The sequence below is a fragment of the Uloborus diversus genome, chromosome 5 (genome assembly GCF_026930045.1).
Source record: "Uloborus diversus isolate 005 chromosome 5, Udiv.v.3.1, whole genome shotgun sequence".
In the NCBI taxonomy this organism is placed as follows: domain Eukaryota; kingdom Metazoa; phylum Arthropoda; class Arachnida; order Araneae; family Uloboridae; genus Uloborus; species Uloborus diversus.
The window spans coordinates 95821407-95882354 of NC_072735.1; the positions used below are offsets into that span (position 1 = coordinate 95821407).

Consider the following 60948-nt stretch of genomic DNA (forward strand, 5'->3'; position numbering starts at 1 on the left):
CTGCATTTCAAATTAGAGTATGTGTATTTTCACAAACAAATGACAGAACTATGGGCAATGGTTCTGCAGGCTCATAAAATGCAGTTCAAGATGAGGAAATTGCATACGAGTTAACGATGCATCCAGTTAGTTGTACTCAAGTTATGCTTTGTCTTGCATTTTTTTATTGTTCCACCAGTCAGTTAGGCAATTGTATTCTTGTTTTATAATGTCATAATATTGCTTTTATCATAAGTAATAAAATATGACTTTGCAATTGTTTGCTATCATGGTAGTTTAGTACAGAGAAAATAATTTTTGTCACTGTAATGTACAACCTAAAATGGCAGAAAATAAGTAATTATCGAACGTAAAATGCTATCTTAATAAAAATATTTAAAAATATACCTAAAACACCTTCAAAAGAGTGTTACAAATAACTTATGTATTTAACGCAATAACAACCTTTTTTTTTTTTTTTTGCTTTGTTTCACTTTGCTTCCAGTTATAATATTATAAAGTATGCGAGTAAGCATAATCAGTCTACTTGTAGGTCTATAACTCTTTTATGTTAAGTTTTTGATCATACTAGTTTTTTAAAAAGTATCTGGAAGTCCCTGGGGGAAAGTTTAAACCCGGATATGTTGATTGAACTGAAAACTGAATAGTTCATTTTACTCTTTGAAATACTTATTGTGTTCTTGAAAAGAATTTGCCCATATTTCTGTCCCTTGTTTGTGAAAATATGCATACTCTAGTTCGAAATGCAAGTAAAGCTCTATACTGACCCTCAGTGCACTGAGACAAAGGCTTGTGAAAACTGCACTTTTAAGCATTTTTCGTTACAAAAACCGCCATTTTTTTGCAGCGCAGAGGGTGATCAATGCAACAATGAAGGTATTGAATAATTTATGTATATTATTACACAAACTACGTACAAAAACCATGGTGGAGCCTCAGTGCTTCAAACCTAACACATTTTCACTTTCTTTGGCACAGTTTAGCCACCCCTGTCAGGGTCCACTGAAGGTCAGCCACAAAATTTACGATGTACTAAATGTCATATTGTCAACACAAGGATTTTTTTTAGCTGATGCTCAATACACAGAAATAATCAAATTTTAAAAAACTCTGATTTGGAAAAACCTCTACGTCGGACCCCAATTCACGAATGTTTACAGGTCCTCGAATTTTTTTGGAGGAAAAGAAAAAATACGTGTCTTCTAAAATTTTAAAAGAATCTACCATAAAAATTTGAGAAATCAAAAGTGGTGTATATCTGAACACCCTATTTCTGCCCGGTTCTTATAAAAACTGGCTCTTAATATTTCACCATTACACTTTGCTCCGCTATTTCACTTTCCCCCACATTCCCCTACATTATTTGGATGTTTTATTCTTGCAGTGTAATTGTTTTGTGGTGGAAAACGTTTCTTTTTAGCTTAGGATAAATTTTAAAAACTTTAGTTACATTAAAAAAGGTTTTGATGTTTTGCATTTGGTAAATGAGTATCCAAAAGTATTTATTACAACATTCAAAGGTTTTGAGAATTTAAGTTTGATCATTTATTGATACTTCTACCTCCAAAAGACGTTTTTCTGTTCGAAAGCTTCAACTTGACCGAAACATTGACCTTTCTATCTTCCTAAATACGGAAGTTTTGTTACTTTCTGATAGTTTTTCATATATTAATGCAACCCAGCGAAAACAATTCTTTATAAGAAGTAATACTTTTTCTGCAGATGAAGATGGCTGGAGGTTGTTGCCTTATTTGCGCTCTCTTGTGTGTTGTCATCACCGTCACCACCACTGTTGTGCACATGAACCGGCTACAGACGCTGCACGAGTGCGTTTACACGCCACAATCCAAGACGTGCATGTGTGTTTCCGCCATTGGGGACCACAACGCTCAGGAAGGTAAAATCTATTCGTAGAATCTTCGGGGCATAAATGGCAATTCGCGAGTAGTGAAGAGCTCATGCATGTGTTATGTTAGTGTTACGTGATTCTTGACGAAAGGTTTTGATCCATTTATAAGATGATTGAATTAAGGATTGCTTCAAACCATTTACGTGACAAATCTTTTGCAAATGAATGTTTGTATTTATTTATTTATTTATTTATTCATATCGTGATGTATTTATAGTTTGACCGTGGAGAGATGACGGGTGAACACGAAGCGTAAACGGATCACTTCGTTTTGTAATTGGTAGGATAAGAAAGAACGTGCGATTTCACTGCTCGCATGTTCTCGCTGATCCTACCTGTTACAAAATGAAGTGACTTTTTTTCCCTTCAGTTCACACGCCATCTCTCCGTGGTCAAGCTTTAATATCAAATTTTAAATGATAAAATGTGTACAGTTTTAGAAATTAAAATTAATGGCAAATGCTGTGACATTATGATTGAAATTTCCGTAAGTACTGGCGCAAATACTTTTTTTGTCTCCATTTTTTTCCGTATTCAAGTTTTCAAAAGATCTTTTCGCAAGAGTAAATTGGTTCTGAACTGACCTGTCAACCTAAGAAATTGCACTTGCAAATAATTGAAGCGTATAGCTGCAAAAGTAGTCATCTCCACAAAATGTTTTAAAGAAACAATTATAAAGGAACAATTGTCAAATCTGTTGCTTCAAAAAGATGTAAGTTACGATTTTTTTCCTGTTTTTTTAAATCATTTCGTAACTCTCTGACTGTCTCAGGTTCTTGGTCCACCTTGGTATTCTAGTAAGAGAAAAAAATGAAGAAAAACGCATTTGCTCAAAAATTGAAATTTAAGATACTACCTATTTTTGCAGCTACGCTCTTCAATTACTGAAATAGTAACTGAAATTTCTACAAATTATGCAATGTCATTGGGACCACTAGATCATCTTTTCACAATCTTTTTTGACCTACGGGCCGGTAAAATTTGTAAAAAAAATTTCGCGAACCTGTGTTCGCGACAAAGGACACCTCTCTACAAAACCACCTCTCTACAAAACCACCTCTCTACAAAAAAGAAATTCTAGATAAGTTATGTAATAGTTTTAGTAACAAAAATTATTTATTTGCAGTAACTGGAGTTATTATCTATTGAGTAAAATAAAATCACAGAAGTTTAAAAAAGTAATTAAGAAATCGAGCTCAGTTTAAAAAAGAGAAAAAAATATACGAAACGTGATAAGTGGTAAATGTGAATACAGTTCAGTATTGCCAACTTTCAAACACAAAATAATAGATTCTTCGGATCTTAAACCTATAGCTTGTACGTAAAAATACCGTACAACATTTTATAATGAATTTTTTTTTCAACTGAAAAAAAACTTTTTAAACTTGGCAGAAAAAAATTGAGGCCCGGTCAAAATTCTCCGGATTAGCTGTTGAGATTCTATATACTAGATCAGTGGTGCGGGCCATATGTGGCCCATGAAGCGGATTCATGTGACCCATTGTTCCGTTCAATACTATGATTTGAATACTTTCCCTTGGTAACTTCCAAAACAACCTATTATCTTCATTCGGGATTGAGAACGATAGCTGTAAATTTGGAGCCAAAAAGTCAAAAATTGGTTTCAAAATATGCTTGAAAACTTCTTCTTGTTAAAATTAGCATGTAGTAATGAGCAACATGTTTTCACACTCTTTTAAATTTTTGAAAATTGAAACAAATTTCAGTTAATTTCATCAGATTTTAGATTTATCATTTCGTAAATTTCATGTACAACTCCATTGAAATCATCGCACGACGAGACCATGATTTATACGAGAAAAGGAGTGACATTGCTTAATTCGACTTAAGTGGATGAAACTCAACTTAATAAATTTTTTTTCTGGCCAAAAAAGTTTATCATTCAGGACCCTAAGTCTCTTTAAGAATTATATAGGTAAAATACCTATTAAGTTTTTCTCTCTCTCTCATAAAAAAAATTAGTCAAAGTCGTTGTTAACATTAAATTCCTTGTTTCCTAGCTGTTTTCAACTAATGTTGTGTTCATTTAGCAATAGCCTTCATTTTAAGTGTAATTTTGGACAAAACAATCCATTGATTTGAACAGAAGATTTGAATTCTATTTTAACCGATCCTGAGGCTTTACTGCTAATACCACCTTAGTTCTATTGAATATAAGAAACGTCAAAAACAATTTGAGTGACCTGAATGTGCGTGAGTATCCTCCCTCCCTTCCTTCCTAATTTCCTCTCGCAACCCGTTCACCCCTGTCGCGGGAAAGCCTACATTTACTGTACATTGTATTTGACGGTATGCAGACGTGTTTCGCTGAAAAAGTTCCTTGCGCATTTCTTTGAATTTCAATAAAAATTTTTCCTTTCACGCAGTTCTGCGGTGCTATTAACCCATTAATGCCGGTTTCGAAAAAAAACAATAAACTGTGATAATTTTATTAGTATTTATTTATTTTATGTCTAGTAAGTGCATTATATACAAATTTAATTTTTCCCGTTAAATTTTCTATTTTTATTTTTATGGTAGATTTTTCTACCAACCGGCGTTTGTATGGTGTGAGCACATTTTGTTTGCAAATTTTACATTTATTGTTTGATTGCAATAATTGCATTGATTACCACTTATAATTATTTATAATTGTAGAATATTACTTACACTTACATAAAAGAGTTTTCTAATTACAATTTCATTTATTTCAAAAGAAAAAAGAAATGTGTTCATTTTGTAAAATAAAATTTTATGAAATATGAACTTGAAAAAATCGATACTAAAAATGTAGTAAAATTTCGAATTGAGTATATTTTTAACCGAATATTTATGCATCACAATCTTCTCGGAATGAATAGCGAATCTTCTTTTCAAAAAGTTTGGAACATTCGCCATTCTTTTACAGCACTTTGCAGAAATTGCCCCCCCAAAAAAAAGTGACCTCCACATTTTTTTTTTTTTTTTTTGCAACAATTTCTAATACCGTATTCTTCTACGGATCAAAAAAGTATATCCGACAGATGCACTTGCTATGTGTTTCAATAACTACGATATTGGAATAATAAAATTATTTTTCTCAAAAGCATCTCATTTACTGCTTGATTCACATCATGTCCTGAATACTTTATTGCTTGTAATTGCTACTGCAGTACTGCCGTTCCATTTTACAGCATCATTTTTATTGCAGCATTACCACATGCTGTTCTTGGTTGATTGTGTGTGTATTTCTTCATTTCATTTCTTGAACCCAATGGAACATACATTTGTATACTCCTTCAATGTATAAGTTGAAAGAATATCATTTACCACAGGAATAAAAGTAAAAAATTGCCCATAATGGCATGCGTTTCCTCTGGTACTTAGGTTCTTATTATTTTTCCATACTATACCAATATACTATACAAATACTTAATACTTAATAACTTTTACTTAATAAAGTAAAAGTTAACTTAATAAAAAGTTAACCAGTTTATATAAAGTTTCTTCTAATCTTACAACTTATAACTTACAAAAAGTTAATGTTAATGCTGTCATCAATCTTTCAGATGTTTCCTTAAATTCCGTTCAAGTTAACGCTTTAAAATTCAATAGTAATTTTGCCGCTCCATCTAAACAGTCGTTTCCTCTTTTAATTGCTCCGGTCGAAAAGGCCTTGAAATTTAGTACTTTAACTTCCACACAGAAGGATTCAATCCGTCATCTCATTTCTAACAACATCAACTTCAATTCACAGTTCCATAACAACAAGCTATATAATGTAACTCGTACCGTAAGAGATTTATGTGTTAACACTGATTTAGTCATTACAAACGCTGATAAGGGGGGCCCAATTGTTGTTCTAAACAAAAAAGATTATATCAACAAATGCAATAACTTAATTTTAGACGGGCCATATGAAAAAATCAAACAAGATCCTTGTGGTAAAGAATTAAAATCTATCAGGAACGCCATTAAGTCATCTCCGTTGATTCCAGATTTTCACAAAAAACGCTTGATTCCTTCTGTTGCACAATGTTCCAGATTCTACGCTTTACCTAAAGTGCATAAACCACTCATTCCTCTCCGCCCCATTGTTTCTAACATTGGTAGTGCTTCTTATAAATTGGTCAAATTTTTAGTTTCCGTTTTTTCACCTCTTCTTTCCAGCAACTGTTTTACTGTTCGGAACTCTCTTGACTTTGTTCGCAAACTTCGAATTTTTCAGTTAAATAACCATAGAATGGCCTCTTTTGATGTGAAATCACTCTTCACTAACGTGCCTGTTGAAGGTGCGTTAGACTGCCTTAAAATGAGATTAACTGAACATCACTTTTCCTACTTTGAGATCAATGAATTGTGCAATTTAACACGTTCTTGCTTAAAACTCAACACGTTTGTTTTCGACGGTAATTTTTTCCGGATGACTGAAGGTCTTGCTATGGGTAATCCTTTGAGTCCAATTCTAAGCGATTTGTACATACACTATTTCGAACTTAAATTATTTAAAATTATACAATTTGATTTTTACATCAGGTACGTTGACGACATTCTTGTGCTTTTGGACTCGTCTGTCAGTGACCTTGATAACCTTTTATCCATCCTAAATACTATTGACCCACATACTCAATTTACGGTGGAATTGGAATCTGGTAATCATCTTTCTTTTCTTGATGTGTCCATCACTCGTCATGAGAATACGTTTACAACTACTGTTTTCCGTAAACCCTTTGCTGTTTCTCTTCCCCCCCCCCCCACAAGTTATCCGTTCATCCTCCTAAACAAAAATTGGCTGCTTTTAGATCTTTTATTTACCGTGCTTTAGCCATTTGCTCAAATTCCAATTTACTTTCTTCAGAACTGAATTACCTACGAAGTATTGCGGTGGATCGGGGATTCACATCAGATATTATTGATACCAAGAAGCTATGTAGCTCAACTAACAAAAATCAAACACTTGCTAATGTGAACTATTCAAGTCCCGTTGTCTTACCCTTTTTTCCTAAAATTCGTCTACAAATTGCCAAAATCTTAAAAAAGTTTCATTTTTCCGTCACTTTTTCTCCTGTTAATAAATTAAAATTTTCACAGCTTAAACACCCTGTTCAGAACCTTGACAAATGGGGCATTTACAGTGTTTCCTGCCAGTGCAATTTGGCCTACATTGGGCAGACTCGACGATCCCTCAAATTCCGGATAAAAGAACACGAAAATTACGTCAAAAAACAGGATCTCAAACGCTCCTCTAATGCTCAACATTGTTGGTCCTGCGGTCATAATTTTATTTTTTCTTCCGCCAAAGTTATTCACGAGTGTTCGTCCATTCATGATTTAGATTTTTGGGAGTCATATTACATATGGAAAAATGCTAATTTAATCGTCAATGATTTGTCTAGCACTCCCCCTTTTCCCAATGTTTGGAAGTCTGTTTTTTGATTTATTTTTTGTCCTTGACGTTTTCTACTGAGTGCAACTGTCCTCCTGAGTTCTGACGTAACCTTGACGTCATCGTTTCCGGTACTGCTCTCATATCTTTTACAACTCGTCTCTCATTCCAATGTTCGCCTCGACTGTGTTTTAGTCTGGTGAACCTGTCTTCGTTTTTAATTGCACTGATGATGGCACTTGTATTTTAGAGTGCCGAAACAGCTGTTTGCTGGTTTTTTAACCTTTTTTCATTCTCAATTTGTACTTTATATACGTTGTCATTTTTTATTCACAATTCGATAACTAGTTCTTTTTTTACTCCAAAATTAGTTTTTTTTTGCCCAAAAATAGACCTTTCTACTCGAAATAATTATCTTATCGTCTCAAATACGGTTTAAATCGAAAAATCGGAAAAATTCCTTTGTAAAATATTTTCCACCTACGGTAAAAAAGAACGGAGGTGATTAATTACGGGGGAAAAAGTTATAAACTTTTTGAGTAAGGGAAAATCAATCTTTACTAATAATAAAGCTGAAAGTCTCTCTGTCCGGAGGATGTCTGGATGTCTGTAGGATGTCTGTGACGCGCATAGCGCCTAAACCGTTCGGCCGATTTTCATGAAATTTGGCACAAAGTTAGTTTGTAGAATGGGGGTGTGCACCTCGAAGCGATTTTTCGAAAATTCGATTTTGTTCTTTTTATATTCTAATTTCAAGAAACTTTTTCCGAGCAAATGATCACAACGTGGAACAGTAAATTACGAAATCAGCATAACGTGGAACCGTTATGAGCCATGGGCGAGCCATTTAACATAACCAATTGGCGAGAAATTCATCCTCCATTATTTGTTAATATACAGGCGAACCAATGACCTTTTAATTTTCTACTACGGGCAAAGCCGTGCGGTGCCACTAGTTTTTAATAAATCATCAAAAATGTTTTCTTTTAAGAGATTGAACAGTATTTTTACTCTTTTATTCTATTCTTGATAGTATCGTTACTAAAGCACTGTCTACGAAATTAATCTTTCAGACCACAGTTTTCACATATGTTAAATAACACCGACCTGCACAGTTTTGTATGATTTGAAATTGTATTGGAGATGAAAGGTATGGGTTACAGCAGCAGTTATGTAGCGCATAGCTGTTCATCATGGTGCTTATGCAAGTTATTGAAAGGAATTAGTTCGTGTTATGTAATTTTAACTTTATGTGTAAAAAACTTTAAATAATTCATCAAACCAAATACTCTGATTGTAAAATATATTTAACTTTATTAAGTTGAATTTAAAAGTATGTTCCTTTCTTATTAATGTTAAAATAAGAGTACCATGAATTACTTGATATAATTTTATGTGTGATATGTAGTGACACATTTGAGTTCATATTAATTGATAAAAAATATTGAAAATATGTATTTATTTTTGTTTAATTGAGGTAAAACATGCATTAAAAATTATTTATCATTAACTGGAAAATAATTTAGTATCAATGGGAAATTATTATGGTCTGTATATGCTGAAACACCGAAAATTGCATCAGTTAAACAAGAAATCACAGGCTAAAAATGGTTTATGTATGCACTTTGATGTTCTTAAAGATATCTTGCTTAATTATCAAACTTTATTGTTATTAATTTCTTTGACAGCAGCTTAAATGTTAGTAGAAAATACACTGAATAGAATATTGTGAATTTACACATTGAAAATTATGTTAATTACATAAGCGTGCAATGTTAAATAACTAACTATAGCTCCTGTTTTATAAATGTACCATAATTAAAATTAACAAATCTTATTCGATTTTAAAGACATTAAAAATGTTTTTTTTTTAATCCTCAAGTTAAGTTCAAAATTTATGAAAATTAGATTAAATACTAAAAATAATATGCTGACACATTGAAAAAGTACATATTAGCATATTATGTGTCATATTAAGGGGATGTTCATGAATGATGTCATGATTTTTTACACCATGAATGATGTCACTGATTCCCATTTGAGGCAGTGAGAAGCAAAGGGATGTAAGTGGACATTTTCAAGCTTTGAGTAAAACGCGTTTAAAGATAAGGTCCTCGGTAGGCTTCCATTGAAAAGTTTTCTAAATCCTACCAGCGCCACTAGTACCATCTTCTTGCCCCAAGACAGAGGGGAGGTTCATCTAACACTAGACATCTCCGAATTTTTAATTTTGTCACTCACCTACATCCCTTTGCTTCTCACTACCTCATTTGTTCCTTGACAGCGCCCCCCCCCCTCCTATTGTCTTGTCACAAACTGATAATTTAATGACTCCACCCCTCCTTTCCTCCTCAAAGTCAGACAGCATTATCATTTGTGCACGAACCTTAATTAATTAAAATAAAATATAATATTTAATCATTCAATATATTAGACATTCAATGGAAATTGTATTGAAAAATAGTATTCCTTTCTGCTGAAAATTATGTTCAGCGAACTTTTTCAAATCATTTTCCCTGCTTGTAGATATTTCATCAGACTCGTTTGTTGATTGCTTCATTTGTTTTCAGCACATCGCTTTGTGTTTAACAACACCCCCAACTGCGAAGTGGTTCATGGGAGCCTGTATTCTTGCCTGCGCGCTCTCTTCAGTTTTTCTGTTCTTGGGATTCTTCTATGTATATCGTGTTCGATGTTGATCTACCAGCTGCTCAGTCATGAAAAGAAAAGAGTGTACTGGGAGCAGGTCTGTATATGTACATATATTTTTTTAATTAAGTACAATAGAATCGGTACGACGTTGTTGGATAAACTGCGGATAACGTTTTGCTCTCTGATATTTAGCCATTAAGCTATGAAAAACCTTTTCACTAAAACAGGTAATATTCATTATTGTAAAATTAAGTCATCAAAAAGAAGTAAGATTTCCCGGGGTGATATTCAAACTGCAAACTGTTTCAATTTTAATGAAATAATAAGCCATGTTTGTTTCATTTTAGTTTATATCTTAGGATTAAGACACGAATATAACTAAAATTGAGGCAAACCTGACTTGGCAGCATTGTGAAGGCGACGCAGATCTTAATCACAGCATTACAACGCTACCAGGTTAAGTTTTCCTCAACTATTATAATATGGCTTGTGGTCAAATTTCGATCAATTAAGTATAGTGACTCCCTATATCTCTTTCCGTTTTGATCTCACCTGATAGCTTTCTTGTTAGAGTCATAGCAGAAAATTTTCGGTTTACTTAAAAAAAACTGTAGATTTTTAATTTTGCAATTGTGATTTTTAATTTTTTCCTTTTTTTTTTTTTTGTTAGTGTAAATATTTAAAACATGCAAGGATTTTTGATTGGCGGACCCAAATTTCCTGTTTCCAGTAATGAAAATAGGAATGTTAGCCGAAATGACTGAAAATTCAAAACATTTAGCAAAATCAGAAAATAAGTAAAATACAATGTGCCAAAAATATATAAGAAGGAAACAAAAGAGTGACAAACCCGAAGGTCGAAAAATAAAATTTCCTTCCTCGTTAAAAACACCAAAACTGTTAAAATGAGCAAAGAAAAAATCTCAAAACGATTGTTAACAAGCGAAATAACGCCATTAAACCTCTTTTTCATTTTTAAGCGTTAATTACAGTTGACTAAAAGTTAGAATGAAGTTCAACTTACATTAAAAAAAAGCCAGACATTTACATTGGTATGAAATCGCTTTTAAGCAATCATTGTTTAAAAGATGTATCTTTTTGTGATCATCAACGGCACATTAGAACACGAATGATGAGTTTGGTTCCCCTCCTCTTAAATTTAGCACCAAAACAAAAGGGGAGGAATAGCATTTGATATAAACGCATTAGTGGAAGCAAATTTATTTCCCGGGGAGGGGGGGATATCAATCCATTTTTAAGATATAAATAAATATATTTCTGTTGAGAAGTTAAAACACATAAACAGAATTATTTTAAAAACATACAAATTTGTAAATAAAAAAAAATACTAACACTTTGAAACTGATTCTTTCTTTGCTTTCAGTGTCGGCAAAATGTAGCGTAAACAAACCACGAGAAAAGGCGCAGTTTAGTGCTCAACTGGACGATATGTGATAAACTTCGCGGGTCAGCGTCTTATGTTGTGATCTTCCATTTTTCAAACAAACGAATTCATACTCAAAACGCTAAAAAAAATTTTTTTTTTTAAATGGGCTCTCTGAAATCGCTAAAAAAATAAAAATGAGATCATGCGCTTCAAATTCAACTTTGCTTACTCCCAGTACTTTCTTATAAATATTTTAGGTCGAATGAAAAAGCACCTCTCGAATCAAATTGATTTTTTTTTCTTTTATTAATCTTTACGTTACAAAGTTGCAAACGGAAACATCAGTACAGTAGAACCTCGTTTATCCTGCCTCCGTTATCCAGATCTCCGGTTTATCCTAATCGATTTGAAAAGTTTATAAGAACATATATTTACTTAAATGAAAACTTTAAATTATGATTACAAGAATGAAGTTATTAATGCGTCAAATATTTGGTTTTTGTTCTGATTAAACGTACAACTCCTGCATAGAACGTACAATATGGTATAGAGTTAACAAACAATATATGACGTACTTGAGCGTCAGTCTGACACCAATGCAGCTGAATTATAAATGATAAAGTATATTTGCGAGAAACGATACAAAGCGTTGGTTTTCCCCCCTCGCCTTCTCTCCCCCCCCCTCTCTCTCTCTTTCTTTCTAGGCAGTAATATAAGATGAGACTGCTTATTTAAGAGTGGGTGTTGCTTATTCTGAATCCGTTTATCCAGATCTCCTGTTTATTCTGATTGATTTGAAGAGTTTAAATAAACATATTTACTTAAACAATAATTTTAAATTATGCTTACACGAATGGCATTGTTCATACGCCAAATATTCGGTATTTGTTTTGATTAAACGTACAATTCCTCCATAGAACGTAAGTCCGACACAACTACGGCTGAACTACAAATGACTAAGTATTTGCGAGAAACGGTACTTAGTAGTTTTGTTACAAAGCATGTTTTTTTTTTTTTTTTAATCTCCTTTTATTATGTTACCCCTCCCCCCCCCCCCCCCCCCCCGCCTCCAGTAGTGAAGGATCAGTCTGCTTATTTAAGAATGTGTCTTGCTTATTATCCAGATTTCCGACGATCCGGATTGCATTTGGTGCCACTTAGTTCGGATAAACGAGGTTGTACTGTATTGAATTTATTTTATTGCCTATTATCAGGTTCCGACAAATCCTGCTCGACTCGCCAGTTTTTTTTTTGTTTTTTTTTTTTTGAAACATTGATATGTATAAGATTTTAAAATTTTGAAGTGTTTGAGAAATTGAACTTTGGAATAAAAGAATGACAAATTTGGCCATTTAACCATAGACTCATGTGTAGTGTATCATTGATGCATAATTAGATCATACAATATCACATTTGTTGATGCTAATTTTCGTCACATATCATGCAAGATACAAGAAACACAAAGCTTTCCTGTTGATGTATTTATGTATGGTTAGAGATGTTAAAGACGTTTTTGGCAAAAGCAGTTCTATAGTTCTTTGAAAACATCATTTTTAATAAATCATCAACAAAATTTATTATTTTAAAAAAAATGAACAATATCTTTACTCTTTCACTCCATTCCTATTATTATCGTTACTAAAGGACTTCCTACCAAATAAGGTTTGTGTGTTTAAAATATATCAAACTAAAGTTTTCTCATTTGTTAAATAATATAGGGAGCAAAAAAAAACTTAACTAGCAGTGCCATTTCTTCGAAATGTAACTCCATAGCATTAATTTAAATTTTAGTTCCTCTCTAACATTCAACACATATATCAATTGAAAGTGGAAAATGAAAAACATATTGTGAAAAATTGTATATATACTGGTTACTTTTTACTTTCTCAGCGCGTTCTCTAATTTCGTGTTTAATGTCAGACTTGAATCACAGAAATCTGTTGCAAGTTTGTGTAATCTTTGGTTACGTGTGCATCCCAGTAAATTCCAAACTAATAAGTTCATCGTTTTTTTTTTTAATATAGTTTTTTTCCCCTCAAGTTTTATTTAAATATTCATATTGTAAGAAGTTATTTGAAAATCATTCATTGATGAAATACTTTTCCTACAGCTTGAACTGCGAAGAAGATTTTTATATCAGCGCCATTCTCACCATACTGTCTGCGGATGCTACGAGGAACTATATCCATGGCAACTGTGGGAAATGCTGGACTACAGGTTTATGAATGCTCCTGGAAGTTTGCCGAATTGTGGCAACATGGAGGAAGAGCTCTGTGCCTCGCCCAACACCATTTCCCTCAGCAACAGAAGCATCACTTCCGGTGGAGGTGGTCATCGAGCATCAGGTTGGAACTGGCTGCCTTGGCCAAGACAGCAAACAGACAGGAGTAATCCAACCAACGGAAACGAGAGATCTGTAAATGACACCCCAACGAGACAGAACTTTATGAGACGGTTAATGTCGAGAGAGGGATGGAATCAACAGCAGCTAGCTAATCTGAATAACCCCATGGAAGAAGTACCTGCTCTTGAGGGTTCCGTTGGAACTTTACCTTGGAGGAGCGAATGCATTCACATTTTTCGGCCAAATTCGCGTACGGCTTCGAACTGTTTCCCTCCTATGCGTTTTGGCATCCGGTCCAGAAATTCGCCGTACGGAAGACCCCACAGCAACCACAGACGAACGAGATCCAATGACGGTATTTTCCACCACCTTCACATGAATCCCGCACCACGCTATGCGCAACCTTACTCCCTGATCGACGGAAACGGTGGAATCACTTGCCACTTTTCCGGTTGTGAAATTCCCCGCTACATGTGGGGGCCACCGCCCCCTTACTCGCAACCACAGTCAACGGAGAACGTGGCCCTGTACAATGAAAACAATCAGAACAGGAGAACTAGTATTGGTATTGAGCAACTAGGTGGTGGGATTGAAATCAGTCACTGTGAGCAAGTGCTTACTGCCCTCGAAATGGAGCGCGGCGGGAATGGATCAGTTTCTTCCAAGATGAGCACTCCATTGTCTGAGAGGCGTTATGTCTGTCACAACTTTTCCTCAGAGGGCATCACGTTGACGATTGGAGGCAACTACGGTGACTTGTGTCCTCAGGATACAGTACACCATGAGCATAAGAAGGAAGAGACGTGCATCGTCGAAGTTCATGTGCCATATATCTTTCACAAAAAAGATATTGTTTTTAATACGCTGCCCGCAAGAAGTTGTAGGAAAAAAGATAATAACCCTTTTAAGTCTCTCTCTAATATCCCCTTAGGTCTATCGAGAAAAATAAATAACCTAAAGAGTGAAAAGTCTGATCCTGGACAACTTTCTGTGATTAAAGCATTTTGTGATGATCTCAAAAAGGATGAAACAGTTACGAATAATACCGAAGCTGATAGCACAAAAACAACTTCGACATCTCAGCTGCATACTTTGAAAGAGGTATCGAGACAACTCTTCTGTGATGGACATAGTGTAAATAATTCCTTGGAGACTGATACTTCACCGAGTTCTCTCAGTTACCAACCAACGATGGTCGAAATTCCATCAGAATTCAAGTCCAGTCTTGTGATAGCAACCAGCCCTTCTACACCGGTGGCTGAAAGCGTTCCACTTTCGAACAAAATTTACGCGCAGTCAATGCCCAATCTCAGCTTATCCAATTCGCTTCGCCAACTCCATCGAGCCCCATCCAGTGGAAACACTTCGACTTCTTACGATTTCCCAGATTTCGAATTCGAAGAAGATGGTTCCCCTCTGGTTCTGTGCAGCCCTGTCTCTGACATACCATCCGTGACTCTTCTTCGCGACGACGACGAATCGGACAGTTCGTCGTCTTATCCACCGTGTCCTCGAATATTCCGTTGCGACCACGACACTCCTTTCTCAAACGATTCCAGTTCCATGTCCTGCGAAGTCACTGTAGGCAATTCCAACAGCAGCGACTCGTCGTCCTGCGATGTCATAGTGATAGGTGAGAAGAGGCATTCGAACACTATACACTGCAGATCTTCCGATACTTCTATAGTGCCGTTTACATCATCGCCATCTATAATCATAAGCAAACGCCCTCCAACCGAGTGTTCGATCAACTGCAACATTCGGCATCTCCATCGTTATCATCCTGAAAAAATCGAAGTAAGACCTAGGCGTCTGGAAGAAGCAGGTTTTAATATGTCTCAAGACAGGACTAGTAATTTTGTGGTTACTATAAAAAGTGTGAATGTTTAGCTTTTAATTCCTTTAGTGTTTTTTGTATGAAGTACTGTAATTTTGCAATTTGCTTTGTGTGAACTTCTGCACAAGATCTACGAAAATGTGGCTTTATACATGTATGGGACCATATCTTTTTGAGCTAAAAATTAAACCCCCATATTGGGCGGTTACATTACAGCTATTTGTGGAACTATTTTTTATAGGAAATAAAAAAAATAGACCATCGCTTTTAAACTAATAACACTTAAGTGAAATTTAAACTCGTTTTTATTTTTGTTCAGTAAAAAAGAATCAGAATTGATGTGATTTATAACTGTCGCTCTCGATACATAATCAGTAAAATATGTAATTTTTTATCATAAACTTTTCGCAAAGGTAACACATTCTTGACTAACTTTTATTTTGTATAATATCAAGAATAATTTAGGAAATGCGTCATAGATAACATACAATACAGAAAATGGATGTCAGAGGAACTTTTTAATGCAATAATTTCCATTGAGATTTATATTATCCGTATTCATTGTTAATTTCCAAAATCAGCAAGTATTAGCTAAAAATATTTATTTCTCATTTGTAAAAAAAAAAAAAAAAAAATGTCATCAAGACGAAATTTCACCATTTTTTTTCTTTTTAATGATAACATATCGATACAAAATAGTCCTCATCTATAATTTTCTAATTACGAATTTCCTGTTCAACATGGGAGTTAAAATGTCATCAAATTGACCAACTATAATTAATTTAACTTGTTTACTAGAAGAATGCCTAATCTAAATGAGTGAAATTAGTTAAAAAGGTAGAAAAATACAATCTGCGATGCGTTTTTTTTTAACATTTGAGTTGAACAACTCTTTAAACAATAAATCTAGTATTAATATTACAAGAGAGAGAGGATTTTGACAGCCTTCATAATTGAAAAATAAATTAATAAAATTACCTTAACCACCTTGCAGTTTATGACGAGATATAAACTCTTCTGTCTCCGTTTATCCTGGAAAAAAGATAAATAATGCTTGAAATATTCTTTTCACTTTCAAAATTAAAGATCTTTGTTGTTTTTGTTAATATGCATGTCCCAACTGGGTTTCAATGTGTTGTTATTTTACTTCTGAAAAACTTGAAGTTAAAAATAAAGTTATTTTTATCAGCTATCAAATTGTCTTTCTTTCGAGTGGTGTAAAAATACTAAAGAAGAAACTTAAAGTAATACTTGGTGCATTGCTTTCCTGTATCACAAAAATATCTCGAAATAAAATCTAAATGTATGTTTCAATAATTTACATTTCTAAAAGCAGATAATTCAGTCAGTAAATAATCCGGTGCATGGATTAAGCCGAGAATAAAACCATCATTACGTAAAACAGTTCATCTCATTCTTCAACCTAAAGTTCTTCTCTTTAAACGATTGAAAATCTTACTCCGCAAGCCCGCGCACCACCCCCCTCCGAAAATTGAGATTAAAAAAATCTCAAAAACCATCCCTAAAAATTTCAGCGGAGTAGGCTGTGCGATGTACCCCCCTATTTTAGTGGGCACCCTTGTCAAAGTCAACTTGATTCTGAAAAAGTTTAGCCCTACATCCCTAGAAGGATTGAAACCCTTCTCCTAAAAAGAGACTAAATACCTACCAAATTGACCTAATAAACAGGTCCATCCATGGTGAGGCTTGAGGGAGGGGGCAAAGAGTATGTACCCAGTGCAAAATTTAACGAAAAACAACAAAAAGCACGTTCCCGTATATTAAAAAACATTAATTTTCAAAGCCGGGGACGCGTTGACCCCTCTGGTTCCCCTCAATGATGGGCTTGCCCTCAAAGTTGCAGTGACAGAGGTACGCGTCATGACACTCAGACCCGTTATCTCAAGTTTTCCAGAAGAGGGGAGGGGTGTTGGATAAAAGAATATATGAGGCAGTGAGAAGCAAAGGGATGCAAGTGGAATATTTTTAGTTTCGAGTAAAACGCGTTTAAAGAGCAGATCCTAGTTAAGCTTTTACTGAATTTTTTTTCTAAATCATGCAGTACAGCAGCACCTTCCAGGGCTACTAGTACAATCTCTCTCCCCAAGACAGAGGAGAGGTTCACCTAACATTTGTTCTGGTTATCTCCAAATTTTTAATTGTACCACTTGCATCCCTTTGCTTCTCACTACATCATACGAGGGGGGAACCCAAAAGAAACCTGACTAATAGTGCGATGCCAATCCTAGATGTAGTAGAGTGTTCTCCAGCTAGATAGCTCAAGTAGAGACCATTGAGAAGGAATAATGATGGAGGGAGCCATAGCAAATGTCTCAGTGAAATAAGCTTGGGAAACAATGTTTCCCAGGTCAGGTGACTTGTTTGGCTGGGAAGTTGTCGCGTTTTGGCACGCAATCGCTCTTTTGGCTATAAATATTTTTCAGACGACGCGACGGCGCTTATTATGAAGTCGCGGCTACAAACCACAGCAACTCTGGCTCCAACACCTTTACCGCATAACAATAAATAAAAAAGTAAATAACGGATACAAATATAGGGGCCTATTCATTCAAATTCTCTCTCCCCACTTCTTTCCGGATTTTAAAATATAATGTAATTGCATTTTTCATATATTTTGATGTTTATTCCCTGAAATGACGGGCATGTACAAATAGTTTAAAGTGTTCTGTTATTGACTGAAAATTTATGGATTCATATGTATTGTAATCAATGTTTTGAAATGATTTCATACGCAGGCATACTAGTATTTAAATTGAAGCATAAAAATAGCAAATCTTTATTCTTGCGCATCTGCTGTTCACAGGAGCTTGGCGAGAAGACACTCGCCAACAAAGTAAATGTACACAAAATGCTTAAGAGCCGTTGAAATAATTACTAGTTAAGTAAAAAGTGTTTTTATGGAACTAAAATGTTATTTGCACTCAAGATATACAATGTTTTATAGCTTTTATAGGTAAAATAAGTACAAAAATTTAAAAATTATAGGCAACTGTGGAATATGTACTCGTTGAATGCATATAAATGTTACTTTTTCTTTATTTAGAAGTAAAAAACATTCGTACATGCTAGGGAAAAGTTACTGGACCTCCTGGTGTGGCTTTTTCCTTACAGTTTACAATGCCAGAATACTGCATTATTACTATAAATCTAATTTTTCCCTTCTACAGTTAAAGGTTGTTACCATGCATGGCTTCAGCTCATGAAAACTTCTTCAGCGGTTACGGTCAACTCGAAATTCCTCCCCCAGGTCACATGGTTCTGTTGCCGTATCGAGATAGTAGGGTTTGCACTCTCTCCATCTATTCCTTCTCAATGGTAGAGACCTTCACAAACCAGCTGTGCAAGTGGCGTCAGTCGAAGATCCACCGTCGTCATTAAAGGGGACTGGACGACGTTAAATATGCTCGTGGTCTCAATGTTCTCCAAGTGAAAAGATACCTCTGGGGGTGCTAGCACCAGGTAGCTATTAGCTCCTGGTCTAGTTCTAAATTCTCATTAACTGTTCGATCCGGTGATGGTGCTGCCACCTATTGGTATAAAAAATAATGGAGGCAAGGCACTTAGTATGCAGTCCTCGACGTAAATACAGTTGTAGTCAGTTGTGACTCTGAATCGAAATTGGAGTGGCGTCAGTTTAAATGATAACGTCTGATCGTAGGGTTGGTTTTCTCAGGTCAGGGTTCATACACTTTTCGTTAAAAAAAGTTCCCTGACTTTTCCAGGTTTTCCAGGTTGTTTTTTTAGAAAACTCCAGGTTACTCGCTTCATTCAAAATTTAAGTTTTAAATAGTAATATTTTCAAAATAATTAAAATTGTTTAAAGTAGCAATGCAGAACTGAAACTTCTCCCCTTAGATTTAAAAAAAAAAAAACCTTGGAATTTTTTTTACTTTGTTTTCTCTGTCAAAATTTTAAGTTTTTTTTCAACATTTTGTTCAAAATTGTTTTAATTTGTTTACTATTTGTTGAAAACAGAGTACTTTCACCATATTTTAGCGTTTCTTTGATGTCATGTGTAATATTATAGCGTTTTGCTGTAGTCCTGCAGCAACCTTTTAGCATCCGCTTTTGGTTTACAATACTGCTTTTTATTTTCTTATTAGTAGGTTACACAAAACATACTGAGCAAAATGCAAAGCTAAATTTCAGTATAGATATGATTAACTTGTTGCATCGATCGGCATACCATGTAATGCATAGTAACAAAAATCAACATCCGCCAATCATAGGCCAATGCCAATAATCTTTTTTTTTTTTTTTTTTTTCACATATTAAAGGACGCTTACATTAAAATTTCAAATTTTCTTCTCCAGAAAGTAACAGTTAATTTTCAAAAATTCATAAACTTTTTGCACATTTAATGTTATTTTTAATAGTTCACATTAATGTTCACATCCAATTCTGTTTCTGGAAGTTTAAGTCTACTTCCATTGTGCAAACGATCAAATATGGCGACAAAGTGAAAAATTTAAAATAATAAGTAGATTTTTGGCTTTGCAGTATAAAAGTAGTAATAAATAATTAATAATCCTTAAAAAACTACAATAAAAGCAAAATAGTCAGTATTTAACACATAAGAGTCTAAATCAATTAAAACAAAAAAATGTTATGAAGATTAAATTTTGCATTTTTCCAGAAAATAATTACAAAATATCTGGAAAAAAAGGCACAATTTGTGTTGTTTTCAATAGTTTGCATTGCAATTAACATCCAATGCCGTTTTCGGGGAACATAGGCACTTAAAAAGTCTTGTGTACTTCCATCTTGGGAATGACCAAATATGGCGGCTATGCCCAAAAATAATAAATAACTTTTTTAATTTGTCGCATGAAGACAATAAAAAAATAATAAATCTTCATGAAACTACAATTCATTGAAAAGTTTTTATCACATTTGCGTCCAAGGCAGTGAGGATATAATCTTATCCTTCTGTTTTAAGAACACAATTTTTCATTTCTCAAGAAAATTATTTTAAATAATAATAATAATAGAAAAACAATTTGCAGAAAATTTTTTGTTATTTTCATCAGTTTTCAATTAAAGAAAACATCCAATTCTGCTTTGTTTTTAGAAACTTAGGCATTTTAGGATCGTATCTACTTCTATCTTGTGAATGACCAAAGATGGCGACTACGTTTCACACGTAGCTAAAATGATTTTCCGATTAAAAAAAAAAAACGATTTTCCCCGATCGACCCTCCCATCTACAGGTTGTGCTTCCGAAGCAGTAAATTGTCTTCTCTCCTGTTGAGTTTGTGCAAAATTCCTGTTCACTTGATTTTTTTTTCCCTTGGGAACTACTGAGAGCCAAAAATGGCGGCTGCTGAAGATTTTTTTGGGTCGCCACTTTTTTCATTGCTATAAAATTGTTACAATTTTCTTTAAATACATCGATAAAAATGAAGATTAGATCTCATAAAACAAAATTCCCTGGGAAAAAATTGGGAAAAGAAAAACTTTGGGGACACATTTGGAAAATTCCCTGACATTTTTGACTATGTCATTTTCCCTGATAATTCCGGGTTTTCCCGGAGCGTACGAACCCTGAAACGAACAGAATGTTGTGGCAACCCATCTAAAACTTTAGGCAGTAGAAAGAAATGCGTTCCCCTCACTGACTCCATGTAAGAAATCTTCGCTCTTTTGGCGCATTTTTCGTTGTGAAAAAAACGTTCGTTTTTCCATTGCTGTTTTTAAGTGCCAGAGTCAGTTTAGATAAAAATTTTAAATTTTTTTCGTGAAATCACAATAAAGAGGAAGACTAGATCTCATGGTACTTAATTCCTTGGGAAAAAAATGGAAAAAAATTTTTGGAGGACAAAATTTGAAAACTCCCTGACTTTTCCCTGACATTTTCGACAGTGTCATTTTCCCTGACAATTCCCGGTTTTCCCGGAGCGTACGAACCCTGCAGGTGTTGTTTCTTTCCGCCTGCGAACTATTATGGCAGATTGAAAGAACAAACTGTAAACTTGAAATTTTGCTTCTCCTGCTTGAAAAGTCGGCAACGGATTAGCTTACCAAATGTTTCAACAAGCTTTCAAGATCGATGCTATGAGCCGTACATAAGTTTTCGAGTGGTTTGGGCGCTTTAAACGCGGTAGTATGAATGTTGAAGATCATGATCGCTCTGAGCACCCTGCAACGTTCCGAAATGATGAAAACGTTGAAAAAATCTGCCAAAAAATCAACGAGAGTCGTCGTTTTACGATTGACGAAAGTTTAGAAGAAACAAGAGTGAATTGGAGCTCGCTAGGGCGATCGGAAGGATGGTTCCTTCACAATGATAACGCTCCCGTACACACAGCCTTCACTATTAACCGCTAATTGGCCTCTCAGGGCAGAGCCGTGTCCAAGGGGAGGGTTTTAGGGGTTAACCCCTCCCATTAGGAAAAACAAAACAATGAATCATTAAATGATTTTTCAAAATGTATTTTAAGTTTTAATCAATTCTAGAGTTAATACTCTGATACAGTGTTCAACCTCTTTAATATTTACCCATCTTTAACAATAAACATTTTCCTGAATTGTAGGATTCCCAAGCACTTTCATTGCTAAATATTTGAAAAAATAACGATGAAGGAATGGCTGAAAAGTCCGGCTATGCTGAGCATGCAGGAAAAACTTATTTAAAGAGAGTATTAGACAACGATGCAGCCAAAAGAAGAGAAAAAAAATAGAGGGGCAGGGGAAATGGTTACTTTGCTTACTATTAGGGTTTTTTTTTATGGTCAAAAAGGGAAAGCTTATTGGTTGGGAAAAGGATATATCCTCAAACATTTCCCTTTGGATACCCCTTTACTGTTTGCTGGATGAATTTGTCGTTTCACATATCAGAAGAATGCTTCTATGGAAACAGCAGTTGTTTGGTATCAAATTTATATTTTCATTAAATTCCTGTTAATATTATTTAGGAAAAAGAAAAGAAAGTAACTAGCATTTGGTGGCATAAAAGACTATGCCATCAAACTATGTGTGCAGTTTTTTTCCACTTTTGCAGGTTGTTAAACTGTAAAAAATAAATTTAAAAAAAAGGTTTCATTAAAAAAACACAAAAGGTAAAAAAAAGGCGGGGAGGAGGGGGGTTCTAGTTATCGAACTAAAATGGTTTATTCAACATGCTTAGTTACTTTCCTTTGAGAATCTTAAGTTTTAAGCAAAAAAAGTTTGAACCCCTCCCTTTTTGAAATCCTGGACACGGGCCTGTCTCAGGGGTGGCCAGTCGTTCTTCGACCCTCGTTATTCGCCAAACCTAGCCGCCTGCGATCTTTTTCTGTTTTCGAGGATGAAAAATTCTGAAAGTGAAGCATTTTGATGATGTAGAGGCTGTAAAAACTGCTTCGCAACGGGGACTGGACATGGTCAAAGTTAAAGAGTTCCAGGGGAGCTTCTAACGGTGGAAAAAAAGAATTAACAAGTGTATTGCATCTAAGGGTGAACACTTTAAAGAAGACTGAAGAACTTTTGTGAATGAACTAATATATAAATATTTTAGAAAAAAAATCCGGTTATTGTTTGGGTCCCCCTCGTATGTACTCAGTGCATAGCATACAAATTAACAATAAAACCTACGCCCACATATATGTCGGTACAATTATTTCGAAAACCCGAAAGGGGGGAGGAATTGCCCCATCCTAACCCCCCCCCCCCCTACATTAGGAGCTTGATGGTACCCCTTCCCCTCGTGCGCAACCCCTACAGAAACAATTCGAGCAGTCGACTGCTCTAGAAGTCAGAGCTGCTCACTCCCTCAACCCCTCAAGAGCGGTGGCGCACCCTCTGAAATATTATAGAACAACTCCTAGGACAAGAGCCCCCCCCTCCCCTCTTAAAATTTTATTGGCATAGTCTGCGCCATCGACACCCTTAGCGAGCACCCCTGTAAAAGGAAACTTGATTCCGGAAAACTCAGGAAGTCTAGATACTCGTTGAGAACTCGATTCAAATGTTTTGAGATCTCGAATTGAAACATCTCGAGTACTCCATTTCAAAGATCTCGAAAAGTCAATCGCTCGAGTTCTCAATTTCAAAAGATCTTTATTATCAATCGCTCGAGTTCTCGATTTGAAAAGATCTCGATTATCAATCGGCAATCGCTCGAGTTCTCACTTTCAAAAGATCTTGATTATTAATCACTCAATTATCAGAAGTGCTCGATTCCCGAGATCTTGATTATCAAAAGATCTCGTTTATGCCCATAACTACTGTCTGACCACGAATTGTAGGGAAAGACAAACATCCGTTTTACAGCCGGAAGTGGACGAATCTGTGATTTTTTACCAATGTCATATTTTGCAGAAGCACCCATTACCTCCCTCCCCCCACCTCCGCATGTCTCGCCGTAATCATTAAAGATTGTCTTTAATTTGTCGTCGTCAAAAAAAGGGTTTCAAGACTACAGATCCACAAAAAGTTTGGCATGCATTTCAAAATATTAAAAATACAACTATAGGTCTGCTTCTCCCTCACAAATAATAATTTGGGCGCTCCTGACCTTCAAAGTTCATGAAAAGTGATTGAAGGTACATATTACTAATTCGTGTTCTAACTTGAGGGCTAATTAAATGTCCTCATGTCCTTGGTATCTTTTGCAATCGCAACATTTTACAACACCAAACATCATTTTCTGTACCTACAAAACTTGCACATTATTGGATTTTTATCAAATAATATTGTAATAAATTAAAATTTCTGAGGCAACATTTCCTCACATTTAAAACATTTTGAGAAAGTAATAACTTTTCCTCTTGTAATTCAATAAAATTACTGTTCAAAAAAAAAAAAAATTAAAACAACCAATAATTCTGCCTGCCGCCCCCCCCCCCCATCATTTTTTTTTTCATTTTTCTGTTTTGCTCACCCCCTCCCCTCCCCCTATTACCATATGTCTACCAATGTGCAATAATGCTTCAAAAATCAGAGCAACTCATGACTTTTTCATCTTTTTACCAAAAATTTAAGAACCCCCCCCCCCCCCCCAAAAAAAAAAAAAATCCTGGCTATGGCCTTGGAAAAAGTCAATATCATAGTGAATGAAGACAGTAACAAAGACTAACCTTACTTGAAAAATCTTCATAAATTATAGAAAAATTATAATTTCTATTGTCAGTTATTTCACAAAAAGATGTTAAACAGTGTAAAAAAAGTAACTTTAATATATTCAACATTTTTGTCTTTATTGGATCCAGACTGAAAAATATTATCGTCTTCACATACAATTTAGCATGGAACAATATTTATTTAAAAACTCTTTAATCGTTTTTTTTTTTTTTTTTTTTTTTACACTTAAGATAACTTCATGAAGGATGTCTTAGTTCTTTTTTATGGTGTTCTACAAGTTTTTCTCTGGTAAAAGAGTATTTTCGAAACATTTTTTTTTAATTTTCATTTTTACTTAGCAGACGATTTTTTACTGACTTAGTTCAAGTTATTTTTTTTTATCTATAAAAAATATTTAAATTTATTTAAGCGCAAAATTAAGAAAAAAAAAATCACTTTTTTTTTGTACTGTTCCACCATTTCAAAAAATTAGAAAAAATTCCCAAGTATAGAAGAATGTAAAAGACATTTTCTGACAAAATTTCAGACCCCGAAGTGGTTTTTTGAGGGGAAAAAAGTAGGAAATAAGGAATCAAAAATTAAAAAAGTAGGAAAAGTAGGAAAAAAATCGCTTAAAAAAGTAGGAAAAAATAGGAAGAGATAGGACTACACACACGTCAAGACGACTGACAATCATTAGTATGGAAAATAAACTAGTGGAAACAAAGATAGTAATTACAAAAATATGAAAATAAAATCTAAACAAAGAAACACCTTTCACCAATACAGTAATAAAATTTTTAAGTGTGAAAGAATAAAATGCAATATAGCGATCGCAAATAAATAAATAAATAAATAAATAATAATAATAATAATAAAACTTCTATTTTGGTTCAATAAAACCATTTTTGTTTCAGATTTGTTTTGTCAAAAACGAAAACATTCCTTCAAGAGCATCCATTTATCATTTAAAAATACTATCACTTTCAGCTCCTGTTATCATAAACTATGATACAAAAGCAAAGCAAATATTAAATTAGTTTTAGGCAAAAATAATCAGCAGTTGACATGCATTCTTGCATAATCAGAGGCAGATGTTTGAATTTGAAAAAAAAAAGGGAAAACGACTGAAAATACAGAACTAAAATAAATGTGTTCTTAAATATGGGGCATAAAATTTATAACAAAATAATTACACTAAATAAATAACGAAATAAGTCAACTAAAGGGTTTGCACTATGTTATGTATTTTTAGCATTCAACATACATTTTTGTTTCAGGCACGTCATTTATGGGGGGTCAATTTCTCCCCTCCCTGGCTTTGGAAAATTAATGCTTAGCTATACATGTTTGTGCGTTTTTTTTTTTTTTTTTTTTTTTTTTGCAGATAAAATTTGCATTCAGTATACATCCTTTGGGGGAGGGAATCAAAGTGATGAGTCAGTTCTAATTTTAATCAAGCAATAAAAACGAATATTGTTTTAATGGTTTGATGATTTTTACCTCCTTCTTGTTCCAAACTTTTTTGGCACGAAAATAAAAGGAAACATCCATGCATGGTAAACATAATATTTTTATCAAAGACAAAGATCAGTTACTAATGTTTCTATGTACATAAAAGGGAAGGCAAATAGTTTATCTCAATCCTCTCCATACAACAAAAATATTCATTCGGAAATTGTTCACGAAATTGAGAGTGAGGGGGGGGGAGCACTTGGAATAAAATGCCTGCATATATCTCTTTCTCCCCCTCCCTTTGATCAGGCGCAATAAGTACAATAACTTACAGTAGATACGCCGCATCGGTATAATTGCCGCACCCCGAAAAGAGTTAAGAGTCTGTCAAAAAAATTTTAAATGCTCAGATGTCGCATTGCCAGAAACACAGCACATAAAAATGATGAGAAACTCCTCGATATTGATGATATATCAGAGTAGAAAATACCCATTAAAAAGAAAAAAAATACATATTAATTTGTAGCTCTATCTCCCAACTTTTAAAAATGAGAAGAAATAAAAACAAAATATTGCATTTAAATTGATTTCCGATTTTTTTTTCTCCAAAAATTGGGAACGTTTTGCCCATCCGGGTTTTGCCGCTTTATTTTTTTTTTTTTTTTATTTATTTTTTTTTTTGCAAATACACTCTTTGCAAGGAAAGAAAATGAAATTTTATAAATTTTATAATCATGTTTACGATTTAGAATGAACAATAATCATATTTATGTACGAAAAAAGTTTCCGCGATTATTTTTGAAGTGGTCCGTTTTTGCGAATTTCTGTTAGATGTCGCTTTTAAGTTGTACTAACATCAATAAAATATGTACAGTATACAAGTTTTTCAATTTTTGTTTCCTTATGTCCTTTTAAGGTTTTACATTGCCTTTCTGTTTAAATAGAGCTCCATTTCACTTGTAATCATACAAAATATTGGCGAATAGGAAATTCGGTTTTTCCCGCATTTTTTGAACAGTCAGCCGTTTACTTTAATTAAAGCTTCTAATTGATGGGTAAATAATATATAATTGCATCAGAATGTGCCAGTATCTATTTTTTTTTTTTTTTAGTTTCGTTAATACAGTAGGACTGAAGTCAGGGCGATAAAAAGAAAAGTCGATCATAAACGCCGCAACGGCAAAAAAAAGTCACTTACGAAAATTTAACTTTTAGACACACAAACGCCGCGGCGTTCCTTCCAGAAATTACTATAGTCTAGTCATTCAATGAAAAGCTAAGGATCCGCTTGTTTCTTTTACTTTTCAAAATCAAAACATGCAGAAAATTATCGGCGCGGCATTGTAAAAATAAGAATCAATGCACAATTAGAAGTGCTATACTAAAGAAAGAAAAAGTAGGAAAAAAAAGGAAAAAGTAGGAAAATAAGGAGAGAGCTCTAAAAAGTAGGAAAAAGTAGGAAAAATAGGAACTCTTCGGGGTCTGAAATTTGGTGAGTGACTTTTCAGAAAAGCATAACAAAAAAAATATTTTAATTTTATTTCCGTCGCCAAAAATCGGCACTTCGTTTAAAATTGACTTATACACTTAAACTGAACTGATCCTCTTGCTTAAAGTATTTATCCTGCATTAAAATCTGCATTTTTAATTTTTTAATACTGGTATTAATAAGTATCTTTTTCATAAACAAATAAAATCTTGAATAAGAAATAACTAAACATTCTTCACAATTTAAAAGTACTTTTCAGCACAGTACTCTTCTTAGAAGAACTTTTTCATTAAAATCTTTTAAAAAGTTAAAACTATATGCCCCAAATCTTTAAGCAATAATTACTGAAGAAATCATTTATCAATATAAGACGATAAGAGAGCTAACTGAATTTTTAGATAATAGATTAACACTAAGTAAGATAAGTTCATTAAAAAATCCACTTTACAAAAAAAATTTCTGTGTGCGTACATTTATCAGTGCTGTTTCTCATTACTATGAATTTCACCTGAAACCAGAGAAATTTTTCTCTAAATCATTAGCAGCTGGTAAAGTGTTAAATGATTAAATTTCAATTGCTTAAGGATTTTTAAAAAATGGCTGCATGCAGTCATGTACAAGAAGTGGAAGTAACATTTATTAAAAGCATGATATTTTAAAATGAATTTCAGTTTTTATGAACATTCAGACACTGCCCTACATCTGAAGAATTGAATTTTTATGAATTATTGAATTTTAGGTAAAACATTAAAAAAAAAGAAAAGAAAAAAATCAATAAAATATAATAAGTCAATTTAAACTAGCATAAAGTTAACTTTCATTTCACAAAATAGTTGGAAAATGTACAGGATACAAAAGGATTGAAATTTAAAGCATAGCATGCAATTTCAGCAAATGAGAAAAATGTGAAGAAATGCTTTTCCCTTATTTCTTCTTTTGGGTTTTCAATCACAGAATTGAAAATAACTAATACAGTGAAACCCCTCCTAACGGACACCCCTCAAAGGCGGACACCTCTCTTATGCGGACAATTTTTAATTCCCCAGTTCCAATGCAAATAACATTATTAAACCCCTGTTCTGCGGACACCTCTCTACTGTGGACGAAAAAAATTGTCCCGATAGTGTCCGTATTAGAGGGATTTTACTGTATTTATTTCTTTTTGATGACTGTTTTGGGATTATAAAATAGAACTTTTTGCAGAGTTTGATACAAAAATTGCGAATTTGGCATTTTGTATGAGGATGTATAAGACATTAAAAACTGGAGCAATTAGCCATCTTCCAGATATATATATAACTAGCTGTACCCGCATGGCCATGCCTGTGCTAAGAATTTAAAGGAAGTCCTTTGAATAAAAAAATCCACTCCCCCTGTTTTTACATCAAGTTTGACGCCTACAGCGGTAAGCAATTGCGATTAAAAATCACGGTACATCTGGGACAAAAAGGATATCCCGTACGAAAAAGGATTCAACTCCCCAGCAGAAAAACAACACAATTAAAAAAACTCGGTACATCTAGGACAAAAAGGAAATTCTGCACCCAGTATGAAAAATTTAACAATAGAAAAGCTATGGTCTGAGTAAAGGAAAAAAAGAAAAACTCTAAAATTAAAAATATTTACCTCCCCCCCCCCCATGTCAAATAATCAGTAATCATATTTTTTAACAAAAGTGGGTGAACACCCTTTGAAAACTTAAATGCAATCCTTTGAAATTTAAAATATTTTGCGAAATAAACAAATAATCCGTAACTACTTTGTTTATCACCAAATTCGCCAAGCGAGTTTCAAATTAAAAAGAAAATCAATTAATAATTGCACAATGAATTTAACAAAAATGACAAGAGCGAAATAACCAAATTAAAAATTCACCAGTTCTATTCGAACGCAACCGTATACCGAAGATGACGTCAATGCAGAAACAAAAATCAAAGTTTAGACTTGAAAATTTGCTCAATTAGGATCGCTTATATCCCCTGTTCTAATTAATTGGGAGAAATGGAACAAACATCTTGTTCGGAAAGGAAAGCTCTTTCCAACGACATATGTTAGGGGTGGGGGGGATTTTTACCCCCTAATTAGGCAAAAAACATGAAATTTCAGCTCAATTAGTTAATTATGAAAAAACTAATCAGAAATTTAGAGTTCGGGCTTTGAGGTGCAGACACCCAGGGTATGTTCGAATTTTGTGCCAGGTTTCAGAGCTGTAGGTGCTACGGGGGCTTCTGGCCATCGGGTACAAAGAAACACAGTCTGCTTTATATATATATATATATACAAAGCAAATGATCAAGTAACGCTCCTAACTTCATCAACATTGAAACTTGCTCCATAGCATAATTTGATAATATTTGACATGCAGGGAAACGCTTGATTTTGACATGGATGAACTGGATCAGGTAACTTAACTCTTTTACTGGTAAAACTGTCATTTTAGGAGAGTGAAGAAACAAAAAAGTGGTCAACAACTATCTACCGGAGTTAATGGATGGAGTTAGGGTTAAAATTTCAACTATCAAAATATCACCAAACAGGAAATTGCTTTGTTCATATGTAGACACAATTTTCACCCGACATACCTTGACAAGCGATTTTCTAGTCTTAATACTATTATATATGAGAAAGTTTGTGAGGATGTTATTCTTTCATGTAAAAACTACTGAATGGATTTTAATGAAACTTTACAATATATAATATGGCTTATACATCAGAATAACACATAGGGTACTTTTTGTCCCATTATGGCAGCGCAAAACTCCCCATGGTTTGCAATTTTCATATAAGTTCTCTAATATGGGGGTGAAAAAATACTTGCATACATTAACATTATATATCTATGGGAAGCTCTGATTTTTCTGCTAAAGGTGGCTGAAACTTCTTAGCAAAATAAAAAACAAGTTTTTTATTTTACTAAGAGTAATTACTCCCTAAAAACAGAGTGTTTTATTTCAATGTTCGGAGGCTTTCCTCAACCCAATATATTATTTAGTGTATCATCTCAACTCTATGGAGATAGCGATAATTGTAGTATTGAATATTTTTGCTTTTTGTCCGACTGTTCAAGACTTTTCTGAAGTCAAATCTTAAAGAAACATTTTCAAACAAGATTGGCAAATAATAAATAGATTTGGCTGATTTTTTTCCATTTTAATGTAACTTTGATGCAATTAATGGTTTCATTTATTTATTTCTGTTGATTGGACCCTTACTCATTATTCAATCAACCATCAATAATCTTGCTAACCTTTTTTGCGGAAAGCTCTCAATAGCTAAGACATTTGGCAATTTTTTCAACTGTCGCCGTTTTTGAAGCTGAATACTACGTAATACTGTTTCTCGATTTTCACCATGCAACGAAAATGTCACCGTTAAAAGAATCTTTAAAACTTTTGTTAAAATGTACAATAATCCACCAACTAAATTAAGCAAATCTATAAACAGCACAAAAACTTCAATTAATTTGTCTTTGCGCACTATTTCAAACAATTGCCAAATTTAATTGCTCATTTTGGAAACATTTCAGATGAAAATATTTAACCTCATTTTATTGTCACCAGAAGTATCTCAGTATTTGGCGACAATGTCTCTTCAACAAAAATTAGTAACAGACAGTTTTACAAAGTTATCCAAGGTATCCCAAAATCATTACCGCAAATTTGGTAACATCTTAATTCACAGTAAGAAGCCACAATAATTGAAATTTTCAAAAATAAGTAAAGCAAGTATGGGCGGCTACATTTTTTAAAAACACTTTGTACTTCAATAGCCATATAGAGCAGGTTTTGGACTATGTCAAAAAAAAAAAAAAAAAAAACTGATAAATTTTAAGTGAAGTTTAATTTTATATTCTTAAATTCATGTATGCTTAAATGTTGTTTTTTTCGATTCTATGAGAATACTATTTTGCTCTTCATGCTTATTGCCATTTTACTTTTATGGGTAAGGAAGAAGCTTGATTTTTAATCATGGGAAATTGGTGTGTTTTGCGTTATTTTAGTTAAAGCAGAAAACGAGTGAAAGTAGCGATTGTTTCTCATAATTGTTACTGACTAAGGCAATGCCGGGTATTTTTGCTAGTTTAGAAATAAATCTGAGGCAATCTTTCAACATCATTACAGTAACTAGGTACATCAATCTTCCACACACATTCAAAATAACAACATGGTTCAGTTAATACGAAATAAAATGGATTAAAGAATTATCTGGATATGCCACAAAAAAGTACTTAGCAGTTATGTGTGTAAAATGCCACATTAATATATAATGGGGTTGTTTCCATCATTCAAAAGTATTACTTTTAGTCACTAAAGTTGATAGAATGAGCAAAAAAAAAAAACATGGAGTGAGGAAAAATTTTAATTCTCAAAACATTTAATTTTTAATTTTTTAAAATGTCCGATTTTTCAAATAAAGCATGGTCTTTATGGCATGAGGAACTTTGGCGTGCTAGTCTACTGTTATGTTGAATGCTTACGCTTTCTGCCTACCGCATTTCCAGATTATAAAAATTAAGAAGCGAATTAAGTATTGCACCCTACACTTGCTAACAACTCTATTGTTGCCCGTTCATGTGAGTAAAGAAAAAAACTAAATATTGCACTCTGCACTAATGGCATCATGGAATGGCATTTCACTACTTGTGATATCATGTGCAGAAGCATACAAAATGAAATTGAATCTGCGCACTGATTAAAATAATTGTTAAAAAATGTTTAACTTAGTCAAATTAGTTTTTAAATGGTCAAATCCTATGCTTTTAAACATGCTGTTTCAGAAAAAAATAAATTTAAAATTTCAGAAACGACCACAGTCTCTGGCTTTGATGCAATTAGTTTTGATGCTGTGCTGAACTAATTTTTTTCTCCCACATTCAACAGAAAACATCGATAACAAATACTAAGATTATTCAAAATATAGCAAAAAATGAGAAATATTGGGTTACTGCAGTCCCTGAGAGTTGTTTCTTTCAGCCAACTCCCCCCTCCCCTCCCCCCCCCAAAAAAAGAAAAACTAAATAACATAGCATATTTAATATATTTCCCTTACTTTACCAAACTGGAAAAGATAACTATTATAGGAATGTAACTATAGGTCGCAATTTAAAAACATGTACTTCAGGCTCAGCCTGAAAGTTCAAAGGCAATAACCATAGTGTACAATTTAATCCAGGTATCTTTAAGCCGTGAAAGTGTGTTGTTAAATTCTATTTAAAAAAAAGTAACATCCCATCAGAGTTTACCAAATGATGAATTTTAAAAACAAATTGAGCAGTGAATGCAATAAACAATATTTTATTCAAATTTTTGATATAAAATTTTGGACCGATTCAAATGCATTAATTAAATTAAAATTTAGAGGTCTAAAATTTTTGAAGAAAATACAATAAGTGGTAAGCATATGAATGATATACAACATTGCTTAAAAGGATCTAATACATTGTATTACACAAAAAACAACACAATACGAAGAGACAGTAGTATATTTTTCCATACACATTTTTAAAAAATGCTTAACGAATATGCGTGGAAATTTGCCAAACATAAAAAGGAGACTTTTCACCAAAGTAAAGCATAATTATCAAATTTACATGTTAAAAAACACATACACTTCTGCTTCAATTGCATCTCAGAAACAGATGAACTTAATTTATTCTTCTTCTTATATAATATATTATAATAGCTAAATTTTATGTCAAAATCATTGTTCTTTTCATAAAATAGTCTTCATTTTTGTTTTGCTTTTGATACCCACGTCAAGTATCAGAATAAACTTCACTGATCTATGTTTTATCAGCTGTTTCATCAACATTTTACATAGGTGTAATTGATAGAATTTAATTAAGTCAATGCTATTAGTTAATCTCCCTGATGCAGAGCAGAGAACTTATTTTCTAAATCAAGTTGAAGTTCTTTCTGTGATTCACCTTTAGATCGCACACCATGCTTGACAGACTGGAAACTTCTATCTGACTCACTGAAAAATAAATAGAACATAAGTCCATAAAAAAGATGAATGATTAAAGTAGCTTCAAAAAGCAAAAAGGATCATCCCCTCCCCTCCCCTCTCAAAAAAAAAAAAAAGTCATATGTTATAGAGAAACAGAAAAGAAAATTTCAGTTGAATAGTCCTAGATAAATACTAACAACTTCAAAGATCAAAACTCTGCTTCTTTATCCCAAATAATAAAAAATAGTCATGGCATTTTTTGTAGAGGTAAACATATTAACAAAATGGAAATTAATAATAGGTGCCATAGAAGTAATTTTTGAAAAATGAAAATTTCAGACTCATCCTAGAGAAAAATAAAGATATAAGAAATCTTCCTCTCCTCCTAGAGAATAGAGGTGTAGACTGGTTTTTTTTTTTTTTTGGTAGCAAATGGCTACTAACACCAAAAACTTCGGTAGCCACTTCAAATTTTTGGTAGCCAAACACATATATATATTTATATACGTATGAGTTAAAACTCTTAACCTAATAAAAATCAGTACCAGTCACCAATTTCTTTTTCTCATTGAAGGAATCAGAGTATGATTTGGATTGAAATAGGATGTCGCTAATATTAATGTTAAATAAAATTTAAGTATACAGATCCATTCAAAAAAAAAAAAAAAACATGACATATTAGTGTCATATACAGGTGTAAAACTACTAGGTAATTTTTGGAAAATATTCTGCAGTATTTAGATACAGCTTGTAACGTGATAATATTATACATTTGTAACACCATTGTTGCATTACATAGTTTGGATGTGGAGAAATAATTGCACTTTATAAATATAATTTGTGTATTTTTGAAGAAAAAATTGCCACTCGAACTTGTAATGCATACTTTAAGTTAAAAATCGAGTCAAAGTGCAAAAAATTTTGTGATACATATACAGAATTTGTTTATATTCTTCAAAAAGAATAAATGATTGAAAATTCTAATAGTGGGGACATTTCACTATGGATATTAATATATTTTGTTAAATGTGGTTTCAACAAAATAAGCTATTTTCTTTGATAGTTACTTTTGATTTTTTTTTTTTTTAAAGCATAGATGTATTGGATTCTATACAACATTATTAAAAGCATCTACTCAAGAGATCAAAACAACTAAAATAAGAAATAGTACATTTTGAACAATTTAATATCATTCTGAAAAATCTTGACGTCTAGAGCGACTGGCTTAAATGGATGACTGTCACTATACTGGAAGGATTTCAGTAAGGATGCCTTGGCCATCAAATTTGATTCTAAAACCTTAATTCAAGTGTGTCTCGTTTTAAAGACATGCTCTTCATGTCTAGGATATCTTTCCTTGAACTCCATACGCTCTCCACCTCAGCATTACTAGAAGTAATGCAAAGCATTATATCTGGTAATTTTTGCATTAGTTTGAGGTGACCTAGTTGTTCACTGCGCAGCATTTTCTCAAATGTAAAAAATCCGTCTTTTTAAAATGGCACTGTATGATGCTTTTCAGCTCCCTTCATTTTCAAACAGCTGCTTCACTTGGCGATCCAAATATTTTCTATGCATTTTTACTTTCTTCTATATCTAATATATAGAAGAAAGTATTGGATTCGTGCAAATTTTCGAATTTCGAATTTTGACGGATTCGAACGTTTTGAGGTGTGCTGAGTCCATTTCGACCATTTTTGGAAAATGTCTGTCTGTCTGTGTGTGTGTGTGTGTGTATGTATGTGTGTGTGTCACGTCTGTGTGTGACCAGTTTTTTGTGGCCGCTCTACAACAAAAACTACCGCATGAAATCGAACGAAATTTAGTACACATATGTGCCCCTATGTGAACTTGTGCCCATTAGTTTTTGGCGCGAATTCCTCCAAGGGGGGTGGAGCAATGGGACGTTTTTCGAGTTACGCGTGCTTGCTATTCCTCAGGAAGTAACTGGCGGAATCAAACAAAATTTGGTCCATATGTTGGTATTAACAGGAACAGGTGCTGATTCAATTTTGGTGTCAATAACTCAAACGGGGGTTGAGCTATAGCACATTTTTTGTCGTCAATTGTGACTGCTGTATCTCAAGAAATAATGAACGGAATGAAAGAAAAATTTATCGGCAAGTAGCCCTTAGTGGGTATAAGAACTGATTTTATTTTTGTGTCAACAGCTAAAAAGGGGGTAGCGCAATCACCCGTTTTTTTTTTTCCATTTTGAGTGCCCTATCTCAAGAAGTAATGCTACGTTCTGGTTGAAATTTGGAATATATGTGAATCCATATGTAAACAGGCTTTGGTTCTATTTTGACGCCGATCGCTCCAAGAGGTGTTGATTTTTTTTTTTTTTTTTTTTTTGCGAATAAAAATATTTTTATTAATGCAACAATAAGAAAGATAAATCGTAATAGATTGTCGTCTGCGTATTTCTCGTGATTTTAATTGTATGGAAATGATCGGAAATATTATCTCAATGATTTAAAATTTTTAACTGTTGCCATCTTATGTTTGTTAACAAATAAAATATTTGTAATTAATTCAAGCAAGGCTTTTAAAATAACTTTCAATTTTCGCTCTTTGCTTTGCTTTTGCAATAATTCAGACATTGGGATGGTCGTCAAGTTTTTGCATGTGTCATTTTGTTTTTGTTGGGAATATTGCTTCCTCGTCAAGCATGGGGAGGGATCAGAAAAAAAAAAGAAAAATATAGAAGAAAGTTTCGTGATGGCCACAACATACTAGTTTATTGTGGAGTTGCCATAATAAACTGGCCGATTAGGTTCAGCTGCAAGGGCGCCGATATAGGATTTAAGAGGGCAAGTGGGGGCTCAAGCCCCCCCCCCCCCTTAGAAATGAGAGCTTCCTTTCTTTTAGTGCTTTTTTCTTTGCAAAAATGTATACAAATTTCTTTTCAAGCCATTAATGAATAAGTTATTAAAAATGTCAAATTTTAATATCTCTAATAACTGTCAAAAAAAAAAATAGTGCAACATTCCCATGAATCTTTAATATTCCCCCATTTTAGAGGGACTCATAATCCCTAAATTTAAATTTATTGCCCTCTAAATCTTTGTTTTCCAAGAGGAACTCCATTAAATTACGAGTTTAATTAGTTAGGTAACAGGGTTCATACTCTATTTGGATGAAAAAATTCCATGACTTTTCCAAGACTTTTTCATGACTTCAATGAAATATTTCATGACCATGTTACACGAAGAGAATAGCACTGTTTAATCTCAACTTGGTAGTATTTGGAAAAGAGCATTAGCAAAACGTCTATATGAATGCCACAGCCTCATTGAAGCACTTACTCGTAATTGAAAAAATGTAAGTGCACACTTAAAAAACTAAACACAATTCTTATTTGTCTTCATCATATAAATTTAAGTAAAGCAAAAATGCAGTGAAGCGAATATGATGATGCTTAAATGTCTGATATTTTTTTTTAAAAACAGGCAGAATGATATTGAATGGGACAAAGGTTAAATGAGTTATCACTAAGTTTCAATAAATTTGCTTCAAAAGTTACCTTTTAGTGTCCCAACAGTGCCTTTAATCATCAATGTAACTTGACAGTATTTTGGTTCTTTAAAGTAAAGTTACATAGTTTAGTTCTTTATGTTTCTAAACCAGATCTTTTTTGAAAAAACCATTCAGTAATGAATCAATCTTCTGATTCAAAAGTATATTTGTTTTGTTTACAAATTTGCATATTTTCAAATGCATATAAATTAATAGGTTCAGAAATTCCAGAACACGTTTAATTCCCGACATTAAAAATTAGCAATGGGTCGTATGGATTAGTTTTGCGTGCCGTATGTTGGGCACTACTGTTTTAGAGCATTAGAATTCCTCTTTTTCTGTATTCTATTGCCTGACTTAAGATCTTTATTTCCTAAAACATTCAGCAAATTAAGATAAACTGATAAATTTAATAATAAAGTCCTTACGAGTGATGGAATCGAACTCACATGCAATTGAATTGTTTTTTTTTGAGTGGGCGTGGCAAAACTAAGAACGTGAAATTTCGCTACTACAGAATATGAAACATAAGAAAAATTGAAAATAACAGAAAATTCAAAATAAGTGATGTCCAGGCAGTAAAATCACATCGCAAAAAATGGTAAGCGGCTGCGACAGAAGTGGATGCAATGAGATTTCAAAATTCAGATTTGATTTTTGGATCGTTCAATTTTCCACTTTTAATAGCTTTTATGTGCTATACTGTTGAATCACTCAAGATTTCTAATGCTCCTTTAGCTACTGTTCCTTATTCTCTTTGTCCAGGACATTTTTTCATGACTTGGAATAAATTTCCATGACTTTCAATGAAAATTTCAATTTTCCATGACTTTTCCAGGTCTGAAATTCTGTTATTTTTTTCCATGACTTTCCAGGATTTCCATGACCCGTACGAACCCTGAGGTAATGATTAAATTGTGAAATAAGCTAAACTACTACAATAAGCTAAAAATAAATTAAAATTAAGCTGGCAAAAATAAATAAATATATAGTTGATTAATTTAGTTATTAAAATATAGTTTTCAATCGTCAAAAATCTTGAAGTATTTAAAAGATGCAAAAGGACTGAAATCTTAAACACTTTAAGTGATTTTTCGCGAATCCCGTATGCAATGTCGGCACGTCTCCCGAAAATAAGAGTATTTATTATTTATTAAAATAAGCTACTTCAAAGTAGCTTATGCCAAAATAACTTCCGATTGTCAAATATATTAAAATATGTACAAGATGCAATAGGATTGAAATCTCAAGCACGAGATGCAATTCCCCGCGAAGTACGAATACAAAGGAAGCATAGGTCCAAAATAAAAACCATTCATTAAAATTTAAATTTAAAAAAGCTAATCTAAAGAAGCCTGTCATTAAATCACTTCTGATTATCAAAAATATTGAAATATTTACACAATGCAAGTAGGATTGAAATATCAAGCACGAGATGCAATTCTCTGCAGAGTATGATTTCAAAAAGTTAGCGTAGCTCCAAAAGTGAATTCATTTATTAAAATTAATCATCAAACTTGCTAATCTAAGGTAACATATGTCAAAACAACTTTTGATTGTCAAAAATGACGAAATATGTACAAGATGCATAAGGATTGAAATCTCAAGCACAAGATGCAAGTCCCCGCGAAATACGATTACAAAGGAAGCATGGGTACAAAAATTAATCCATTCAGTAAAATTAAACATAAAATACGCTAATCTAAGATAGCCTGTGTTAAAATAACTTCCGATAATCAAAAATATTAAAATATTAAGAAGATGCAAAAGGATTCAAATCTCTAACAAGAGATTCAATTACACCAATAGTCTACACCATTAATACCACATCATAATTGTAACGTACAATTAAAACATTGAATTTTGAAACAAAAGTTGTTTAAAATAGCTGAAGCTGGTTATTAAATGAAAATATACATTACTATACATAATTTTATGTTGAACATATTATTGTTGAAATTCATAAAATCGAAGAATCAAAGAACTAAATACAAATTTATTTGAAGTAATCTAGAATCTAGGTGAAGTTGGCTTGTAATGCTATTTCTAGTTCACTCTCACATCAATAAGAGGGCTGCCACTGTTCGACTTTGACAAGTTTTTGAAAATTAGATTTAGTCGCTATGTGTGCAAATGCTGAAAATCCAAATATGTTGATGAAAAATGCACTAAAAACCTCAGAAAAGGTGATAATGTGGATAATATTTACATGTGACCACACGATTAAAAAATTATTCGTTATTACTTCAATTATTACTTTTTAACTTATTTATTTAAACATTCACACTAGGGATGTGCCGATTAATTGGCAGTACCCATTAATGGGCCATAATAGGCCACGTTGACTATTTTTTATAATTGGTCAAATTTTGCTAATAATTAGCGGAAAACCCAGTAGCTCAGTAGTAGCACATCATGCTTCCATGCCACAGTCCCGGGTTCTATTCCCGGGTCAGACATGGTCGACTCAGCCATTCATTTCTTCAGTGGGTCAATAAAATGAGTACCAAGTACTCTTGAGAACTAAACCCAGGGGGTTACATGTTAAGCTGACCATCTAGCCGGAACATCTATCTAGCACCCCAAGCCCTTGGTCAGAAAGATCAAGATGGGTTAGTCCTTGGCCCTCATGGGCTATTGTGTTTGATTATAATTAGCAAAAAAGATGTTTTTAATTTTTTTTTTTAAGTATACCTTCAACAAGAAACTATGATGAATACATTTATTAACAATAAATAAATGTAATTTTCTGCAAACACTATTAAAGAATGTAGTATGAAAGTGTACACAGTAAAACCAAATAGTTTAGAAAGTGTGTCAAATGGAATGAAATATTGAAGAATAATTCTCACAGCTGATATTCACATGACACTACTATGAATGATTAAATTACAAGCCTTTTAAAATTAGAATGCAAAAAACATGAGCAAGAAATTACTTAACCCCTCTCCAAAAACATATTTGCAATAATAAAAAAAAATTTCAATCCATATCAAGTCAAATATTTATCCTACCCTAAGCCTAACAAAGTAGCTGCAAGGCAGGGGAGTGAAAACAGTGGGAGAAAAATATCACTGTTTTCACATCACCTGCCTTGCAGCTACTTTTTGTTTTTACGCTACTATTATGTCGATTTAATTTTTCAAGTACAGAAATGTGTTTCTGATCCCACTACAATCTCATCTCAACTGTACAATGAAAAAGAAGCTTCCTATTGTTCTTTTTCTTAACCTTAGGAAATGTCTTTCGTATAATAATATAAATATTTTTCTTTACGTTATGACACCCTTTACCACAACTTTTTTTTTTTTTTGAGTTATCTTGTTCCTTGTAACTATACATATGATTATATATATAACATACTTTAGAATTACACTTCAAATTATTATTTTTGAATCAACAGAAAGTTTATTATTACTATCATTTTATTATTAAAAATATAGGTACAGTGACTCCCAAAAGTGTTCCTACACTTTGAAATTTTCTAGTGAAACCAAAATTATGCAGAACTGAATTTGAATACGAAGTAAAATATTTTTTCATAGCATTCCTATGTCGTTCCAAAGAAAACCCTGTAGTTATTTCAAAGTATTGACGGATCTTCTTTTTGAAATGGGTCAAAAAACGAAGAGACAGAGAAATAATATGACACAAAAGTCATTGTACACTCAAATATTTTCAAATAAATTCATGATTAAAATTATCATGTCTTTTTATTATTATTATTATTTTTGCATAGTGTTGACCTTTAAAAGTTATTTGGCTTTAATTTTTTATTCATTTATTCCTTAATATTGTGCTTATTACTTTAAAATGTATTCCATTCTATAGTAAGGTGCTTGATAAAATGCTTTAAAGAAAAGAATTGGACCGAAAACAAGATAAGAAAAGGTCAACCAGCAAAGTTGACAAAGCGCGATCAGAGATTTAGAGTTAAAAAATTTATGAAAAATACACATTTGTGTGTTGTAAAAGTTTCTGCAGAGTTAAATGAAAATTTTTACATTTAATTTGCACATAAAATTGTTCGCCAAGTTCTCTGATTAGCCAGATTAAATGGGACCTCTTCCTGCAGAAATTTTCTTGGCTGTGCGAAAAACAGAAAGCTTACGCTTTTCGTTCAGCTTTCATCATGCTATCCATGTAAATATTTTAAAAACCAATTTTAAACTCTTAGCCAAACATTTGGTTATCGAAAACAACATTGTTTTTTAACAAGATAATGATGAGAAGCGCAGGGTTTTCAACGTTTGCATCTAGTGCCTCAAAAATTGTCCTAATGTTTAGAAAATACCCCTTCAATCTACAGACTTGAACTTAATGTAACATATTTAGAGATATCTGGAGACTAGGTTATGGAAAATACGGCTTTGAAATGAAAATAGAGCTAGAAACAGTAAGACTCGAAGCATTGTTGAAAACTTACTCAGAAATTACGCAAAAAAAAAGGAAAGAAAAAAGAATGAAATCTATTCCCTGACATTTGAAAGGTGTTGTTGACACTGACTATCAACAGCACCTTGATTTTTACTAAATGTGATATTTTACTAAATAGTAACTTAGTAAAAAGTTTAGATTATTTAATAATAATATAAACATTTTTTTAAGTGTACAAAAACTTTTGTGAAATAAAATTTCCGGCATTTTTTGGTTTTCGATTTTTAAAAAATTAAGTTTTAATATTTAAAAAAAATTTCATTTAGTTTTTTCGAAAATTGATTATAGATCTTATAATTAAATACCTGTTCCGAAATATTTATCCCAACCAACGGATAGATTTCTATTTCATTGAAAGTCGTAGGTGTGAACTTTTGGGAGCCACTGTATATACTTTGTTGTTATTAGTATTACTTTATTATTTTTACAGTTGATAGTTAAAGTAATGAATTTTCTTTTAATTTTAATTTTTCAATTTTGAATAAATATACGCATATATAGAGGTGAACCACAAAATGACTGTTGCCTGAGTAAAAGCCCTGATGTCATACCAACGGTTATGCATACTGAATTTCCAGCATCAGGGATGGTTCTTGGTGTAGTGAAGCACATGCGATGCCTCCTTTCTTTTTATTTGTCAAGGTGCCAGAGTTAATGCCGTTGCTTACACAAAGGTATTAGACGGAGTTGTCAAGACCTGGATCACTACGGCAGCACGTGGGAGACCGTATATTTTCCAACAAGACTCGGCACCATTCCATACAGCCAGAACAACTCAAGATTGGTTATGCAAAAATTTTCACGATTTTCTCACGCCTATCATTTAACACTCTAGCTCCTCAGATCTCAATCCAATCAACTACAATGTGTGCATTTTGAATAGATTATACTGTTGTGTGAAAGATGAAAAAAAAAATTATCTTACTCAATTACTGCACTTTAATTTATGTGTGCTAGAAAGTGTAGTTAGTACATACAAATAAAGAAGACCACGAAGAATACTGCAATATTTTTGTTAAGTATGGTGCAGAATATGTTATTCAGAAATGTACAGAAGTGCGAGTACACAATAACAAAGTAAGAATAGGTTTTGTACAGAAACGCATTAGTGAGAAAGTGACTACTACAACTGAAAAAAAAAATGAAATTACATACAAACCAATCAATACTAAAGACAGAAAAACAATGTACACTTAAATCTTACCTGAGTTTATATTTATTACTTTCGGCAGCTGAAGATAGAGATGGAAAATGTAGTTCACTAGTAATTTGAGGAGCATGTTTAGAGTATCTCTTACTAGAACTACCAACGGGTGTAGTTGCAGGGGTATTTCTTAATGCTGGGGGTCTGTACGTGCCAACAGGTTTAGGTGTTTCTTCAGTTGTTGTTGGTTCAGGTTCTTCAACAGGTGGCTCTAGAGAAATTTTCAAACATATTAGAATCAATTAATAAAAAATTTCTCAGAATCTGAAACTTATGAGCAATTGGAAGATTTTTATACATTTCATTCAACTTACTGTCATTAAAATAAAACAACACAAAACAGTACAAATATCAATCTAGATCAGAGGAGACAACCTATTTTTATCAGAGTATCCTACCTCATATTACAATGACTTACAGGCTAGAACAAATAAAATTTCCAAACATTTGATATTTTTTAAAATTACATAAAAAAACATGGGGGGGGGGGGACAAAAAGAAAATTACCTACCAAGAATTGTTGTAATCAGTACTTCATATGCTTATTTTATTAATTGCACCTATTTCGCAGAAACAAGTTTCTTGTAATCTAGTTCCAAATTTAGGACATTTTGACTAATCTTAAATTTTTATTTGAAACATTGAACAAAACAACAACAGGTCATATGGATCAGCTTTGAGAGCCAATATGGCCCAAGAATCATAAGTAGGTCACAACTGCTCTAGATATCTGTATTGTTTCAAAATACTAATACAATTGAGCTCTCTTAATAAGACCACAATTAACATGGAATCACAACGACAATTCAACCGCAACAACAAGTTCCATTCAAGGTACCTAATTAAGTAAAAAATATTGCATTTAATACGTACATTAAAATGTAAGTTTTGGCTAAGAGGAACAAAAATTTCAGTTTTCTTGACAACAAATTATCAAGATTAAATACCACAACTTTGTTAGGAGAAATTACTCAGTATTTTACATGGTTGTAGGAAGCCTAATAGGTATTGAGATGTGTGTATTAAAGCCTTTTGACCAAAAGACATTTCAATTAGTTTAGAGATAAAACTATCTTTAATTGTGGAATAAGACTTTAATACCATTTTATGAGATGCAGTTATCAGGCATGTCATTAAGAACATCGGGTCAGTTGCCCCCCCCCCCCTCCCAACCGGGATTTAAAAAACATCATGTTTATTAGCATTTTGCATGTTCTTTGGTGTTTTTTCGAACTAAATGCATTTGGTCTTCCCCTTTTGCCCCCCAGGAAATGGCGGACCTGGCAGTTAGAAAGTGTTTATACAGTGGCTCCCAAAAGTGTTCATACACTTTGAAATTTTTCAGTAAACCAAAACGCAAAACTGAATTGAATATGAAGTACAACATTTTTCACATCATTCCTATGTCATTCTAAATAAAACCCTGTAGCTTTTTCAATACATTGGCAGATCTTCTTTTTGAAATGGATCGAAAAACGAAGAGACAGAAATAATACGCCATAAAAGTCATCATACATTCAAATATTTTTGAATAAATTCATAATTAAAATTATATGTCGTTTTTTTTATTATTTTTGCATTGTGTTGACCTTAAAAGTCATTGGGCTTTAATTTTTTGTTTATTTATTCCTTAATATTGTGCTTACTAATTGAAAATGGCTGGTATTTGTAAAAAAAAACCACAAACACCGTTCAAAATTTGAATTTTTCCCTCACAGTAGTGTTAAATTGGTTTGAAATGTCTCTAAATTAGTTAATTTATTCCATTCTATAGTAAAGAGCTTGATAAAATGCTTTAAAGAAAAGAATCAGACCGAAATCAAAAAAGAAAAGGTCAACTGGCAAAGTTGACAAAGCATGATCGGAGATTTACAGTTAAAACATTTATGAAAAATACACATTTGAGTGCTGTAAAAGTTTCTGCAGAGTTAAATGAAACTTTTTACATTTAATTTTCACCTAAAATTGTTCGCCAAGTTCTCTGACTAGCTGGATTAAATGAGACCTCTGCTGGCAGAAATTTTCTAGGCCATGCGAAAAACAAAAAGCTTATGCTTTTCGTCACAAAATCAATGATAAACAAGCTCAAAACGTTTTGGAATTACGTCTTACTTACAGATAAAAATGAATTCATTATGTTTGGTTAAATTGTATAATTGTAAATAGAAGAAAAAATTTAGAACTTAATCTTAAGAACTTAGTTGGACCAGTTAATCAGGATGGCGAAGGTGTTCTTGTGTGAGGGTGCATATCAGCATCAGGACTTGGTAGTTTGCAATTTTCTGATGAAATAATGAATCATGCTGTTCATTTAAATATTTTAAAAACCAATTTTAAATTCCCAGCCAAAAATTTGGTTATTGGAAACAGCTTTGCTTTTAATCAAGATAACAATAAGAAGCAAACGGTTTTCGACGTTTGTGCCTAGTGCCCCAAAAATTGTCCTAAAGTTTAGAAAACACACCTTCATTCTTCAGATTGAAGGTGTATTTTCTAAACTTGAACTTAATGCAATACATTTAGAGATATCTGGAGGCTAGATTATGAAAATAAGGCTTTGAAACGAAAATAGAGCTAGAAGCAGTAAGACTCGAAGTGTGGTTGAACACTGACTCGGAAATTAAGCAAAAAAAAAAAGAATGAAATCTATTCCAAGATGTTTAAAAGGTGTTGTTTATACTGCATGATGTTCTACGAAATAATAACTTAATAAAAAGTTAGATTATTCAGTGATGTATAGACATTTTTTAAAGTGTACGAAAACTTGTGTGACATAAAACTTCTGACACATTTTGTTTTTTGATTTTTTAAAAATTAAGTTTTAATCTTTTTTTTTTTTTATTTCAAGTAGTTTTGCTGAAAATTGATCATAGATCTAATAATTGAATACCTATTCCAAAATGTTAATTCTGACCAATGAATAGAGTCCCACTTCATTGAAAGTCTAGGTGTACGAACACTTTTAGGAGTCACTATGCGCTCTTTGATGAGATATATGAAGAGTGAAAATTAGTACATCTAGATTCATTTACAAAAACAATAAATTTTCCTTTATGTAAATTTACAATGTGTACATTAGTGACCAAGTGGAGTGCCACAAACACGCTGACTTGATACCTGTCAACATCCGAATTTTGCCTTGATTTTCTTCAAAACTGATTTTGCAGTCAAGTCACTTATGAATGTAAAAGTACTTTATTTTTGGGCCATAATTAGTCAATAATGAATCTTTGCACATTAAACACTCAATCATGGAATAAATGTTAAAAAATCCACAGCCCACATGGTGAGTTCACTAAAAAAGTGGCGATTTAAAAGAATGAAAAGACACTTAAACCCCAGCAATTTTTTTTCATGCCACGAACTTACTTTACATATGTTATATATTTTTCTATATTTACACTGCAATGGTTTGCCCAAACAACTGTTTTTAACACATAATTCACAGATAATATGTTTTAGATTATTATTAGTCACTACACACAAACGCATGCCCAGCAATGCAATCAAATAAAAACATATTTATTTTGCTTTATACTGAATAGCACAGAAGAAATTATAAAAATGTCGTAAACCAGAAGCAGCAGAAGCAGGTGCTAAAAGATTGCTGAGAGTAACAGCAAAAGGTTGATATAACGTGTACACAAGGGATCAGAGAAACACAAAAATAAGTCAAGAATAGTAAGAATTCAGCATATAAATTCCAAATGTGAAGGATTTTGAATATTTAAATTGAAAAAAGTCTTAACTATTGAAAATAAAAGAAACCTTTTTTCGTTTTTCAAAATGGTGTCGTTTGTTAGTTTTTGTTTCCTCACAGTGGTGGTTAGTACAAGAACAATTATTACTTTTGAATTTAAAAGTTTTTTAAATAGCAGATGAAATAATTAATTTTAATTATAAAATTAGTTAATTACACGTAGTTGGCCAAACAAAAAATCTTCAGCTTTGCAAAAATTTCAGTATTATATATATCTTAAATGAAAAAAGAATTGCATAAGAGCTCTCTCTCTGTGTCCATTCATTCTGTGCAATTTACTTCAGATATAAAATCAAACCAGAATGTTATTTGGATGGCATGTGCTGAAAAATCTATTTTATTTTTATTTTCTATCCCTTTCTTTGCAGTTTTATTAAAATACAGTTATACTGAAATTTTTCAAAGAAATTTATCACAAAGAATCTATACTCCCTATTAAGACCATAATACTTCTTGACAATACATTTAAAAAATAAACAAAAGTTAGGAATGACTCCAAATTGTAGGAAGCAAATCCTTACTTTCTTCTTCAACTTCTGCTGCAGGAACCTGTACACATTTCCATGGACCACTCTGACCCTCTGAATTTTTGTTTGATTCTCCATTTTGTTCTGAAAGCATCTGTTCTTTTAACTGTTCTTCTTCTTTCTCTTTTTCACTACAGTTCATAAAAGTTATTTTTAAAAAAAACTGATTTTAAATACAACCAACATAAATTTGAAATAATTGTGAAAGAGATTTTTCAGTATTAATGTTACTAATATTAATTAATTCAAAAATCTCCTTTCAGCATGAAACTAAGTTTTTATTTTTCAACATAACATTTTTTGTAATGTTGAATAAGGTCCACTCCCTGAACCATGAAACAAAAAAGTATAATTCTGAACAGGGGTGCAGAAGTTTTTTTTTACTTTCAACATTTCCCGAATTCATATACAGTCGAACCTCCATTTATCGAACTTTCACATATCGAAATTTTCTATATATCGAAATCCCAGCAAATTTCTATGTTTTTTATATAGAAAAATTGTTTCTGTATATCAAAAAAATCTCTATATATCATTATTTTTTTGAGACATTTGTAGATTTTTTTTTCTACTTTAAACTGCTTGTCTCATGAAAAATGAAGGTTTGAAGAGAAAATTATGTTTACTAAAGGTTGCTACGGAACTCATAAGAAATCTGGGGTCGAAGAATGTGTAGTGAAGTCGTTGTTCCATTCTGAAATTCCCTCAAGTTTATTTTAAATCTTAGCTGTAACCAGTAACACAGTAAAATCAGTTTCAAATTATCGCTTTTGTTTGTTGATTATCATTTCTAGTCTTCTTAGCTTCAGTAAAAATCATTCACGTTAAGTAGATTGATTTTTTACTTTTCTCTAGATCACATTGTAAAAACGAAAATCCCCTAATGTTGCGATCAACTTGAATTGCCGAAGAATATAAATATGTATGGTTGGCGTAAAAATGTAATTTCTGTTAATTTTTTAATCATTAACTTTCATTTAATCCGATACTCGTATAAATTATAAATTGGGTTTCATACACGAAAATTAGCTTTTATTTTAACGTTTTAAGATACTTTTATGATAAAATAAGATCGGTTCCATATATCGAAATTTCTATATATCGAATTTTTTCCCGGCAATTTGCTACTTCGATATACGGAGGTCCGAATGTACAAATTATGCTACTTTTCATAAGTTTAAAGAAACTGGTCACTATGCAGATAGCCTTCAAAATTGTAAGGCAAAGCGTAAATTTAAGTATCTGGTAAGGATTCAGAATAGAGAGTTGTAGCAAAGACTGGCAGATAACATAGACAGGAATCCTAACAGGTTTTTTGCGTACGCTAATTTGGGGAAAGTTCGAAATACTCAAACTGGGCCATTGGTTGATGAGCATGGAAATTTAATCCAAAATGATAGGGATATTGCTAATGTTCTTAATAATTTTTTCGGGTGTTTTTAACGACAACTGTATCCCAACAGTTGACACCAGCAAGACACAAGCTATAGTAGAGCTGGAGGACTTTTTATTTTCCAGGGATGACGTTTTACTTCATTTGGAAAAAAATTAAAGAGACTAAGGCTCCGGGCCAGATAATATTTATTCAAAAATTTTAGTTGAATGTGCAGGGAAATTAGCAGATGTAATTGCAAATATTTTCAATGCTTCTTATAACTCGGGGACAATGCCAGAGGATTGGAAGCTGGCTAACATTACACCACTTTTCAAGAAAGCTTCTAAAGGGAGTGTGGGAAATTATAAACCTGTGAGTCGAACTTTGGTGGTTTAGAAAGTTTTTGAAACATTGATAAAAATTAAGATAGTAAAGTTTTTAGAGACTAATAATCTATTGACTAGTTTTCAGTACGGTTTCAGGAAAGGTAAAAATCTTGCACAACTAATTTATTACATTTCTATGACAAAGTTACCATGACTTTAGACAATAAGAAGCCTGTAGATATTCTTTACATTGATTTTTAAAAAAAGCTTTTGATAAGGTACCGCATGTTGCTCTACTTAGCAAATTAGCTGATATAGGAATAGGAGGAAAAATTTTCATTTGAGTAATAAAATGGCTGACCGGACGGAAACAAAGGGTAGTTGTAAAGGGAAATTATTCTAAATGGAGTGAGGTTTTAAACGGGGTTCCTCAGGGATCAGTGTTAGGGCCTGTTTTGTTCACTTTTTTTATGAACGATATTCATAAAAATATTTCTGGGAACATGAATTGTTTTGCTGATGATGTCAAAGTAATGGGGGTTGGGGAAAATGAAGAACAAGCAAATCAACTGTAAGAGGATCTGGATCATATTAAGGATTGGGCTGATAAATGGGGTATGGCTGTTAATGTTGGGAAATGTCAAGTGCTACATTTAGGGCATGGAAATAAGTGTACAAGTTATTATTTGCAAGGTTCAGTCATTCGTCAGGCCAAAAACGTTACTGATCAGGGCATCTTAATAAGTCAGGATTTAAAGTTTAGTCAACAGTGCAGCTTAGCTAGTAACAAAGTCAATAAGATGCTTGAGTTCAGCAATAGATCTATTTCAAATAAATCTAAAGAAGTTCTTCTGCCCTTATATAGAAATTTGGTAAGACCTCATTTGGAGTATGCTTTTCAGTTTTGGTCTCCTTATCTTAAGAAATATATTAATGTTTTGGAAAGGGTTCAAAGGCGGGCTACAAGGCTAATAAATGGACTTTCTCTTTCAGACTACGATTCCGGCTTAGAATGCTAAATATGTACAGTTTTGAGCAAAGAAGAAGTTCAGCACTGAAAACAGGACAACCCGTCATTGTTTTAAGCTATTTAAACCTCAGGCTCCTCATGGATATTAGAAAAAATTATTATTTTAGCAGGATAGTGGAACCTTGGAACAGCTTACTGGAAGTGGTGGTAATGAGCAAGGGAGTAGATAGTTTTAAGAGGGCCATTGATCTACACTGGGGATTGTAAATTGACTAGGACCAGCCTTGCTGGGCTCAGAGCCTATTGCTGGTCATCACTTTTATATTTGTATAAATTTCTCCAAAAATTTAACATATATTTAGAAGCTTAGAAAGAAAAAATTATTAATTACCATGGGTATAGAAAATTTTGCAATATAAAAAACAAATTATGTCTTTAAAACCTTGAACTAAATGCATGCCAAGCAAGTTCCTTGGTTCCTTTAAGGAATCTAGGCATTTGAAAAGTAAATTCATGAATGCATGCAAGTTTAAATCTTAGTCTTATGCATAATATTTACTACTAATACATGTGCATTATTAATCAAATATTTAATGAAACTGAAAGAAAAGGTAAAGCAAAGGAGATAATGCATTTACAATACATGTGAAAAACAAATACAAAAAGCTCATAGTAGAGAGAAGCAAAGTAATATAAGCAACCAAAATTAAAAATTAGAGAGATAACCAGTACAAATGGTAGGTGGACCACTCCTTTGTCTTGGGGCAAAAGATAGTACTAGTAGCGCTAGTAGGTGCTGCTGTACAGTATGATTTAGATTTTTTTTTTTTTTTAAAGAAAATCTACCCAGGATCTGAATTTTAAACACAATTTACTCGCAACTTCAAACAGTCCACTTATATCTATTTGCTTCTCACTGCCTCAAATGTTATAAAAAAGAATATTTCAGAACTAGAAAATTAAAAAGGCTACGATATTAAAAAGTAAATATTAAGTCCAACTTCCACAGTACATGCATGCCATAAGGACCCATTTATAGGGTAGGCAATCATTCACAGCACAACCCATTCACACAAAGAATGGAGAAAGACGGGAGAGAGAAGGTACATCCATGCCCGAGTCAGGATTAGAACCAGGGAGGAACCCCATCACAGTCAGACTACTCTGACCAATAGACAGTAAAAGAGGCACTGCAGGTCTGTTACCATTACCATACATAACATAAAATAAACAACTGTTGAAAATAATCGTAAAAACAAAATTTGTGGTGTCCAAGATAGAATAACACAGTAATCAAAAGCAAGCGAGTTTCACAAAAATTAATCCAACTGGATTTCAAAATACAGTCGGATCCTGAATTACGCGAGGGATGCGTTCCAAGACCATTCGCGCAAGTTGAAATTTCGCGTTGTGGAACAACTTATGTTTAGAAATATTTTATTAGCATACCTGATTATTTCAGACGTCTGTTAACACCCCTCAAATTGTTTCAAACCATTTTTTAACTATATATTAACGTTTCTTTTATAAAGAACTGACTTTTTAATGCATTTTAGAAAAAGCGTTTCCATAAATTACTATTATGAAGCGCAAAATCAATGATCAATGAGAGACGCGAATTAAAACAGTATGGTTCATACATTAAGTACATTACTGAGTTATAATACCACTGAACAGTAGATATTACAAACTTAATTATAATTTTTTAAATGATGAAGATGATTCATGGTTTATGCAGTGTAGGAATATCCCTCTTTCTGGCCTCTTTAAGCCTCAATGAAAGAGGCGCTTCCATTTTCATGATGTTTGTATTTTGCTTAGACACTGCTCTGTAAGCTTCAGTATAAAAAGTAAGTTCTGAAAGTCTACGGATTTCCTTTTCTTGAATTTTAGTTGTACGTGTAGAAGATTCACTCGTACAACGACCCAAGAAGTGAGAAGGAGACTTCCACCCGCAAAAGATTTGAAACATAACCTTTAAATTCCCCCCCCCCCCTCTCCATCCCGTTTTTTGACACTTAGTTGCTGATGCTATTTAACGCACAAATATTTTTATAAAATCTCGTCTGATATGATTATTATTGAAAAGAAACTTTCCGGTTCAATTCTCTCAATTCATTTAAAAGGCTCAAGGTTTTGTTGAAATACACTTTTTGCATCTTCAGTAGATTTACTACTTCAAAATATTTACAATAAATCTATTTTCTAAAGTGTGAATGAATATTTTTAATATTAATTCTGAACTTAATTTTTCATGTTGTCGCCTCAGAGCAACAGTAAGACAGCTTATTCCAGAAAGAACACTAAGATCTATTGTTGCTTCCCTTTTCCTAAAAATATAATTTATTCTTAACTTAGAATGTAATAAACTTTGAAACATTTGTGAAAATTAAATTTAGTTGATTAATAGAAAGCTTGCAAGTTTTAGAAATTTGGAAGCAAATTGGGGGATCAAATTTTAGATTGATTTGAGGAAAAACCAAGGACCCAGACCTGCATTTCTCCACGAGCTGGAGCTCTAAATTTGCTTGCTTTGGGGCTCCTATTAAGGTTTAATGGTTTTGTTTTGGTTTTGTTTTACTTTTCCAGTCTTTTAGATAGATCTGAAAATTAAATTTTTCACTATGTATCTAGTGGCGACTCAGTCATTTTTTTATTATAAATAATCACTTGATCCAAGTAACCAAAATTAGAAAAATGAATGTTGTTGCAGTCATCAATACCAGTATAGGAAAATTAAAGTGTGCCCATATAATTTAAAAATCGAAATATATTTAGCAAAATTTTTTATCAAATGATAATGACTAAAAAACAAAGCATATTAAATCCATTATAATGTTTATTTTCATTAAAAATTGCAAATTAAAATCTGAAACAGGAAAAGTGCATAAATATACAGTAAAATTTTAGCAGCTGGAGCATATCCAGAGCTAGAGTGGAACCATGGCAGACCTGGGAGCAGAGCTGATCATCAAAAAAATTTCAGTTCTGGGCTCTGGGTCCATGGCGAAAACAGCACATTGAACACAATGTAAAAATAGAGATGAATTTGGGCTCATTTTAGAGAGCACAGGTTTGCCCGAGCCCGAAAACTTGTAACCGAGCCTGGGTGATATTGTCTATTACAGAAATCTGAGCCCGAGGTAAACTTTCTTGTATCAAAAACCTTCTACAGCCTGACATGATTTTATGAAATGTTAGTATCAGTTGTTGTTTTACAACAACAAAATATGGGTACTTATATTTCAACTGCGATTGGTTCAAAATGTTTTTTTTTAACTCCTTCCGAAAAATGTTATGTTTAATATTCTTCATCAACATAAGTTTCTAAATTTTCTCAAAATGCTCCACTTCAAATTCATTACTGTATGACATGTTGTAATTGTAATCCCAAAAAAAAAAACATATTATAAATGAGCGTTAATGTGTTTTGGGTTCTTTCTTTTTGGTTAAATTTTCACATTGACTGAACTGGTTTAAATGTTCGTTTTTTTTCCTCACATATATTCATAATGTTTTTAGCTTTGAATTTTTTTGGAGATTGACGATTAAATATCTTAGCTCGTGTCCAAGCCCGAGACCTATTTTTGGTTCTAGAGCCTGAGCCCGTTTCGGGCCTGGGCTCCGGCTGTCGGGCCCGGGCTGAGTCTGTCTCATCTCTGATGTAAAAGGCTTTAGAATGTGGGAATTCAAAAAGATTAAAACTGTTTAATAACATTGCAAGCTTCTCTCCCTTCCAAAAAAGTAATATTCGTTTTGGACACGAAAAATTTCCCTAAGACATACAGGGTTGAATTTTATTAGAAATGAAGTTCCAATAGTGATCTCTGAAGTGAACTGAAGAGGAACCTTGCTAAACGCAAACCAAAACTGTAAACTGAAACGCGAACTATCAAATCCAAACCAAAACTTTTTCATTTTTGTTTCGCGTTCGCGTCCATATTGTAAAACAGTCAGTCTCTCTCGAACCACCATAGCATGTAGATATGTGATGTAACATTAGCTAATAAATGTATTTAATTTCTTTATTAGTTAAATTATTGAGCAGTGACTACATAAAGCATGTAACAATGACAACACTACACAATTAAAAGAAATATAAAATGATTATAGAGAGACGTGAACAACAGATGAACAAATGAAGGTAAGCTGTTTGCTTATCTATTATCATCTTGTTTTATTTAAACTGATTTCATATAAATGAATAATTATTATAGAATGGCCTACCGAGTTATAACAAATTTTAGCTAGCTAACTTTTAGTTAGCTAACTAAAAGTTAGTTATTTTTACTAGTTACACAGAACTTTTTACTAGTTACACAGGTTTATTACTTTTTACTAGTTACACAGGTTTATTACTTTTTACTAGTTACACAGAAAGACAATATTTACATATGTTTCAAAGAACTTTTTTAAACAGAATTAATTTACATAATTTTGCTGATTTCTTAAATCTAAGTTTGCTCACTTTGTTCTGAAGAAATTTTCAAAATTAACACTTAATTACCTAATGGACAAAGCTTGTATTCTAAGTCCAGAGTAATCTCTTTCTTTTTCTTCAACATTTTTCCATTCATCATCTTCCTAAAAACATATAGTATTCTTCAGTTTTTTTTAAATATTTCACATTAATTTATCAATATTAAAGCAATCAATTAAAAAATTATTTTAAAATTGCACAGTGAAAAAATGTTAGGGAAGAGTCGAAAAATGTTAGCTCTTTCTCCCTAGCTTGCAAGAATATTTTTTTTTTTTTTTTTTTTTTTTTTTTGCCAGCTATGTCATTACCATTATTTTACCATTTCAGGGCTGCCACTGAATTTTTATTCTGAAAATTCGCTTTAGTATTTTGTCACATGAAAAAGTCTCTAAAATAGTCGACAGCTACAGGAAAATAGTTTCTAAATAAGCTTCAGAAAATTCATTAAAAAAACAGTTGTATTTAGTACAGAGTTGGCAAAAAAAACAAAAAAAAGGGAGGGGGGGTTAAACCAGGTTTTATTGGTTTAAACCAGGTTTGTTTGGTTTTCATTACTATTTCGAAAAGATAAATAATTTTATTCTAGGAAAATTATGAAGATTTTATGAATTAATTGTTAATGAACGTTTAATATTCATATTTGTACCTAATTTTTGTGTAATTAAATAATCAACAGGAAAATCTTGAAAGTTCATTTCCTCATACTTAGAAATTTCTGTAGGAGAATATTGTTAGAAAATCTAATTATTATAAAAAATACTATATGTATATGGGTCTTGGTATAAAAAAATCAAAGAAATAATTTACTGTGATAGTTCAGGCAATATTAACTACTAATGGCCAAGAATGAATTCAGGCAAATTAATTTCACGTAAAATTTAAGTAAAATTAAAATCACGCGTTCTTAAACATGGAAAGTATTTTGCAGTATCTACAAATGAATCAGAAATCTAATATACATTATACAACTTTAAAAATCAAAAGACCAACAACACATATTTTGTTTAAAGATTTAAAAAAAAGTTACAAATCCATGTAATTTATTGCCTAATGTATCAGTGACAACAATTATAGAAACAGGACAAGTAAGTTTAAAGAAAATCATTATGTTTTCCATTGTAGACATTATTTCTCATGATTTAATGCATTTAGGAATATAATTTTTTTATCAGAAAAAAAAAATCATTTTAATTAAAAGGCTCAGGACAACTGAATGAAAATATCCTTTTAACATATTTTTAAAATGAAAACTGTCATAACAATTAATATTTATTTATTCTTCTATTATTCATACATGAGACATTTTTTATTATATTGTGATCAAAAAAGTTTTTTTAAAGGTGAAAATTTGTCATTCAATTTTTTTTATAAGAGCACAGAGTTACATGGCTATTTTTATAATTTTATACATTTTCTGTTCTTGCTCTGACTGCATCGTCTATCGGGGATGCAAAAAGTGCATGTATAAGCGCAATTTTATGCCTACTCTAAGTGTTCTTGGACTTCTTTAGTTATGTTTTTTCTCTTCTCATTTAAATATTCTAGTGTTAAGATATTTTTACAATACATTGTTTCAATGGTACATAATCGATCTCAATAAATCTTAAGTAATCAAGCAAATTAGGTAGTAAATGAACTTTTGATTGAAATATGCTTTTAGACTATTTTGAAACGCAAAAAACAAAAAAAAAAGATAATTGAATAGATAAAAAGAGCTACTTTTAATTTTTCTCTGTGTAATTTAGAAAATCTTAGTCGGTCTGCCTTGCATATTTTTACACCTAATAGGAAAGCTGCATTGATTGAAAAAACCAAGAAAAACTACTTAACGAACTTTCATTACCTTAAAAAATATAACTTTCTAAATTTATTTAAATCTATAATTTATCTACATAGCTGTGCTAGTTACTTTGCATCAATTAGCTTTTACTCTTTGCAATAATATGGGGAAAACAATCGAGTTTTTCAACAAAAAAAACATTTTTGAAAAAAACTGCATGGTTTAAAAGAAAACAACTCGTTTAAACCAAACAACCCTGATTTAGTATCTAATAAAAATCCAAGAAAACTTTGAAAAATAGATATACCTTCGGTTCTGTCTCTTTAGCAGGAGAACTTTGATAAATGAATTGCCAGAATTTCCCTTATCAAATGCATAAAAATAAAAAGATTTTTGGACTTGAACTTTTTTTTTAAACACTCAGCTGATACTTCCATCTTTTCTATTCCTAGTATTCTAAGTAGAGACATACCGAGTACTCGGTAACTACTCGCTTATTGGCCAATTTGCCGAGTACTTGGTACTCGGCCAATACTGAGTAATCTTAAAAAATTGAATATTGTTTGAAGCAGATTTTACAATTAATAAAAAAGTGCAAGCATGTAAAATATACTGCAATCATTTACAATTCAAATTTACAAATAAAATTCAAATTTTAAGAATAATGAAGTTTGTAATGCTTCAATGGAGAAAAACTTATATTTTAATGCCCCAAAGTTAATGAAACTTACTTATTAAAAATGGGACAAAAAAGGTAAGTACAGAAAATATGAAATGTTTATATTATTAAATGAATTTTTGCAACTTATTAAATGAATTTTTGCATTATTTATAAGAAGTATAAAAATACCTTTTCTTAAAAAATAAAACAATGTTAAAAGCACAAATATGCAGGAACACTGCAGACAAGTGTTTTGGCATTACAAGGAATGCTTTTTTCAATGCAAAGTGTGAGCTTACGGATTTAAAGATATCCGAAAAATATCTGATTTTTTTGCATTCATTAGCTCACATATTATGCATTGAAAAAGATGTTCCTTGTAATACAGAAACATGTGTCTGTAGTGCTCTTGCACATTTGTGCTTTTAATGTCGTTTCATTCGCTTTTAAAAATTATGTTAAAGTTTAAGGTTTGCCGGACTAGAAAAAGATTGATCTGATTTTTTTTAATTCCAACTTGATTAATCCTACCTTTTATGTATTTGTTTATTTTTACTTTAAAAAATAACTAATTTGTAAAGTTATTGACTTAAACAAAATCTTTTAAATAACGCATAATTAAATTTCAGCTGGAATTTTGTTTTAAAACTATTATTTGGACATGGAGGTCTATGCTACTATTCCAAAGAGTTCATAATTCGTCACATGTGTGTCGGTGGTATTTCTTAAAACATTATTGGAAATCGGTACTCTGCCAAAGTGCTATTCGGTTGGTCTCTAATTCTAAGGGAAGCCCATTTAACATTACACATGTGTGCAATCTTTGAATTACACAATATTAAGTACAAGAAAGGGATTAATTATGCCCAAGTGATCGAATCAAATAATAAACAAAAACCAGTGAGTTTTAATGAAACTCTCTGGTTTTTGTTTATTGTATCCTTATTCAATAAATTATAAAGCGGAGTGGATGCTATCGGATTTTGATATGTTAAAAATTGTAGCTTCAGTGAAAAAAACAATTAAAAGCGTAAATTAACCTAAAACCTAATCCTTAAAATTTGGTCACGCATGTGTGCTTTAGAACTTAAACTCCAGGACCAGTTGTCAATTCACCTGGTTTTTGAGCATTGTTTGCTGAAATAACACTTTCAAAACCAAATTTGATCATAATTGATATCCATGATTTCCCATGACTTTTCAGAGTGCAAAGAAACTCAGTACAATATATATATATTTAATGTATATAAGTATTTGGTCACTGAAGCAAAATAAACCAGCCCAAATATTAGCACTAAATTCCACCTTTGCAAAAGGAGTCTTTATGGTATACAGATTTTTGTAAATCAGCCGCTTTTACGATGTCAAATTTTGTGAAGAGGACGTTTGATGCAGAATTTGAGGAAGTGGTGGCAAAGCGGACCCAATTTGGGTCTGGATTGAGCCCTGAACATTTATTTATTTTTCTGATTGGGTTATTAGCTTCCGCGACATACGAAATTGGCATTTCTGAATCATGATGCTTTAGCATATCTATGCTGGTCTCATGCTGACCACTCAGTGCAAGTAAAACTCAACAATTTTGATGCCACAAGGTGATATGGAATTCAAAATACATTTTTTTTCTCAGCAAAATATTTTTTAAAAAATCATCTATGTATGCAGACAGTTGTACATCTCATCTAGGGCAAATGCACATATAAATGTGTATCAGTGTCTTAAAGGATTATAATTAAACTAGAAAATCGCCTGTCATGGTATGACGGAGGAAAATTGTTTCTATATTTGAACGAAGCAATTGCCTGTTTGGTGATATTTTGATAGTTGAAATTTTAACTCTAACACCAGCGGATTAACCCTAAACTCCAGTAGATAGAGGTTAATTGTTTTGGTTTCTTTGTTTTCCTAAAATTAAAGTCTTAACAGTAAAACAATTAAGTTACCAGATCGAGTTCAGCCTTGTCACACTAAAGCCTTTCCCTGCATGTTAAACATTACCAAAACATATTATCAAATTATCATGCCGCAGCGTGAGTTTCATTGTTGAAAAAAGCAGGTTACTCAATCATCGGCTATTATTTGTATCAGGATAAGCACAGAGATAGCTAATTACTTGAATCCAAACCTGGGAACTTGACAGCAGATCAACCCTTTTAAATTAGTTATAGAGACACAACAGGTGTCTGGGCTACACATTTTCGAACATTTTAATGGAATAAAATTCTTTGTAACATGCTAACTAATTCGGCGATAGTCAATGATAAATGTAATATTTCCAGCCAATATTGTGCACATAATTTGACATCATTTTCACAAAACATTACCAGGAAGGTGCAGAAGCAACTAATTTATCAGCAATTCTCAATATACATGGCTGCAGTACTATACTTAATCTAACAGCAACATTTAATCCAAGAAATAACTTTTTATAACTACTGATAGACATTTGAATTGTTTTGGTACCAGAATGAGTTTATTGGGGGGGGGGGGAGACCAATATTTTTAACAATCTTCTTAAGGTAGCATCGTCCTTTAAAACAGCTTACTTCTTAGCAGAACTTCCCATTTCTTTTATAAAATAAATATATAACTGTAGAAAAGGCAAACTTTGGATAGTGATTTAAACTTAAGATACAATACATCATGAAAAAGGATCAAGTGTATGTATTAGTTTCGTCAGGTTCAATATGAAGCACAATTCTTTGCTTATAATTATTTATGTAGACTATTTCAAACCTTGTCAATAAAATGTAATTTATCAACTTATCACGATTAATGAAACGGACATTACATAATCAAAGAACGAATAATGAACATAAATAGTGCTAAACACTTTTTTCAAGCAGTAAAAAAAAAAAACAAAATTCAAAATTAATTTAAAAACGAATTTAAATCTTAAAGACAAGTAGCTCAATGATGATGTCAATCGCAACGCAACAGCTGTTTTTAAATCCCTATCACAAGCATTTTTTTGAAAAACAAATGTACTTGAAATGCTGATTTATAATAGTTGAACAAGATTTTATTTACCTGTTCATTTGGAACTGACGGTATAAGTATTGATGGAGTATTACTACTGATGGATATTTTTTCTTTGACATCCTTTTTAGGTGCTGGATCAACTCTTTTACCTCCTTCTTCTAATTTCTTTGCTATTGTGTCCGATGTGGTGTACTTTGATTTGGCCTTTCCTTTCTTGCTTTTATCCTTCTTAGCAAAGAAATCATCCAAAGTAGAATCCGCCATTATGATAATACAAGGAAATGTTCCAGATCACACCAATTCGACGATTGCACGCAATGCAAATGCAGCTAGCCGCTTGGAATCGGCCAAAATGAAAGAAGCACGTAAAATATTTAGTGGCGGTCACAGCGAAGAATACGATATTTTGATACGTACAAGGCCACTGAGCTAAATAGTACACCTGGAGTGACATCTGCGGTATTCTTACAATATATAAAATAATAATGCTTATTCCCAACTCCAACGAACTATAGGGGGCACTGAAGTCACTGTCTAATGGCGGACTTAAAAACTAAAACAAACGCACATGGTAACGAAGAAAATGCTAAAAGTGTTGTGATTTTTGTTCGTACGTATGATGTTTTCGCTTTATTCTTTTTAAATTAATTTTCAAAGTCTTGTGGATATTCTGGCCCACGTAGAAAGAAATGAGAATTCAAGAAGCATTACTAAACGTCAAAGATTAATGCAAACTACGTAGTTCGTAGTTCTAAGCAGCTATTTCCACGATATTGAATTCGATATTTATCAATTCTTGATAAAACTAAATAATAATTGTGGCCTGACAAGAACAACAATTAATGCTAGAAAATTCAATATGACATTACAAATTATTATCGAAAGAAGATGATACTTCTTTGCCTTGCTTGGCTAGCGCTTATTGTTTTGCACTTGTTGCTGAGTTATTTCTCTCGAATTCCCGAATCGGTTAATTTAAAAATTTTCTGTTTCGATTTTTCTAATTTCTGAGTTTACGATTTAATTGTGTCATGTTATGCAAATTATCAACAAAATCCTCACGGATATATGGTGGTAGTTTTCTTTTCAGTTGGTTGACCATTATTTCTTTTCACTTATCGAATTCTGTAATCTTACTACCATTTTATTCCACTCATGATAAAAATTAAAAATGGTTTAACTAAAAACGCGAAATCTCGCCAAGGCTACTTTGCTAACTCCAGCGCTCGAATACGCTACCTTGCGGTGATTTATAAAACTGCCGATGAAACTAAAAGATTGCCACGTTGCGTTCCACGTAAGTCTGCTGACGTAAACACAGGCAAAATAATGTTAGTTTTCATTATTTCCTTAATAATTGGTGAAAGCGAAAATTCTGGATTAACAAACTTGGATAACGTTATACAAGATAAAAATTTTTATTGTTTTGTATGAATTTGTAAGAATATGGGTTTTTTTTAAATCTTAAATTAATTAAACT

General features: G+C 32.5%; 2 protein-coding genes across 5 annotated transcripts in view; one reads left to right on the forward strand and one right to left on the reverse strand.

The window, feature by feature from the left end:
• The window catches only part of LOC129222882 (uncharacterized), a 260010-nt gene extending 243330 nt beyond the window's left edge, over window positions 1-16680 (forward strand). For all 4 annotated transcript variants that reach the window (XM_054857445.1, XM_054857446.1, XM_054857444.1 and 1 more), the window contains 3 exons: window positions 1723-1897; window positions 9845-10020; window positions 13424-16680. In XM_054857445.1, coding sequence (XP_054713420.1) covers window positions 1723-1897; window positions 9845-10020; window positions 13424-15547 — 2475 coding nt within the window. In that variant the 3' untranslated portion in view covers window positions 15548-16680. The remainder of the gene's footprint in view (window positions 1-1722; window positions 1898-9844; window positions 10021-13423) is intronic.
• Window positions 16681-32776: 16096 nt separating this feature from the next.
• Window positions 32777-59839, reverse strand: LOC129222535 (protein CDV3 homolog A-like). The gene is made up of 5 exons (XM_054857048.1): window positions 59517-59839; window positions 54073-54149; window positions 46889-47025; window positions 42608-42818; window positions 32777-33474 (listed from the first exon to the last, which is right to left on the reverse strand). The coding sequence occupies exons 1-5, from the start codon at window positions 59730-59732 to the stop codon at window positions 33357-33359; spliced, it is 759 nt and encodes a 252-aa protein (XP_054713023.1). The 5' UTR covers window positions 59733-59839; the 3' UTR covers window positions 32777-33356.
• Window positions 59840-60948: the final 1109 nt, after the last annotated feature.

Bases quoted from the DNA above. Each gene is read 5' to 3' on its own strand.
- LOC129222535 (XM_054857048.1), bottom strand. From the start codon at position 59,732: ATGGCGGATTCTACTTTGGATGATTTCTTTGCTAAGAAGGATAAAAGC. The intron at 54,150-59,516 runs GTAAATAAAATC...ATATGTTTTTAG, and splicing joins CGTCAGTTCCAAATGAACAG to GAAGATGATGAATGGAAAAA. The intron at 42,819-46,888 runs GTAAGGATTTGC...AAATTTCTCTAG, and splicing joins AGCAGAAGTTGAAGAAGAAA to AGCCACCTGTTGAAGAACCT.